Source organism: Pleurodeles waltl, chromosome 9 (assembly GCF_031143425.1).
Source record: "Pleurodeles waltl isolate 20211129_DDA chromosome 9, aPleWal1.hap1.20221129, whole genome shotgun sequence".
NCBI classification, from domain to species: domain Eukaryota; kingdom Metazoa; phylum Chordata; class Amphibia; order Caudata; family Salamandridae; genus Pleurodeles; species Pleurodeles waltl.
In genome coordinates this window covers 1,166,864,453-1,166,936,541 of record NC_090448.1, presented here as the reverse complement: position 1 = coordinate 1,166,936,541, position 72,089 = coordinate 1,166,864,453, and the positions used below count along the sequence as shown (strand labels likewise).

Genomic DNA, 72,089 nt, shown 5'->3' with positions numbered 1-72,089 from the left:
AGTTGTAGGTTATCATCCCTGTACTGGTGGGAGAATTGTGCAGGACTGCTTCTACATGCATCCTGACAATTCTGGACTCTGGGGGTGCCGCCAGAGCACTAGAAAGGATGACCAGGGTCAGGCTGTCATCCCTGACCTGGTGGAAGGGAGAGTGTTCAAAGGGTGCCAGGCCCCTAGGGCTACCGCCCCCCGACTCTCCACAGTCACGTTGGTTGGAGAGCCTTGAGAGGCCTTTGGCTTGGCTCTCATCCCTGACAGCTGTCAGTGGCCATTGTGGCTTGCTGTCCTGGTGGACAGAGTTGCCCCTGGGATGGGGGGGAGAGTCACATCCCAGGGGTTGAGTGGGCCACACCACTGTGTTGGCCCTGGTGGTACTGTCTACCCCCTGGAATACATCTGTGAGCAAAGTAAGGTTAGGTGCTGCACAGATGGTATCTGCAGATGAGGAGAAGGGTTCCCCATGGGTTAGCTTAGTGGGCTCTGAGAGTATGGACAGAGGGATCCAACTAGAGTCAGGATGGCATAGAACTGGAATATGCCCCTGCTGTTGTGGGCCTGGGTGTCAGGTATAAGAGAATGCGCGGTCTCAGCCCCACTCCATCCAGGGTTTTACCCATCACTGCACGTGTTTGCAGTGCCCTGCTTGTTCCTTCCTGTGAAAAGTCATGCTCTCCACCATTCCCGTGTGGAAGAGCTCATTTATCTGCGTGGTTTGGGCATAGGTGGTTGCGCTGCAACTATTGTTCTCATGCCTGTCTCAAAAATAGTGTTTTATAAAGGACAAGACTACAAATCCCAGCATGCCTTGGCGGTGGCCATCTTGGGGTGTGGCCGGACTATAAATGCCAGCCACACCCTGACAAAGATGCTCACGATTCTGAGGACCTGGTTTGAGAGAGAGGGAGAGCGCGAGTTTCGTGCAGCGGATTCCTTAAGGTAAAGGAAAGAAAGACTGAGTGGAAAAGAATAACGAGTAGGACGTACTTGTAATGGTGAGTCCGTTCCATCGGGGCTTCTCCACTCTGCCCGCTTTCTGGCTGCGCTGTCATTTGGGATACTTTGTTTTCATTCTCCATTCACATTGCAGAACTCGAAAAGGGTTTGGCGAATACAGTCGCTATGCTAAGAGCCTGCTGACAATAATATGTGAGTTTCTTTCATGTTTATTTCCAACGCCGCTTGTTAAGGCGATCTTTGTTGCTGTGTATATAAGCCCGAACGAATCATCAAAGTACTTTGCTGATAATGCCTCCTATAAGAGATTAGTGGTGGAAGACTTTATTTCGAGGAGACACTCTGATCCACTGTGTTTCATTTTTATTAAGAAATGTTATTCATTGTTAAGTTTGAGGACAGCAGTGGTGCATTGCAGTGAGGCGTGTATTGGCAAGATTCATCCACAGATATCTTTGTGTTGAGAAGCCTACTACATTCTGTCTAATGCTAGTTTCTAGCAAATCATAGCGGCTTCAGTTTTGATGTTTCTTGCAACTGATTGTTGGGCTGAATCTTGTCTAGACATTTCTTCCGTGCCCAGTGATTACTCCTTTCGTGACAACCCAAGATGTTACATTTTAAAGAGTGGCAATTGTAATTACAGTCTTATTGTGTTGCATTGTTTTAAATCATTTGTTTTTCAGATCTTCTTCCTTGCTGTTCCCTTCCTACTTCCCTTCCCCTCTTCGGGCACCTCCATAACTCAGCGCTACAAAGGCATTCTGAGTTGGTGTTGCCGGGAGGTGAGCCTCTTGTTCAGCAACGTGTAGACTCCAAGGAATTGGGCGTTCTGACACTGGGTCCCTGTTCTAACACCCCAATCAGGGAAGTCCATCAAGGTATTCATTGGTCCCACCTGGCTTTAGGCTGTTGGGGGGTTGTGTTGGACTTTTTTTCCTTTTGCAGGGTCATCTCCAATCTTTTTGCCTCCTGCCTCCTATTTCTTCTGACCTGTTGTGTTGGCTTTAGGACTCTGGGCACTTTACCACTGCTAACCAGTGCTAAAGTGCATATGCTCTCTGTATAAATTGTATTGGTGATTAGTTTATCCATGATTGGCATATTTGATTTACTGGTTACTGGTCCATGGTAAAGTGCACTAGAGGTGCCCAGGCCCTGTAAATCAAATGCTACTAGTTGGCCTGCAGCTCTGGTTGTACCAGCCACATTAGTAGCCCTGTAAACATGGCTCAGACCTGCCACTGTAGTGTCTGTGTGTGCAGTTTTAAACTGCCAATTCGACTTGGCAAGTGTACCCATTTCCCAGGCCTAAACCTTCCCTTTTCTTACATGTAAGACACCCCTACGGTAGGCCCTAGGTAGCCCCATGAGCAGGGTGCAGTGTATGTTAAAGGTGGGACATGTACTTATGTGTTTTACATGTCCTGACAGTGAAATCTGCCAAATTCTATGTTCACTGTTGCAAGGCCTATCTCTCTCATAGGTTAACATGGGGGCTACCTTTAAATATGATTCAAGCGTAGATTACCTTTTGGAGCAGATAAACATGTGGAGTATGGGATCTCTGAACTCACAATTTAAAAATACATCTTTTAGTAAAGTTGGTTTTGAGATTGTGTTTTTGAAAATGCCACTTTTAGAAAGTAGACATTTTCTTTCTTAAACCATTCTGTGACTCTGCCTGTTTGTGGATTCCCTGCCTGGGTTAGTTTGACAGTTGGGCTGTTTTCACCTCTCTCTAGACAGTGACACAAAGGGAGCTGGGGTGTAGTCTGCATATCCTGATGAGCCATTTTTGCCTGGAGGGAGGGTAGGAGTGGTCATTTACACCTGAAAAGGCTGTGCCTGCCCTCACATAATGCAGTCGCTGACACCCTGGTGTGCGTCTGGGGCCTAGCCTGGGCAAGGCAGGATCTCACAAGCAAGAGATACTTTTCTTTGAAGTAGGCCTACTTCAAACTCAGAAAGGGGTATAAGAAGCCCTCAAACCCCTGAAAATTAGATCACTTCTGGAATCAAGAGGAACCTCTGCCAAGGAGAAGAGCTGAAGAGCCGAGGAGAAGTGCTGCCCTGTCTGTGACTGTGCTTTGTGGAGCTATCCTGCAGTTTCTTATTCTGCCTGAGAAAGAAGACAAAGACTGGACTTTGTTGTGCATTCCTGCTTGTGAAGAATCTCCAAGGGCTTGAAATGAGCTTGCCTCCTGTTGTTGAAGTCTCATGGCCATCAAAGACTTCCCCTGCCAGCACCTGGACTCTCTGCTGAGACTCCTGCCCCGCCAAGTGGTGCCCTATCCAGTTCCTGGGCCCTTGAAAGGTGAAGCTGGCAGACGAAGACTGAAAATCCACGCACAGACCGCCGGCCGGGGAAATTTTCGACACACCTTCTGTGATGCGGCTGAGAAAACAATGCGCTGCCAGCTTCACGGCTGAGTAATCTATGCAAATGGAGGTGATCGAACCTATAGAGTCCTTCTTGTGGCTGTCTCCCATTGTAGTTGTTTGTAAAAAGAACAATGAGATGAGGATGTGCATCAACCTCAGAACCAAGGCATTTGGGTGGATGAGTATCCTCTTTGCAAAATTTAAGAGATGATGTGTACTCTGGCAGGACCCGGGCCCGTTTGCTTGAAGCTAGCTCTTTGACACAGCCAACTAGGAGGCCTAAAGAGACCACTCCCAGACGCTGACCCAGAATGCTGTCAAGAAGTAGATGTCGAGGTAGATCCAGACAGATATCTACCACATCCTCCCAGGCAGCCCAGAGGCCTCGATCTTACCATTGTCAACGTAGATTGCCTGTGTAGCCAACATCTTCAGGATCATCAAAGAGGGATTACTCTCCAACCCTTACAGACACTCCACCTTTGAAAGTATCCCTGATTGATGATCTGAACAGTTTCAATGAGGTGCTAGTCAGGGAAGCTAATAAGGTGAACATTGACATTCCAACTCCTATGACGACCTCATCAGTCATCTTTGAAACGCTGTACCATAGGTCCTCTTCTAGACCTTGTCTTTCTCTGGTTCCAGGGCTTCTCCAGCCAGCAAAGGACACTTTCCTAATAACAGCCTCCATTTGAACGGCCCAGCCAGCATCATAAAGAAATATAAGGCTCCTGAGCAAGACCCTTTATATCTACGAGCCAGTCCTCCACCAGATTCTGTAATTATTGTAGCAGCAAAGAGGGTGTATGCTATTGCCGCTTCAGAGTCAGTCCCACCAGACAAGGAAAGCAAACAAATGGATTCCTTGAACAGGAAGGCGTGTGGCTCATCAGCTTCTTACATGAAAGTCTCTAGCAAATAAACTCCCAAGGGAAGATAGGCAGGATTATGAGGAAATCCTGCCAGAGGGAGGCCTGGTCGCAAATCAAATAATTATTGTGGCGGCAGATCTTCTGACCTAGCAGCACATGGCTAGGTGCGTGGCATTTGCGCCACACATATATCATGGCTTAGATTCACAGGTTTTAAACAAGAGGTGCAACAACACATCTTGAGTCTGCCATTAACCAGGAACTCATTATTGTGATCCCACACAGATGACGAAATGTCAAAAATGAAGACGGAATAGGATACCCTTAAAGTAGTGGGATTAGAAAAGAAAAAGGAATTCTGTCTCCAGTACAGGCAGTATGACAGACATCCCTACCATTATCAGAGGGTTCAAGCCCCTCACTGGGTCCCTCGTCATCACCACCATCGATTGGCCAAGGCTCAGTACCAGGCCGCAGACCAGTGCATGGATGAGGAACCACTCAGCAGCCCCCAGGCTCCTCAAAGATACCAACTAAAGAATGAAATCTCACTTCCTCCATCACCAGTACCCACTCTGGTGGGGCTAAATAATGTCAACTATCTCGGCAAGTGGCACACCATCACCAGCCACAAATGGGCCCTAAATATTGTAAATAATGGGTACTCACTTCAATTCAAGTCCCCTCCTCTGAAAGTTCCACCTCCAAAACATTCTGGTCACCAGCTAAAGCTCCTGCAATCCAAAGTCTCCACTCTACAATGCAAGGAGGCAAAAGAGGAGGTTCCCTTCTCTCAGAGGGTAGTAGGAGTATATTCATGTTATTTCCTTGTAAAGAAAAAAGGGCCAAATGCAGACTTCAAACCCATCCTCGACTTACGTCTACTCAACAAACACATGAGGAAGGAAAATTTTAGAATGATGGCTTTCCAACAAATATACCCTCTGCTCCATCAGGTGTATTGGGTGTGTTCCTTTGACCTCAAAGATGCCGACTTCCACATTTGAATCGCAAAGAAGCATCAGAAGTTCCTAAGGTTCAAGGTGGTATCCAAACATTACCAATACAGTGTGCTTCTGTTCTTACTGAAGTCGGCACCCCAAACATTTTCAAAGTGCATGACGCTTGTAGCGGCGGCGATGAGAAAGGCATCTTTGTCTACCCGCACTTAGACGACTGGCTGGTAAAAAACTCCTCCCCAGATCTGACGAGCAAACACTATCAGATCTCCAACGTCATCCTTCAGTCATTAGATCTGCAGATCAATCTCCAAAAATTCATCTGAGTCCCAAGTCAAGGCAATGCCTTCATGACCCGCATCCAACAGCCAGGTTAGTGGCGTTCCTTCTGGGTTCCATGGAGTCTTGTATTTTCATTGTCCCCAATGACAGACTCCACGTGAGAATGTAACAGAATCTAGAGGATCAATGGTATCAATTCACAGACCACTGGAACACCAATATCACTGCGCAAGCGACAATCCCATTGTGGTCTCAACAGAAAAACCTGATGATCAGTGTCCCTTTTCACCAGGACACTCCTACCCAATCACCACAGTTGAGTCGCTTTAGGGTTGTGGTGCTCACATGTGTACCCTACAGATGCAGGGCCTGTGGTCCAAGGAGCAACAATACCACATAAACATGTTGGAGCTATGGGCAGTACATCTAGTCCTCAAGTCTTTCCACCCATTCATCCAAACCAGTGTGCTCCTCATTCAAATGAACACCACGACCACAGTGCACCATTTGAACAAACAAGAGGGCACACACTCCCACCCCCTGTGTCTGGAAGTGAAGGCCATCTAGCACTGGCTCATAGCGAGGGAACTGACCCTCTTGGCTGTTCATCTACCCGGAGTCCAGAACATGAAGGTGAACTCTCAAAGTCAAAACTTCACCAACTCTCATGACTGGATACTGCATGACGACCTCGTAAGAGATATCTTTCAGGAATGGGCCAGCCTCAAATAGACCTGTTTGTGGACGAAACAAACAAAAAATGCCCAGACTTCATATCCAGGTTTTACTGACTGGGAACAAAGGGAATGCCCTTTCGATAAGCTGGTCAGGGATGTTTCTGTACAGGTTTTCTCCCATACCAACAGTCATCAACAAACTATACAGAGGCAGGACCAGAATGATCCTGATAGCCCCAGAATGGCCCTGCCAGTGGTGGTACCTGGATCTTCTCCACCTATCGGAAAGACCACACTGGAGACTGCCATACAGACCGGATCTCCTCTCCAAGTTTGGAGGGAAAATATTCCACCCCAACCTTCCCTCACTGAGTTTGACAGCATGGCTCCTTAATTCCTGCAGTATGGACACTTATGCCATTTCCAGAAGGATAGTTTCTTGCAATATGTTCTCTTACTGGTTGGCCAACAAGCAATTTGCTGCCAGCCCCAAAGCTCAAGGAGCAAGGTGGCAACAGAAGCCTCATTATAGAATGTCCCCATCTCCGAAATCTGCAAAGCTTCTACTTGGAGATTTGTGCATACTTTCACAAGGCATTACTTTCCAGAATCAGATACTAAGACAGACACCAAAGTAGAGCAGGCCTCCTTAAGAAACCTCTTTAAATAAACATGTCAACTGCTTTTTTGCTTCATCTTGCTTCGTCCGTAGGTGTGTGGGATGTGCTTGCTACTCTATTCAATGCTTATGACTACTGGTGAGTATTCCCTGGAAGAGGGAATCCTCAAAAAAGTCATAAGCAACTCGCCCACCTCTCCAGATGAATCTTGCATAAAGCAGTTAACACGTGGCTTGGTCCTTTTCTGCATATCACTGTTAAAAATTACTGACATCACTGTCACCTAACTGTTACCGTTTGGGTATGATGGGATACAGGAGGTCTTTGAGGTCTTAACGACACGGTGCCAGTATTCTTTTGTTATACTTTAATGCAGCCTGTTGGCTAACAATGCATTTTCTTGCAGTTTTCTCCCATAAAGGCTGTTTTTGCACTCTGTGCTCTCTCTTTTCTGATTTACAGAAAAGCTTAAGTCAGGTGTGATGTTTAGTAAAGAAAAACTCAATGTAAATTAGTCATTTTTTACCTTACTTTAGGCTGCAAAGATGTATATATATATAAATATATATGTGCATATATATATATATATGTATATATATATATATATATACTAAACTTTCTAGATAAAAATGTTTGTGCTATACATATATTTGTATTATATATATTAAATGTGTGCTCCAGGCACCCTGCACTTAGGCAGGAATATTCAGTGCTTATGACTTGGATGAGGATCCCCCTGGAAGACAACTGGGATTACAGGTAAGTAACTTATCCTTCTTTTGAGTAGCTATGAAAAGGTATCAATGTTCCAAGTGTGCTCGTCGCACTGAGATTCTGGGAGGGCACGCACGCTTCCTTTATATGGATTACGGTAATATGATCAGCCACGCTCTTCCAGGTTCGTAAAGTATGGTGAGGGTAAGCACCAGATCGAGTGCAGGGACCAACCATGGCAGAATGAAAGTTGTAAAGTATGTTATCCCCGTTTCACAGTACCTTGAGCTTAGTTTTGTAACCGTTGGACGAGGTGGCCATGCTGTGGTTAGGTTCAATGGAGGTTTCAGAGCAATCCGTTGCTGACCCCACAGCAGAAGATATCCAACGCAGGAAGGTTACTGGGGACTGGGGCAAGCATACGACTTCTCCGAGAGCTCGCAGCTGCAGCGACACCACCTGTGGTGGCTGTCAGAGTCCTCGAGGGTGCCCCTTGAGTGCTCGCGGTTGTAGCAGTGCCACTTGTGGGGACCGCTGGTTTCTCCCCGAGGGCTGCAGAGTGTCAAGCTACAACACCAGCTGTTGCAGAGATAATCAAATGCACCGCAGGGGATGTTGCTGTATGAAGGGTGCGGGCAGCTTGCAAGTTGTGGGGTTCTTGTGACCGGGTGGGCAAGCCAGCTACCCTTGGAGACACTCTGGAGGTTGACTTGTGATTTCTTGAATAGGGCAAAGGTCAGCAGACAGAAGGGCAGTCCAATTAGGCAGTGCAGAAGTCCCTCTGAACAGCCAGCACCACAAGATGGTAATCCTCCAGTGCAGCAGCCTTTACTCCAGTGTTGTTTCTTCCAGGTCCAGTAGTGTACTGTCTTAGTGGGTCTAGAGGCCCAATACTTATACCAGAAAGTGCCTTTGATGTGGGGGATTGCTACAAAGAATTCTTGTGAAGTGCACAGATCCCCCTTTCAGGTCAGCCTCGGCTCCAGACGGCCAGTGGGAGGTAATCAGCCTCTTTAAGTGGGTTCTGGTCAGTACCCTTTGAGATGTAAGTGGGAGCCCTTCCCAACCTCCTCCCCAGGAAGACCCATCAGTCAGTTTCAGTTTGCCTGTACGAGTTGTTCCTAGGAATGCTATCCTCCTGTATTCCTCTGATCCCACATTGCAGACTTCATATGCATTCTTTACAGGAAGAAATAGACAAGCAGTGGATGCAAGACGAGGGATCTTTGGACGATACAATTCAAATTACCCCAATAATGGTCTCTTCCATGCAATGATGGGCTCAGAAAGAGAATATATCAAAAGGATTAACATTTCTACCACCTGTGTCAGACTTTGTCATTACGACAGACACGTCGCTTGAGGGATGGGGTGCACATCTCCAGGATCTCTCAATCAGTGGAAAATTGTCCACCTTCGAAAGGATGCAGATACATTTTCTGTAACTAATGGCCATAGCTCTTCTGGTTCCTTTTCAGAGTTGCAGGCTCATTTGTATTCATCATCATAGACAAATGATGTACTTAAACAAACAGGGGGAAAAAGATTGATAGCCCTGTCACAACAGTCACAGGCAATCTGTAAGTGAGCCTTACAGAACAAGATATCATTGAGAGCGGAGCATTTGCCAGTGGTGTCAAATGTGCTGGCAGACACATTAAGCAGTTCCACTTCAACTTGCCACGAGTGAGAACTCGACCATCAGCTCCTGCAAGACACCTTCAGTTGATGGGGCACACCATGACTTGACCTATTTGCAGCCAGGCACAACCCCAAATGCGCCAGTACTACACAAGCTGGCATCACCAGAAAAGATCATGGGGGAATGTATTTTCGAAAAGATGGTCGAAAATGTTTGCTTACACTTATCCCTGGATTCCTTTAATCCCACTGATACTAAGGAAAATGAAGAGAGAACCATGCAGGATCTTTGCTCACAGATGACCCAGACTGTTCTGGCACACAGAGCTGATCCTAATTTCAGAACAACCCCACATCTAACTCATGCCCAGTCCCACATTACTAAGAACAAGGGCAAGATACTGCACCCCAACCTGATGTCTCTACATTTATCGACCTGGCTCCTGAGTTCTATGAGTTTGAAAATCTAGACATTTCCACAAATTGTAGAGAAATCCTGTTGAAGGCAAGAACAGACTCCACCAACAAGTCATACAAGCTGAAGTGGAAAAATGTTCTGTGTTTGGTGCCACCAAAACGGTTTACATCCATTCTTGTCAACCACGGCACAGATTTTGCCGTATCTCTTACATCTAGCAAAATCTGGCCTTGCCTATTTTGTCGCTAAAAGTACATCTAGCTGCAGTAGTTCGCTTTAGAAGAACTGACAATCAGCCTCACTTTGTTCATCAAGGATCATCATAGAATTCATCAAAGGGCTTTTCAGGGTTTTCCTTCCTGTGATGCAACCTCCTTCTGCTTTGCATCTCAATATTGTGTTAAGCCAATTAATAAAAGCCCTGTTCGAACCGGTCCCCAAAGCAGACTTAAAATACCTCACTTGGAAAATGGCATTACTACTGGCACTTACATCAGTTAGAAGGGTTGGTGAGCTATAGGCATTTACCATAAAAGAGACTCTTATGCAGTTCAAGAAGGACAGGTTGTCTTGAGCACTAACCCTAAATTCATACCTAAAATACCTTAGAGTTTCATCTAAATGAGCCCATTGTTTTAAATATTTTTTTTCCAAATCCTCAAACAATAGAGGAACATTCTCTCCACACGTTGGATGTTAAAAGGTGCATTAAGTTCTATTTACACAGAACCCAATTATTTCACATATCAGACCGGTTGTGTGTAACATTTGGTAATTTAAGAAGTGGATTTCTAGCTTCCAAGTCCACTGTTGCAAGATGGATTGCAGCCGCCATCCAATTCTGCTGCATTAAAGCAGGAAAACACTTGACGTGCAGAGTCAAGGCCCATTCAACAAGAGTTGTATCTACATCCACTGTCATGTTTGCTGGTGTGTCCATTCAGCAGATCTGCAGAGCAGCAACATGGTCCAATAGACACACCTCCACCCAGCAGTGCTGTCTGGACAAGGTGGACAAATCGGATGCTGCAATGGGGCAAGCTGTTTTACGCCATTTAATCCAATAAGGTGAGCCAAATGTGAATTCCTTTTTTCCCACGAACTGCTTCCTTTTGGTACCACTGTTGTTACATATACAAACTGCTGACTATTCTGATTCAAGCATGTGAATCTATGAGCGATCCAATACTGGAGAAGAAAATAAGTTACTTACCTGTAACTGTAGTTCTCCAATATTGGTATATTTCATAGCTTCAATATGTGATCTGCCTTACTACCCATAGAGGCTACCCTTATTACTCTTTGCTTCTACCTCGCCCTGTTGCCGGAAAATCTGAGTGACTGGAATCTCTGTGGTGCGGGCTCTAAAGGGTGCTGTCGCCTGATTTGGTGGAATTCGGATCATTTTTAATGAAACCTACAAGTTGTAAAAGTGAATATCTTTAACATTAACTTCTATGGTGATTGTACTCTACCGCTTTCTAGGTTACCGTGGGACTCCCACTGTGACGACAGGGAATGATTCAAGCATGTGACCCCATCCCACTCTGTGACGAATATGGACTGCTACCTTCCCTCATTGGCTGACCATAGGCCAGCCAGTGAGGGAAGGCAGCTGTCCTCCTGGGATCTTCCCTCATTGGATCACCTTTGGTTAGCCAATGAGGGAAGACAGCAGGCCCAACCCTCCTGGGACCTCTGAGGCTTCCCTATCAGAGCTGCTAAGGGAAGTTCTTTTTTTTTATGTTTGGTGCAGGTGTGCGTGTATGAATGTATGTGTATTTGTTAGTGAGTGTTGTGAATGGATGTGTGAGTGAGTGTGAATGAATGGGTGTGAGTGAGTTGTATGTGTGCAGGTGTAACCTACCCCCTCGCCCATCCCTTTCCTCTTAAAATTAGCGGCCGCCACTTCCTACCCATTAACTTGTGCGAAGCATAAATATAGCACCACCTGGCACCAACTTCAGAACACTCTATAGACCTGAGAAGGACTGAAGGACTGCCCTGCTGTCTGTGACTTGGGAAGAGCCATGGAAACTGGACCTGCTCTCCTTCCTCTACCCAGAACAAAGAAGTAGACTCCAAGGGTCATAAGGCTGACTTCCTGTTAAAGCTACAGGGACACAAGCTACAAGAGACAGTTTCCTATCACTGCTCAGCTGACCAGTCTTGATCAGACCTGGACTAGACCCTCCTGATCACCTCTGCCATCCTGTGAGCCTCTAAGTGCCTCACTAGGGTCATAGGGGCTTTTGAAGTGTACTCCTGTAATGAATTGGGACATAAAGGACTAATGTCAGAAGGTAAAATCTTTGACGAGGTGAGTTTTTCTGACCAACGTGTCATCGTAGTCAGGATCAAATTGCATCAAGGTCTTGTTCTACTACAACCATCGAGTATTACCCCTATTTGTACTTAAATATTTAAAAATTCATAACACTGGTTTCTTTTGTTGGATTGTTTGTCATTTTGGTGTAGTTTTCTTTATTAAATTTTACTCTATTTGTCTAATTCATTTGGGGATTTTTATTGCTGTGCATTTCAACTGTATTGTTGTTTTATTAGTGCATAAATATTTAACATTGCCTCTAAGCTAAGTCTGACTGCCTTGTGCCAAGCTACCAGACGATTAAGCACAGGTCTATTTAGTGGCTTTTGTGGTTCACCCTGACATAGATTGTGATTATTAGTTGAGGTGGGCTCTCACCCCCCTCAACTAATACTCCCAATTTGTTAAGCTTTGACAGCACACCTTCCCTAACCTAACTTGATGCTTAGGTTTGATCTCAGTAGTAAGGTCAACCACAGGACCCCAGGCATGACAGGCTCTCATTGGTACAGTTGCATCCCAGTAGCCCCTGTTGTCCTGGTGCTCCTGAAAAATGAATTCTCTTGCTCTCTCTTCCTCTTTAAAATGTCTTCACAGCTCCACCCTGCTGTACAATGTTTCCCTTTTTTCCTATTGGGTATCAGTTGCACATTTTGAATAGTAAAATAAAAAAACATTTCTGACTGACAGAAGGGGGTGGAAACTCTTGGGTCTCGAGGCACAGTTTTCGGTTCTTCTATCCCATTTGTGATAAGTAATATTTTTAGTTTAAACAGCGTTGGTGTTTTGACAATTCGGTCCTTGAAAACAACAGAAAACATTTCATCTTGAAACACATAACAAGAAGGGACTTTTCAGTTTGGTTCTGTCGGACTTGGTCCAGTGTGAAGGAAGGGTGGTGACAGAAGCATGACCCTGGAGACGCGCTTGTATGACAGGAGTCTGTCTGGTCTCAGCATGAGATGGCTGCTCTGGAAGGCCTGCAATTTAGGACAAGATAGATAGATAGAGGGGTAAATAGATAGATAGATAGATAGATAGATAGATAGATAGATAGATAGATAGATAGATAGATAGATAGATAGATAGATAGATAGATAGATAGATAGATAGATATATGCTCGCCACCCACACTGTGTGCGTCGAGCTTCCCTTGTCCCTTTGAGTTCATAGCCTTTCAGGGTTCAACATAAGATACAGCATATGTACATGTAGCTGTGTGCACTTCTAAATGATAGGCAATACTAAAATCGGTAGTGGGAACAGGTTCCGGTTCTTTATAGCGCTTCGAAGCCATGCACGAGCAGTTTTGTATTATCATTACAATTTTTTAATAATCATTATTTGGTAGTTATAAAAAGAAGCATTTTTCTGTTACGCAGTAGATTTGGACGACATCTATATAGCAAAAAGTGTAACATTGAGATGTATCATGATACTGTTCCAACCCGAGTTATTTGTTAGAATACAACATAGCCTTGGGCATAGGTCGCGGGTCTTTTATTTGTAGTGCGATAAAATATTTCGTTTTAAGATTAAAAAAATTCAACAGTGATCCGTATTTGGGACCCCTGGACCCCGGTTTATGTTTTTTTTGGGTTTTTTTTACAAAGCATCTGCTCATTCTTTCATGTAGATCGTGTCCTGCACTTTGCGCTGTAATATTTGGTTGTGGAAAAGGGGGGGGGGGGGGGTTGTTTTTACTATGAAGTATGGTTTTAATAGAAAAACGTCCATTCTGTGTTGTAAATACGATGTATTTCCAATTGAAATTGATCAAAGAACACAGTGCGAATAAAACGAATTTTGCACCCAGTTCTAGTCTGCCGTGGTGGTCCATATTTTGTATGACGTCTCCTAAATTAACCGTTCACTGCCCCCTCCCTCTCAGACTACAGTTCATCCACCCATATAAACTATGGCACGACGGGGGCTGGCTGCAGTGAGCGTCTCGCCGAGCTCTATGACAATTGGGCAGTGCCTTAAGCACCGATTTGGACAATCGATATGTTTCCTAACTTTTGTTTAGCACTCAGAGATGTCATATGTGACGATAGTGAGGCAGGGCTACCCCCCCCCCGGTCGCCATAAATAAATAAGTACATGATTGGTCCAGGTGGCATGGCAGAGCGAATATTGTGTTCTGCTAGAAGATTACAAAGTCATAGCGTTTATATTTCGATTTAACAACATGTTCTCCGAGATCTTAGTTGTATCGATAACTAATCATCCAATCCATTCATCCGCAAAAAGAATGGTTTACACTCCCTTAACCAACGTTTTTACTCCCTAACCTAATCTCCAACTGATGCAAGAGGAGGTGGTGCCAGGCTTCGAATCTGTGAGCGGACCTTCAGGTGTCTAGCAAAGCTCACAGGTTTTTTTTTAATGATCAAACATTTTAACACGTTCTCTATTGTAGCGCAGATGCATATTGGCTGTATTGTGAAGTGTAGACACATTGCTTGTCGCCTTGAAGGGGTCGATCTACCTATCGAGAGAGGGGACGAGAGATTGTTTGCCAGGTGGGATAAGGGTGTTCCTTCGAATGTTCAGTTACGTTTTTTAACACAAAGCGTACTTGGCGATCGCAGCAATTGCTTCATTTTGTCAGCGTGCTTTCTGAAAACAGTTGTAACCCGGTATTTTCACGTAGAACAATTCAACCTACAAGAACAAAACCCGAGAGTTGGGGTTTCCATATAATAAGAGGGAGAGTGCAATCTGATTTTACGCGGCGTGGTCGCAGTCCTATCCCAGCCTAACTCCTCGCATATAGCTGCATTCAGTTCGTATAGTGTGTTAGTGGGTTTGTGCTATTTGTGCTAAACCGATATTAAAAGTTTTCAAAAATCATGGAGTATTTTGAAAGAGATTGTTTCTGAGGGGAAGTGGTAGGACGAGTGCCCTAGAGTAAATCCACTCACCCACAGGTACATATTACGGTTATACTACAAATACATGTTAACATATGCCGTTATTTGAGGAAATCTCATCCTGTTTCTTAAACTCCCCATGCTGTCTACTTGCTCAGCTTTTGCCTGGAAATCATGAGACACCATTAAGATTCTGTCACAAGAAGCACAATCTTCAGTGTTTTTCCGCTTTTAAAAATAAATACAGACAGGGAAGAGCTTGTTTTCTCTCTGTATATACCTGTAAAAATAATTTAAAAAACGGGTAACTGACAGCCTTATTCATAACTTAATATGAGGTAAAGTTAATACACCCACCTAGTTTATAATACGGCAGTGGGGCCGTGGTGGCAGTCTGTTAGCTGTGCAGCAGACGTGTGCTGCCTCTGGTGCACTGCACAGAAGGAACAGTAGAGCAGCATCCAAGTTAGTTGCGGTGCAGACACCGGTTATCGAGGTCTGCCCTGGCAGCAGCGGGGTGGCCCTTCGAGCACAGCCTCCATGCCTGTGCAGAGACGGACTCCGAACTCACTCCACGAGCGCACAGGCGATGCTTTTCAGAAAGGGACTTGTTTCTGCTTCTGCGTGAGCCTCTATTCTGTTTTGCTGAAAACATGGGCTGGTTGTCTAAGTACATTCGTGTTTGCATTCAAAACTGTGCGTGTGTGCAGTGATCATCGCTATTAACCCGCAGTTTTACAAAGCACTGCAAAGTTTGTCCTGCATAATAAATTCACTAAAACCCCCACATTTGGTGAAGGACGCGGCCGTACAGCCGGACCTCTGCCTGCAGGGGTCATCTTTTCGGCGGAGGGGAACTACCAAGTTCCGTCCTAAGTAAGCTCCATTTACAACAGCTGTATGCGTGAGATTTAGCTGTGTCTTCTCGATTACCAATTTACTGGGAGCTGGCATTCATTTTATGGGCAAACGTGGATACAACCTCGCGGTTCTGATTTCTCCTGATTATAAGGGAGCGAGGAGGGGCTTTTAGGGGTGAATACACTGTCCATCGCTGTAATTAGAGGTTGTTTGGTGGTATGGGGGCACATCTGGAAAGTTGGAGTGAGAAGGGAACATTCGGGGTGCTGTACCCGTCTTCTTCCAACCATGTGTTTTGTATTTCTCCAGCAGGGGCCCTCTCAATATTCATGACCATAAGAACACAGCCCAAGTTCCAGCCTCGGAATTATTCTAAACCTTGCGGAGACGCCGCGCTCGCAGGTGAGTGACTTTTCGCGAGAGGGCTGTCTCCGCTCTTATGTTTGCCCAAGACATGTAATACACGCATTTTTGGCTCAATAGTATGTAAATGCCCCTCATGAATATTCAGATTTACTTTTAGATTGCTATATGTGTATCAGCCGTATCACATATATGCTGTAAATCGTATTTATACAGTGCTTTACTATCCCTGAAGAGACGTTGAAATTCAATCGAAGAAACGAAGCAAAGGCTTTGTATTTTGTACTGGATACTAACACGATTCAATTCGCCTAAACACGCACATTCAAAGACTCGGATTTCCTTATCAGCAAAGCGTTGTATTTTTCACCGCAGTCTAACAAGAACACGCTTTCATTCGTCTGTTCAGTGTCCCATTTAAAAATTCAAAAGGAGGGTGGTCTGTGAAATCTTACGTAGTTTAATTCCGTTTTTAAAATTTATTTCGGTTTCGAAAACAAAGCTGTATTTTGAAGGCCATCCCCAGGTCAGTTCCCGGCAGTAACTCCTGTGAATGTCTTGGAACTTGTTTATTGGAGGCATTCTGTCAAGGCATACATACTTCTAAAATATTTATTTTAATCAGACTATTAAAACAAAATGCGGCCTAAGATTGGTTAAATTGAATTCATAAACCATACAACTATTACGCACTGTTACCATACAGTGGAATGCAATGTTAAGTAATGTTGAACAAATCATAAGGGATAAACACATTTATAATTGCACGCAGAACCATTGTCAAATTTGCTGGTAACAATGCGGTATGGGCCCATTTCCCCCTCGGGGTTTGTTTTCTCCACCCCCTCTTTCCTACCCCAGCCTGCTCCCTAGCACAAAAGCAATTAACAAATAACCTGTTCTAACCCGAGACATCTGCCTAATGCACCGTGGTGTGTCCCTGACACAACTCCTGGCTGAAGAGTGAGTCCGGCTCGGCCTGGTCCGCGGGCCTACGGCTTTTCTCGTGCACACAAAGGCACAAAAAGGTTTAACAAGCAGCCTTTCCTGCCGAGGAGATGAGCTGCTCTTTACACCCATCCCACTTCCTAGAGCCGCCTTCCTTTTCCTTTGTTGGCTGAAGCGAAGAGAGGGCGCTGTGCCCATCAGCAGAGCCCGCTGCTTCCGAAGCCCTGCAGGTGACAAAGAAACACAGCAGTTTAGACAGTCTCTGCACCCTGCAGAAAGCCGCACCACCCAAACTTGAGCAAACTGTAGCTTTAAGATCTTCCCCAATAGCAGTAGCGCCAGAGGTCAGCGCCCCGCTTGCAGGCGTCCTACAACCCTGTTTTAAAGAGACATTTCCCACGATCCCCTGCGCTCCACAGAATGCAATGTGTGTTCCTGTTGTGGCATACCTGTTAGAACACCATACTGCACGCGTGGTTTCATTTAATGGCAATATTTGTATTTCATGTGTACTGAGTGCATGACACGCTGTGATGTAAAAGTATTCCCATTAAGTTTGCTGCCACCTTTATTGTTCCTGGGAATCCAAAACTCCTGAATCTAAAAACATGTAAATTACTGCAGACGTCGGTTGCGTGAAATGTCTAAATCACCCCCAATACTCGCGTCACCTATTAACAGAAACAGATTAAGAACGAAAATATTTTCACAGTAGGAGGGTGAGCCACACTAAATTCTAGAAGTGAACATAACATTCAACTATCCCTGGCACCCTAGCACAGTAGTATGAGACTGAAACGAGATACTGCTGTGTTTAGCGTTCACAGTTACATTCGGGTGGGTCTGCTGGGCTCTTCTGACACACGTACCTTCGTTTCCCTGCCCTGTTGAAGACGTTTTAGTGTGAAAACCTAGAAAAGCTCAATCAAGTGTTTCGGGCGTTTTATAAATAGCCATGTGGCAAACGCGTTTATAAACTTTACCATCAATGTATGTATGCCATGAAAAATGTTTTGACATTTTCGAATATCCACAGGCTTGAACTAACCAAGCACAATTATTTCAAGTGAGTTTTAAGGTAATCGCTTTCGGAAAGTGCCCTTAAGTCCGAGGCCATTTTAACTGAAATGAACAAGCGACCTTTCAAATAAAACTGTTTCGAAAGGGTAGTCTAGGAAAGTTTAGCGCTGAGCCGCGCAAAGAACAAACGTATCCCGATTGTCACGGCAAAGATTATTTGTACATTGAGATGAAGAAAATGTCAAGTATGTGTGAAATGTTCCCATTAGGTCACAGGGATTTAAACACTGAAAGCATGATCTTCTTACTGCAATCCGATTAGCTCTCTTTTCATGGTCGTTATCTTTGGGTTGAGCTCAGATGTGTGCGGGTGAGACCCCAGGTCTAAACCATATAGGTGATTTATAGTCTGCAACAGTCATAGAGAACAGTGTGTGTTTGTGTGTGAGCACTTCCGTCGTGTGATGCTGCAGAGGTCCTCAGTGGGTACAGGGGCTCGGCTCAGGAGAAAGCTTTTTACACACGCGAAGGTCTGCGCCGCAAACTCATACGGTGAGACTCCAGCTCTAAACCATCTGTGTGATTCATCGATAGCCTATGCCAGAGGCTAAGAAGTGTGTGTCAGAGACGTTTAAGGCACTGGCAAAGTGGGCCCCGGCTCAGCCTTTTAGAGGGCTCCGTTTCAGAGCAAGCTCTGTATTGCGGAGACTTCCCTGTTGTCCTTGAAGATTCTACTAAATCCCGTTTCCCTTTAATTTATTTTCAATGTGGGCGATTTGTGAGATTTAATTACGGACTTTTTGCAGAGAAATTATGTGGTTATGTTAAATGTAACATCTATAAAAATAAGCTTCTTTTAGATCACAACAGGACCTCACATTTGAAAAATGGGAGGGTGTCAAAGATTATTTCCAGTAATAGCGAGCTGCTTCTGTCTTACAATATTGAAATCACAGTCACTAGCCTGGCATATTAGATGTTAACACGTTTAGAATATGGACGATTGTGTCTATGAACTGTCAGGGACATGGCCAAAGAGGGCATGACAGAGCTGAACCTGGATCATAAATTCAAAGCTGTTCCAACGGGGGCCCCTAAAATACGTTTGACCCAGGGCCCCCAAAATCTCTAAGATGCCCATGGCGAGTGAGTACTCCCGCCGGGTGATGCTGCAGGTAGTCAATGGTGAGTACAGGGGCTCGGCTCAGCAGAAAGCTCCATTACATAACAATGGGGTAACCCGGTAAACCCTAGGACCTGGGTACAATATATTACCAACAAAAGCGGCCCTAAATTGTCCTACCTGGACTCTGTATTATTAGCCTTGTAACCACAATCCAAAAGAAAAGGGAATAAGCAATTACATCACAGAGGGAAAAACACCCAACGTTACAACACAAAATCAAAGCAGACATCCAAGTTGAAATTATTTCAAAACTGTTTTAAAATTGAATGGATTTATCCATATTTTTATCATAAAGAAGTTGCTCAAAGAGATAACGTTGTAGTGCTCGAAAAGATGTGCTCGTGCCTAAGTGCAAAGAAATCCCCAAGCCTGGACTGACTTTATCTCCAAGTGTGTGACAATATTAACTCATGTCCTGTACATCAGGGATGGAATGTGATTTACCCTGAAAGATTGTCAGACAGGCTAAAGTATTGTAAATCTGGTCTTAAAATATTTCTCTGTTTACTCTATTCTCTTTTATTTCTTTGCACTTACGGGAGGTGGGGGGGGGGGTTAACACCCTTCCTTCGGGACTCGTACAGCTCGGGGGTCACCTCGTTCATTTCGTTGTCTTCACGTAAGCGCTCCTTGCCTTCTATCTGTTGCCATTAGTGGCCATTTATTATTTCCTTCGTTTTTATTTTCGTTTGCTCTTTCTTTGTATCTTTCTTCCCTGCATTCTTGTATGTCTTCCAACTTCCCCTTCTTATCTCCTTCCTTTTTCCTTTGTGCCCTTAGCTCATTGTTCCGTATGTGTATTTTTTTCAAGTGGGTAGATTGTTTCTTTTCTCTTTGTGTATATACTTTGTTGTGCTTCGGTACTCTTCCATCTGCTGATTTCTTATATTCTCTTATTTCTATATATTGAAAAACAGTGTTTGAGCTGTCATATTTAGATCTTACTGTGTTTCGTTTAGAACAGAAACTCGTCCTCAAAATGACGTGTCCTTTTTCCTGGGTGTGCTTTCGAAGCATGGTAGTGTATTTGGTGCACATGCATTAGTAAAGCCTGCAAGTGGTGATGTCCCTGCGGCTTGGCGTGTGTGTGTGAGAGAGCGAGAGAAGCAGGGGTGAGACCGAGAGAGCGAGGGGACAAGAGCCTGGGTACTTTCATCATGTCTGGAGACAGGAGCGATACGCGCACTGCGCCCACTCACACTACGGACAATAAATACGAACGCTGGCATTTATACTCGTTACATCGCGAGGAGGGCTCAGCGTCTAGCAAGAATAAAACGAAGTAAACAATGTATTGTATGGATACCTACAATACACTTAATACAAACCCACGCCTAGTAGAACGGGTGTCGAAATCATGTCAAAAGTAAAACTTTCTAAGCTAGGCAAAGGTGCGCTGTTTGATGCGTGCGTACTAAACGGCCTTTAAAAGTAGTTTAAAAAAAAAATATATAGTTCTGTTTTCGTCCCGGAAGAAGATCACACTCAATTCGGGAAATATTGTTATTTTTCCCTAATGGAGGAGATTGGACTCCCGCGTGTTAGATCTGTGGATTTTCCGTGCCAGCGTGGAAATTGAAATGACACCACTTTGCACTTTCACAATGGGATTTCGTCAGGGTACAAGTTGTTTGTTTAACCCGACAGCTCCGTGCACCCCGTCGCACGCTTTACACACTCATTAAAACGATTATTCACGAGCTGTCGAGCGTTTTCTTATTCATTGCTAGGAAGGGCTTACCCTCAAGTCCGCCTTACCAGCCGGGGACTGGGAAGAGGGGTCAGAGAGGGAGGAGGTGGGGGGCTTTGGAGATACCAGATCAAACTGTACCCTGCGCCACAGAGCAGGTTCCCGGCAGCAAACAGCCACACCACTAATAATAAGCACAGAGCTCTTCAAGTGCAAGGGGGTGTCGCTTCATAATTTTAAGATTCACAGGTACTCAAACATTTCAAATCCGATGATGCAAGACGTAGATGAGCAAGCTATGTTGGGAGTAAGGAAGAAAAAAAAATGGTCCGGAGTAGTGGGGGGTGGGGCGGATATTTAAATCTTCACTGCTCTTCCTGGTTCTAAGTCTGCATTTAAGTGCCAAGGTCACAACAAATAACAATCTGCCTTTTTAATTCCTACCTCCGAATCTGCAGCAGCTTTACATTACACTAACCATAACATGATTATGTTAGAATTTTATTTAGTCACTCTTCTTAATTTAGTGTGTCCTTAATGAATGATTTCGAATCGACACCTAGGCCCAGATTTATGGTGGCCTAGCGCCATTCCAACGCCACATTAGCGTCGTATTTTTTAAGCTAATGTGGTGTTAGAAGGGTAAAAACGTGCGACTTTGTAACCCCTTGCGCCACATAATGCGTCGTATTTTAAATATGGTGGCATTAGTGGGGCACTAAGAGGCCAAGAAAGTTAGTGCTGCACCAGGTGCAGCGCCCCTTTTCATAAATCTGGACCTTTGTCTTTCATAAAATGATGCACATTGTTGTGAACCCCAGTTAGAGTTAACATTTAAGATTCTATAAAACACAGGCCTTTAAACTGGGGGAAATGGCACCCCCTTGGATGACTTGATTGGATGGATCAAGAGAAGTATTTTATTATGACCCTAGGAAACAGAGACAAACATAGGCCCATATTTAAACTTTTTTAGCGCCACATTTGCGTCATTTTTTGCCGCAAAAGCGGCACAAACTTACAAAATATAATTGTATTTTGTAAGTTTGCACCGCTTTTGTGTCGAAAAATGACGGAAATGCGGCGTTAATAAAGTATAAATATGGGCCATAGTGTTTAAAAACAGTGCTGTGTTTTTAGTAGGCATGGGCAAAATTCCATTTATACCTGCATAATCGGAGTAATTTAGGTAATTCCGCGTTACTCTTTGGTGTGGAATTACTGATATTGATGCAATTATGCACGCTCACGTAATTAACAGTAATTTTGGGAATAATCATATTACAAGAGCACATTTAGCGAGTGGGTGCTCACACTGCTGTTTAAGTTCGGTTGTATTTAGGGCTATTTTTTAGAACAAAATGCATCCTCACATCCCTTTTGGAAGCAGGGGGGCCTTACGTGCTAAGAAACTAGCCATAAATTCCAGGAATAAACTGGCAGAAACACCTACCTCAAGTGCACATTTAGCGAGCATTAATGACTGCTTGTGCTGCAATTCATGTTCTGTTGCAATCTGATAGAGACTTTTAGCTGCAGATTTCTTACCTTTGAATTTTCCCCAGGCGTTAGACTGGATCCGTACATTTTTCTTGAGCACTATCCCTGCGTGCAGGCACATGGCGCCATTCGGCTCCGCATGGCATCGTCGGCATTGCCCGCACCAGAACTGACATGAATGGTGCCTATATAGGCACCACCAAAGCGCGCAGATGTCATTTCTTTTCTTTGCACCAACAAGCGCAGATCTGGAGAGAGCTACCCTGTCAGTCACTTTTTGACTGAGCTTTATTTTTAAGCATTTGTAAAAGCTTTTTTAAGAGATGTGTTTTCCATGGTGCGGCACCAATTATATCTAAAAAGGCCATCTTCAAGCCCTGCAGCACTTGTCACCGACCAATGTTGGTGATGGACCCACACCTGTTTGCCTCTGGTGCCTCAAGCGTGACCACGACATGAAGATCTGCATCGCCTGCCGTGATTTGAATCCAAAAGCCTTGAGGGATCGGTCCCTCAAGCTGGACATGCAACACTGCGATGCTCTTAGTCTTGTCAAGAGGAATGCTCCTGGATCAGTTGTGGAGCCTTTGTCGCACTGGAAGTCGTTGTGCCACTCGGGTAAGTCCTACTGCTAGAAGTAGAGTAAGAAGTGAAAGAGGTCTTTGACTTCACCCCATCTGTCATCGCCATTCGAGGTCTAGCTCTGTGGTTGAGCCAGCACCTGCTCCACACCTCTCTGAGATTCCAGGAGCCCTAGTGACCCCCACCCAACTCTGTGAATTTTATGTGGCCATGTACCTCATATTTTGGCAGCCTGTTCTCCCCGGTGCCCCTTTGGGCGCCAACAGCTCCGGCGCCTTTCGGGCCTCTTGAATGCAATGATGGATCTGGACCGGCACCGGTCTTACCCCTACCACCTTCCCTGGTGTGGTCCTGATGCCAACGTTCTGGTTGATTCTGGCTCCCCTTCCCCCAGCAGCTCCATTTTCATTCTCATCCCTGATTCTGACATGAAGCTGGTGGAGCATTGGACAACGCTGGCTCCGGCGCTGACGGGAGCCATGCTTGTCATGTCGGGACTTGAACCCTATTCCTATGGATTGGCACTTGGAGAGGAGTGGGAGGGCTTGCTGGACCATGAAGAATATCAGCCCCTAGACCTCAACATTGATTGATGTGAGGACGCCAGCAGACTTGATACTTCTCCGGATACTGGCATGGCCTCTCCTTCTACCATGGCTACGGAAGAGGGAGTCTCTTTCTCAATGGTGCTAAGAAGGGCCGCTTAGGTCTTGACCTTCCGTTGCCTTCAGTGGCAGTCAAGACTAATGTCTTGACAGAGGTGCTTCAGCCAGGATTGTCCTCTTTAGAGCGGCTTCTCCATTTCAGTGAAGGTCGCATGGACATCCTGCTAGGGTTTTGGTCCAAACCTTGCCCATGGGCTTCTGTGGACAGGATAATTGCCCACCATCACCGCCCTGCCCAAGGGGATCCTACTTTTATCAGGTAACCCAATTTTTCTCATGGTCCAAGCCTCAACCTCCCAAGTAAAAACGGTCTCATTCCCTACCACCCCACCACAAAGGGAATCCAAGAGGCTCAGTGGAGTAACAAATGCCCTCACTGTGTGAGGCGGCGGTCGTAAGCTTCAGGATGCCCCATCAGCACAATAGTCTGGCGTGAGAGCTCCTGAGTGAGTCCGGAGGGGTGGGCCCTCTATGTATTGTGCAGAGCCTCCCCTCATATTTTGTTACTCCCTGAAGAAGCTGGACACCTTGGGAAAGAAAATGCTTTGTTCCTACAGCCTGGCACTGCGGTCCATGAACACAGCATGCCATTTGGGCCGTTACTTCCACACACTGTGAGGTATGGTCGCACGGGTGCTGCCAACAGTCCGAGTGTAGGAACGGGCCATACTCTCAAACAATTTTAGATGGAAGAGATGCAGCCAAGTTCACAATCCGATGTAGACTGGACACCTCTGACTCGCTCGGGAGAGCGGTTAAATGGTCGGTGTCTTTATGGCACTACGGCTGGCTGAGGAAGGGATATCCAAGCATCGCTTATGGGCATGCCCTTTGACAGCACCCTTCTCTTCGGTGACAAGGTGGACTCAGTGCTAGAGCTCCTCAAGGATAGTAGGGCCATGCCCAGATTCTTGGGCATATCCATGGGCCCTAGTCAACCCCAGTCCATCTTTCGCTCCTTTCATGGCCACTGAAAGCTTCCAGCTGTGTCTTTACATACTGTGTCTTTACATGCCCAGCCACCATAGCTCACAAGCTTCCCAGCCTCCACAGACCCCATGGGTCGTGCAGCCAGAGGTCAGGCCAGCCCACCACCCCCTAGTAGCTTCAGCCTCCAGGACCTTTTAGTTTTCACTTGTTCAATCATGGGCACCCATGGAAGGCAGGATACTTTATCACCTGCTCCGCTGTGGGTTCATCAAATTGTCTGAAGGGGCTACTCCCTCCCCTTTGTGACCTCCCCTCTACCCATGTCACCTACTTGCGACAGACTGATGGAGGACCACCTCTCCTTTTTCCGACAGGAACTGATGGCTTTCTTTGCCAAGAGAGCCATAGAGAGGCTACAGGTGCCAGAAGTAAGCCATGGTTGTTTTTCCTGCTACTTTATGGTGCCCAAAAAGCACGGAGGCCTTCGTCCTATCCTAGAACTGGGCCCTCTCAACTTTGTCCTCAAGAAGGAGAAATTCAAAATGCTCACGTCCTTTTTGCCCTGGACCCGGGAGACTGGATGGTAGTGTTGGACTTGCAGGATGCTTACTTCCACATTCCCATCCTGCTTGCCCACAGTCATTGCCTGCAGTTCAGAGTAAGCCACGAACAGTTTCAGTTGACTGTGATTCCCTTTGGCCTTACCAGCACCCCTTGGGTGTTCACCAGGGTGATGGCGGTGGTTGCAGCTCATCAGCGGAGATCAGGGGTGCATGTTCTTCCCCTACGCTGATGACTGGGTGTTGAAGGCAGGTTTGTCCCAGGCTGTAGTCTCCCACCTCCAGACTACACCAGACTCCTCCACTCGCTGGGGTTCACTATAAATGTGCTAAAGGCACACTCAACTCCCTCTTAGATACCCCATCTTCTATTGGAGCTGTTCTGGACACAGTGCTGCTTCGGGTCTATCCTCTAGAATGGTGAGTCTTAAATATTTAGCCATGATACTGATGTTTCAGTCTCAATCCTGGATTTCAGTGAGACTGACTCTGAAGCTGTTGGGCCTCATGGCCACTTGCATCCTGCTTGTGAAACCTGCCTGCTGGCATATGTGGGATCTTCAGTGGGCCCTGAAGTTCCAGTGGGCGCAGCATCAGGGGATTCTTCCCAACATGATCCAGATCTCGGAGGGAATGCAAAAGATCTGCAGTGGTGGTTAACAAACTGCAATTGGTCAGCAGCAGACTCTACTCCCTTTCCCAACCATATCTGACAGTGATTGATCCTAGGATCAATCAATCAATAAGGGACTTGTGAAGCATGGCTTATCGCTCATGGGGTCTGAAGGCACTGTTGCGGGCATGCTGCTCACTTGAAGAGCCAGGTCTTAAGATCGTTCCTGAAATGTTTCAGTGAGGCAGCCTTTCTGAGGTTGAGTGGAAGCGTGTTCCATGTCCAGGCTGAGAGGTAAGGGAAAGATCTGCCTCCAGCTGTGCTCTTCCTGATTCTAGGGATGGCCACAAGGGCGAGTTGGGAGCATCAGAGCTGCCTGGTGGGGATGTAGATGGTCAGTCAGTGGTTGAGGTAGGCGGGTCTGATGTTGACAAGAGTTCCTGTGCCTCTGCACATGGCTGGAAATCTCGGTCATATCCCTGGTGGTTCAGAACTTGGCGGGCTCTCTGAACACCAGGTCAGACAATCTTATCCGAAGATGCCTAGTGGATAATGAATGGCATCTCTATGTGGAGGTTGCACAAGATTTCTTTCAGCAGGGATAGAGCCCTGATTAAATTTGTTTGCCACTGCCTAGAATGCACAATGTCAGCAGTTCTGTCTGCTAATGTTTCCAAGGTGGCTCTTGCTCAAATAGCTTTTTCATCTTGAGTGGAGCTCCGACCTCTTTTACACCTTTCCATCCATACCACTCTGGCTCAGAGTTTTTAAGATCAGGAACAACTGGGCCCAAATCATCCTTGTGGCTCCAGACAGGGCTCTGAGAGTTTGGTATTCTGAGCTGTTGAGCTTGACCATCAGTCCTCTGATGAGGCTGCCCCTTTGGGAGGACCTTCTGTTGCAGCAGCAGGGGAGGGTTCCCCACCCGAGCTTGTCAATTGTTAGCGCTGCGCCTTCATGTGTGGAGATTGAACAGCAACAATTGACAGCTTTCAACCTTCTGCCCGAAGTCTGCAATGTTATATTGGCTGCCAGGGGTCTCTCTAACACACTGTATATGCTTGCCATTAAAGCAAGTCTGTGGCAAGCTGTGCAGAGAAACAGATTGACCCCTCTCTGCTCCCCCTCTCATGTCCTTCTCTTTATTCTTTCTCTCGCCCAGCGGTACTCAGCACTCTTAAGGGCTACCTTTCTGCCATTTCAGCCCCTTTGCAGCTGCTTAACCAGCCATCTCTCTTTAAATCCCCTCTTGTTAACATATTCTTGAAAGGGTTACAACACGTTTCCACCTTTACCCTTCACCATGCCTCAATGGGACCTTAATCTTGTGCTCACTTTTCTCATGTGCGCTTTGTTTGAGCCTCTACATAATTGTCCCCTCAGGCTTCTTACCATCAAAACAGCCTTCCTGTTGGTGATAATATCAGCCCAGAAGGTCAGTGAGCTTCAGGCCTTGTCATCAAAGCCTCCATATCTGAGAATCTATCCAGACAAGATGGATCTCCTTGCCAGGGCCTCTTTTCTGGCAAAAGTAGTCACCACATTTCATGTAGGTCAAGTCATCACCTTGCCTACTTTTGATGCTCTGCCACATCCCTTTAAGGAAGAGGAGTGATTTCACAGTTTTCACCCAAAAAGAGCGTTGTCATTCTACCTTGACTGCAATAAAGAGTTCCAGGTGGACAACCAACTCTTCATAAGAAGTGAAGAAGGGAAAGATCATGAAGAAATTGACCATCTCTCATTAGATCGTGGTCTGAAATAAGATCTGCTATGCAGTAGCTAAAAAGCAACCCGAGGGTTTGCATGCTCACTTCACCAAAGCCAAAGCTGTGACCAATCAATCAATCAATCAATCAATGAAAGCATTTGTAAAGCTACTCACCCGTGAGGGTCTCTATGCGCTTTGGGGGTGGGTGGTGGGGGGGGGCTGCTACTGCTCGACCAGCCATGTCTTGAGGTGTCCCCTGAAGGTTAGTAGGTCCTGTGTCTGTCGCAGGTTGATAGGAAGAGTGTTCCACATCTTGGCGGCAAGGTGGGAGAACGATCTGCCATCGGCGGTCATTCTGTGGATGCATGGGATGGTTGCGAAGGCGAGGTCAGTGGAGCAAAGCTGTCGGGTCGGGGTGTAGAAGGAGAGCCGTCTGTTGAGGTTCTGGTCTGGTGTTGTGCAGTGCTTTGTGGACATGGGTGAGGAGTTTGAACGTGATTCTCTTGTTGACAGGGAGCCAGTGCAGGTCTCTCAGGTGGGCTGTGATGTGGCGGGGGATGTCCAGGACAAGGCGTGCAGAGGCGTTCTGTATGTGTTGCAGCCTTTTCTCGAGCTTGGCCGTGGTTCCTGCGTAAAGGGCGTTGCCGTAGTCCAATCTGCTGCTAATAAGGGCTTGGGTGACCATCCTTCTGGTTCCGGTGGGGATCCATTTTTAGAGCTTCTGAAGCATGCAGAGGCTGTTGAAGCAGGAGAAAGAGACAGCGTCGAATTGCTGGGTCATTGATAGTGATTAGCATGCAGAGTTTCAGTCCTAGCCATCTGTCAGGCAGAAATGTGGGCATCTCTGCACTTTTTTACCAAACACTACTGTCTGGGCAGTGAGGTCTGTAGGGATTGCATTTTGCTTGTTGGGTCCTGCAGGATGTTTTGGTCTAAAATCTGTCTCACTGACCCACCTCTAGGGAGGTATTGTGTGTGCATATATTCAAAGGTAAGGAATCTGCGGCTAGAAGTCTCTATCAGATGAACAATTTACTTTTGGTAACATCTTATCTGGTAGAGACTCTATTTAGATGCAGATTCCTTAACAACCCACCAATCTTCCTGCTTTGCAAGCAGATTCTAGGGTCAGGACTTTAGTTTTCCATATCAGTGGTCAGTGTTCTTCATGGTTCCGTGCTCCTGGCATGGAAAGTCACGAAAAGAAACTGACGTCAGCACGCTGGGATGGTACCTCTATAAGCACTGTACGCATCACTTCTGCCGCAGTCGCTGCCACCATGTGGAGTAGAAGGACACCGCCAACTGGTGCGCTGAGGTACTGCTCAAGAAAATTTTCCAGATCCAATCTGAACTCTGAGTAAAATTGAATGGTAAGGAATCTGTGGTTAGACAGAGGGGGTCATGGTCAGAAAAGGGAAACCGGCGGTTTCCCGCCGGTTTTCCCCTGGCCTGAGGAATCCTCCATGGCGGCGTGGCAGGCAGCGCCGCCATGGGGATTCCGACTCCCTTCCCGCCAGCCTGGTTCGGTAGTTTTGACTGCCAGAACCTTGCTGGCGGGAACGGGTGTCGTGGGGCCCCCTAACAGGGCCCCACAAAGATTTTCAGTGTCTGCATAGCAGACACTGAAAATCGCGACGGGTGCAACTGCACCCGTCGCACCCTTTCCACTCCGCCGGCTCCATTCGGAGCCGGCATCCTCGTGGAAGGGGGTTTCCCGCTGGGCGGGCGGCCTTCTGGCGGTCGCCTGCCGGCCCAGTGGGAAACTCAGAATTACCGCAGCGGTCTTTTGACCGCGCTGCAGTATTCTGTCGGGGGAACTTTGGCGGGCGGCCTCTGCCGCCCGCCGAAGTCAGTATGACCCCCTTAGTCTCTACCAGATAAGGCATTACCAACAAGTAAGTAACTTGTTCTTTAGCACTATTACTTACCGGAAAATGCAGCCTCTCTTCCATTTTGGATGTGTGGGGCATTTTGCACTAGTTAACTTGTGCTGCATGCAGAATTACTCCTCTTACTTAACTGTGTATAATTTTGCAGCATTTTTAGGTTATGATTACACTACATAGAATTACACAAGTTACGCCCACTCCTAGTTTTTAGTGAAAGAAAATGAAGTGGCAGGAAGTGCTCTTTAATACGCCATCAGTAATAGCTTTTTGTTACTCGTCGTCAATGGAAGTAGATGTCAAATTGGACAGAGCTGGTGGTACGGATTACTCGAAATAAACCCTTACATCCCTATCCCCAATTTCTGATAAAGAGTCAAATTGTCAAATAGTCACAACTTTTACACTTTTAGTGAGTCTAGGCTGCCATTAGCATTTTGGTAATTACGTATTTGATTATGTTTTTAAAAGAAAGGGATAAGTGAACATAACTTCAATATTTGAATTGCTAAACACGTTCAGAGCTATGCATGTTATAGAATAACTGCAAGAAAATATATTTGTTATTCTAGGGCCCCCAATTATTTTTTTATGCAAACAGGGATATGGCATAAAAAAGTTTGAGGACCACTATTATAGAAAGATATATTATTTAAATCCCTGCTTATTGCATCTATAAGGAAACATTATTTGAATTCCTGCTGATCATTTTCATTTAAGATAGCCCAGTCAGTGGCATGATTTGTGCAAGACCAACACCAGTGATCCTGTATGGTATACAGGGTGACATGCTCTGTACCTGGCCTATTGCAGTCTTGCAACATACCACATAGAGAGCCCTGATCTCTGGCTTACAGCAGTCACCCAATAGCACACACAAGGAGACATGATATGTACCACGCTTATATTGGTCATCCAATACAAGCACACAGGGCAACATGCTCTGTACCTGGCCTACAGAGGTCATCCAGTACAGCCCACAGGTCATTTTTTTCTCTGTGTGGCCTATATCGGTCATCTAATACAGCACAAAGGATGACATGATCTGGACCTAGTCTACAGCAGTTATGCATTACGGCATACAGAGTGCCATGTTCTGTACTGGACTTACAGAGGTCATCCAATACAGCACACTGGGCGACAAGATTTGTGAAAGTTTTATAGTGGTCCTGTGCTCCACTTGCCCCTGGAAACAAGCTACACCTGAACTCCAACTAGGTGGAATCCTGCCTTGGGGTGCTTGTATAAGGATTCAGAGAAGGCTTGGGGATTTGGGCTGGATTGTTCCTAGTGGAGCACTGTCAAGGCTGATTTGTATATGTTTGGGACTGATTTGAGGTGGCATTGTTGGGGACTAAAACTGTAGACTGGGATGCGCCTGAGTATTTACCAGTGGCTGAGATTAATTCAGTCATCCCACCCCTCAGGTTTTTGTTTATTTCAGTGTGATGCCCTAAATGTGATGGGTATAGCCTGAATGGGTCCCATTGTCACTTTGCCTATGGAAGCAAGCTGCACCTGACTGAAGAGCCCCACCTAGAGTAAACCCAGTCTTGGGTTGCTTGTGTTCCTGTTCAGAGAGAACCTGGCTCAGTAGCTCAGGCTGGACTGTTCTTATTAAAGTATAATAAAGGCTGGTTTGTACATGGCTGGTTCTGATCTGAGGTGGTATTGTAGACAAAAAACAGATGGACTTGGATGCGTCTAAGTAATTACCAGTGGCTAAATTTAATTCAGTTATCCCACCCATCACTTTTTTGTTTACTTCAGTGCAATGTCCTAAGTGCGACACATATGCCCAAACATAGGTCCCATTCTAACTTTGCCAGTGGAACCAAGCTGCGCGCAACTGAAGAGTGTCAACTAGGACAAAACCGGTCTTTATGTTGCTTGTGTTCCAGATCAGAGAGGGTCACACCTGCCAGCTCAGGCTGGATTGTTGCTATTGGAGCAGGGTCATGGCTGATTTGCATAAAACTGAGTCGGATTTGAGGTGGCATTGTGGGTATAAAAAAACAATAGACTGGGATTCTGCCTGAGAAAGTACCAGTAAGGGAGATTCATTCAGTTATACCACCATCACTTTATTGTTTAGTTCAGTGAGATGCCATAAGTGTAACAGGTATGCTGAGATGTGGGTCTAAAGCTCATTTTGTCTCTGAAACCAAGCTGCCTCTGACTGAAGAGTGCCAACTAGGACTAAACTCGTCTTTTTCGGCTTCTGCCTGAGTTCAAAGAGGACTTGGCTTGGCAGTTCGGGGTGGATTGTTCCTATTGGAGCTGTGACTGGGGGTGAGTGTTTGCATTGTCAGCACTCCGTCCATCATCCTTTTGTGTTGCTAATGTCACCCTAAGTGGGAAGGGTATGCCCAGACGTGGGTCCCGTGCTTCCCATGCCACTGGATTCAAGCTAGCCTGGCTGATGAGGGGTGAAACCCCGAAACCAGTCCCAGGATGCTTGTTTCCAGTCCAGGGAAGACCTGGCCTGGCAGTTCGGGCTGGACTGTTCCCATGGGGAACAGGGTCAAGACTGATTTGCATATGGCTGGGTCCAAACTGGAATGGCATGGACAGCAAAAAAACGATGGATTAAACCCAGATCTGTGACTGGGGGTGAGTGTTTGCATTGTCAGCACTCCGTCCATCATCCTTTTGTGTTGCTAATGTCACCCTAAGTGGGAAGGGTATGCCCAGACATGGGTCCCGTGCTTCCCATGCCACTGGATTCAAGCTAACCTGGCTGATGAGGAGTGAAACCCCGAAACCGGTCCCAGGATGCTTGTTTCCAGTCCAGGGAAGTCCTGGCCTGGCAGTTCGGGCTGGACTGTTCCCATGGGGAACAGGGTCAAGACTGATTTGCATAAGGCTAGGTCCAAACTGGAATGGCATGGGCAGCAAAAAAACGATGGATTAAACCCAGATCTGTGACTGGGGGTGAGTGTTTGCATTGTCAGCACTCCGTTCATCATCCTTTTGTGTTCCTGTTGGAGCAAGGCCAAGGCTGATTTGCATATAACTGGTTCCAATCCATGGTGGCATTGTGGGTAAAAAAAAATGATGACTGAGATTCAGCCTGAGTAATTACCAGTAGCTGAGATAATTCACTTTTTTATTTCATTTAGGGCTTATGGCGATCATTCAATACAGCACAGTGGGCGACATTCTCTGTATCTGGCCTACAGCATTCATTTAGTAAAGCACACAGGGAAACATGGTCTCTACCAGGCTTACAGTGGTCAACCAATACAGCACAAAGGGCAATATGATCCGGACCTGGCCTGCAGCAGTCATCCATTCGAGCACACTGGGAGACATGATCTGTACCAAACTTATAGCAGCCATCCAATACAGCCCAATGGGCGACATTATCTGTACCAGACTTACATTTGTCATCCAGGCCAGCACACTGGGCACCATGCTCTGACCTGGCCTACAGGGGTCCGGTAGTACAGCACTCAGGGAGACATGATCAGTACCTGACTTACAGCGTCATCGAATACTGGATGTAGGGTGACATGCTCTGTACCTGGCCTACAGCGGTCATCCAGTACATCATTCAGAGCAACATGATCTGTACCTGGCTTACAGACGTCCTCCAATATAGCACACAGGGCAACATGCTCTGTACTTGGTCTACAGCGATCATCCAATACAGCACAAATGGCAGCATGATCAGGACCTGGCATACCGTATTGACTCAGAAAAAGGTACAAAGTAACAGAAAAGTCTTCTGGTTCTTTACTAAACCAAGTGAAAATAGAGTCAGTGATTCAAGTTGGGCAGAAAACCGGAAGGTTTCTTCAAATGTGCAAACTGCAAAATATGCAAGTTGCCAAAAACAAAATCAGTTTTAGGAGTTTTAGTAACAACACTAAACTATGTATTGCATTAGGGAATTAATGCATTCTGATACTACACATAGGCCCTCATTCCGACCCTGGCGGTCCAAGACCGCCAGGGCCGCGGGCAACGGAAGCACCGCCAACAGGCTGGCGGTGCTTCATTGCCCATTCTGACCGCGGCGGTAAAGCCGCGGTCAGAAAAGGGGATCCGGCGGTTTCCCGCCGGATTTCCCCTGGCTGGGCTGAACCTCCATGGCGGCGCTGCAAGCAGTGCCGCCATGGGGATTCCGACCCCCTTCCCGCCAGCCTGTTTCTGGCGGTTTTTACCGCCAGGAACAGGATGGCGGGAACGGGTGTCGTGGGGCCCCTGGGGGCCCCTGCACTGCTCATGCCACTGGCATGGGCTTTGCAGGGGCCCCCTAACAGGGCCCCAGCATGATTTTCACTGTCTGCATAGCAGACAGTGAAAATCGCGACGGGTGCTACTGCACCCGTCGCACACCTGCAACACCGCCGGCTCCATTCGGAGCCGGCTTCTGTGTTGCAGGCCCTTTCCCGCTGGGCCGGCTGGCGCTCCCTTGGCGGGCGCCCGCCGGCCCACGGGAAAGTCAGAATGGCCCCCGCGGTCTTTTGACCGCGGGGCGGACATTTGGCGGTTCCCGCCAGGCGGGCGGCGACCGCCGCACGCCCGGGTCAGAATGACCCTCATAATGTTTAAGTAATAGGACATGTGCACAATAAAATGTATACTGTCAGTAGCATACAATGGATGAAAATTCAACTCCCAGAACAGGCCAGGGCTATCAAGCATGGTGACACCACATATCCACTTGCAAAACATTGTAAGGAGAGACACCTACATATTGACAATTTTTGGTTACATTCCATCGCACATATAAAAGCACATATCAGTGGGGGGGACACAGAACTGTTTCTCAGATAAGTGGAAGTGATTTGGATCATGAAGCAAACTAAGATGAGTGGAATTGGGACATACTACAGATACTTAATTGAATTTTTTTGTGAAGCTAGGCAGAAGGATACACTGGGTTATTGATTTTACACCCAAGTGAGGCTATCCTTATAGAAAAAACTAGGTTCATCTTTGATATAACAACTCTCTATTGACTCTCACACTATTTAGAGTAGTAGTATGATTGGTAATGTACCAAATTAATATGTTGTTATAACATTAAACATAGACATTTACTCTGATTGAGGAGTAGGCTTGAAATGTCACATGCAACTTTAGGGGTGTGGAATTTAATGAAATATCTACTTGTCTATGTGAAAAGTTGCTCCATAAATCTACATGTCCTGTAATCAAATCTACTTGTCCCTTTGGTGCCATATAGTGCAGCATCAAATTATGGCAGAAATCTTATTATATAAGAGCTCTGATAATAGCCTTGCTCTGGCATACCAGTGCTAATACTATAGCAGGGCTTGAATACAAGCAATTTTCTTATTCTGACACCGTTCCTCAGATTTACATACTGGAAGGTACTGGTAAGCAAAAGTTCTAATGATGGAATGCACTCCATTGAGTTTGTGCAAACCTACTAACTTGCATGTTTTAAGGGTTTTGACCAAATCTTTTCTAATCTTTTCCCATGCAAAAAAAGGTTGAAAATTTACTCCTGACAAGAGCAGAAATAAAACCTCTTCCAGGGTTGGGAAAAAAGTGGTTGGAGGGAAAGTGAACTTGTGAATGCACAGCAGATTTTCACATGAGCAAATGTACACATGTGTATTTTCTGGTCTGCTTGTGTAAATTCTTATGAATTCATGAAATACTTAAATTTGCACTAATGCAAAGACATCTAACCTGAATGCACTTTTGTGACTTTCTTTAGAAATTGAGACCCTAATTAGGTCTGGCATTAACCAAGAACTTTTGTTCTTATTAAACTTCTACCTCTCCCTCTCTGTATATCCTTGGTTGGCATGCATCAGTCTGGGTGATAGCAATTTGCTCTATAATAAGGATCATATTGGGACACAAAGTAGTTTTAGACTGATGCCAGGAACCACTGTGGCTGTGTGTGCTTTGAATGACCAAAACATATTTTAGCTTTTTACCAATGTTTGTTACAATGGGGAGGGCCTGACACCTCCCACAACAATAACATTTTACAAAAGACATGTCAAAACAAGACACACATTGACAAAACCAAAAGACTGACCAACAAATATTAACTCATCTTCAGACAATTTTCTTCCCTGCTTCATAATGTGGCAACCAAAGGGTTTGTGCTGTTCGGGGTTGGGCCTGCTTGTACCAAGGACAAAATAAACATGAAAACCTGTTGTCCTTGACCCCAACCAATATGTCCTAGCCGTAAAGCTATAGGACTGCCACACCTCTGCAACTTCCTGTTGCCGTACTAGGGCCATCATTATTGACACATTAACAAGTCTGTTTTTTGTGTGTTATCATTCCTGACATCGCATAGTACTTTTAGGTGTGTCCTTGTACTGTCTTACTCTATTCGTAATATAAGTAACATAATGCATTGGAAGATACTTCTTTTATACCACAGTCACATTCTAGTTTTGTAAGATAAAAATGTACTCTCCTCTCAAGTTCACACACTTAGATTATGGACAGCAGTGGATTTTCGCTTTTTTTGTTTTTGTGTTTGTGTAACATGATCATCAATATTGGTATAGAAACTAATTTGTCCCCTACCTGATACAATTTCCAGTGGAACTTTGAAATCCAAAATATTTCAAATGGCTGCCATTGGTTTACCCGCATGAGCTTTCTAATCTGTGTCTGTAATAGATAGAGGCTTAGGAGGCCCAAGATGAAAACCATTTATGCACACAAGTATTAGCTTGTGTAAGAACTTTTGAAATTAATTAGTTTTAATTAGTCTTTTTCTGAGTCAAATTATTTTCAGTGTCTATAGAATTTTTGTGGTCCTCACACTGTAGTTAACATAACAATGTTTGTTTACTTTGCTTCCTGGTTTTGTAACATGAGTGTCAATATTAGCAGAGACATTATTTTGTCCCCAGTAGAACTTTGTCAGGAGATTTCAATATGGCCGACATTGGTTTACTAGCTTTTTAACCTGTGATTTAGAATATATAATGGCTTAAGATGGCGCCGCCCAAGCTGAAAGCCATTTATGCACTTGGAAGGAACAATCACTCGGCCAGATCTAGTTCGGGTAATAGCCTTTGAAATGGAATAGTTTAATTACAAATGAGGCTCTACTGTTGCCTCTTTGTCACATTTAGGCCCTCATTACGAGTTTGGTGGGTGGCAGAGGCCGCCCACCAAACTCGTACCGCCACCTGCCTGCCAGGGTGGCCAGAACACCGCTGGCCCTATTACGAGTTCACCGCAGGGCCTGAACATTGATGCCGGCTCGTAATCGAGCTGGCGGCAATGTGGCAGTGTGGCGAGTGCAGCAGCACTTTCCACTACCTGTAATTCAGGCAGTGGAAAGCGCGATGTGGTTGTCCATGGGGCACCTGCACTGCCCATGTCATGGACCCCAATTCCGCAGCCAACCACCAGGAAGAGGCTGGTGGACAGAGGAGTCGTAATGTCCAGGGCAGCATTGCATGCAGTGCCACCCTGGCGGATTACAACCGCCGAACACGCCGGGCTGTCGGTAGAAGGCAACCTGGCGGTGTCGTCAGTTGGAATGGAATGTGTTTTGCCAGGATGGTGACCTCATTACAGAGCTCTTTTGATTCAAGGTCCTAGGTCCTGCCATCTCTGATGACAACTTCAATCCCAAATCAGTAATAATTTGATGCATTATTTAAACAAGCTGGATGGCACCAGATCCAGACTATTCTCACTGGGGGCCCAGACAACGTGGCAAAGGATTCTGTCCAGAAATGTCTCAATATAGGCTGTCCATCTTCCACTATTTCAGATCTGTCAAGCAGGTGTTCTCAGAAGAGAACTTGAGAAAAACTATAAATGTGTCATCAACGATTATATGAGTCTCAACATCTTTTCCTTCAAATAATACTTTTCACTGTGTCTATAAATGCAAGATGCCCAGATTTTGCCAACAGTGCATTGGAGCAGAATCTTAGGACAATTCACTTTTCTTGCTCAAGAAAATTTATTTCATCCTTTCCTCCGATGCCTCTGATTCCCATCTGTTCCTCTGAAATTTAGACACTACCGGGCCAGAAATGATTCTCAGTGCTCTCAGACAGTGGTAGTTTCCAAAGCTGCTACATATTTCAGTAAATTCACACAAAACCAAACTGCCATGCAGACTAATTATGTTGATCAGTTACATGACCAGATTTACAATCCTGACTTGACTTCAATAGGCATAGCTGTATGACTCCTGGGTTCATATAGTAAGGCCATTTAACTCTTCGCTCTTGTCTAAACAGTTTGAAACTGTCTAAAAGGCCATCTACAAGATCATCTTATACTTTGAAGTGAAAGGTTTTTACTTGTGGTGTCAAGAAAAATGTTATGATCTCTTCCCATGTAAAGAAGTATCTGATCTAAACACCTAGCCACAGATCTCTTGCTTTAGAATCTTCCCCAGGCACGGGTCTAGGGAAAATTCGAAAGTCGGGAATCTGCGGCTAGATCCTGTCTCTACCAGATAATGTGTTACCAAAGGTAAGTAACGTGCTCTTTAGTACCATATTTCCTTCACTTGGCAAAGTCAGATTTCTGTTTTCCTCTGTTAAGATACACTTGGTGGCTATCACAGCACACTGAATTATTCCATCATGATCCCTGCCATTGAAGACTTTTGCATGGTTGTAGATCACCCTCTGGTTAGAAGGCCATTCCCTTTATGGGAGATATATCTGGTCATGGTTAAATTAAGAGCTCCACCTTTCAAGCCTGTACATAGTGCTTCATTGCAGAATTTGTCATAGAAGACCACCTTGCTAGCTGCTATTAATTATGCTTACAGAGTTGTTGTGTAGCCATTTATGCTGTAATTTCTCTACACTTTATTTTAGCATACTAGACCTGTGGCTGTGCATTTTAACCTAGATATATTTTATTCAACTTCGTTTTATTATTTTAACGGTAGCCACATTTGTGATCTTGTTTTATTTTTTCTATCTAGCTATTCTTCGCGTCGGTCTGCACTGCGTTCGTTAACAAGACATTTCTTTCACTCTGTGCTTTTCTCAAAGCTGCAATAAGATAGGTTGCCGGCAACAGTGGTAAGCCTTGTCTCCAATGTTCACAGAAACATACACTCTTACGTGGAGGTCCTTTCTTGGAACATCAGATGTTTTATTATAAAAACACTACTTTGACCCATGTATGTGAGAGGGAGATTCCAGCCAGATGACCACGACTGTATGCTGATTACTGATTGCTTCACTACAGCTGCTTATGTAGACTACAGGCCTCTTGCTCAGGTATGAGGGATGATGTCTTCCCATGGGGAAGCTGAAAGGCAGAATTAGAGCTTAACATACTGTGCTGTAACAAAGCTTAGGTAGGAACTATCCCTACAAACCTTGGTGACAGTATGGTAGCATTATTCTTGTGTTTTACTCTCCTTGTCACAATTTTAATCTTATTGTAATTCATCGTCCTAGTTCTTGCAATACATGCTTTATTATCTAAGATGCAGTTACTTCAATAAAACCTTATTGAACTATACTCTGCCTCCAATTGTCCTTGCATATGTGAGACTAATGTAACTGAGAGAAACGGATGAGATCTAAGTGACCACAATTCCCCTGAGGAATCATTTATGTCATGCACCCAGTTGCCCCACTCATCCCTGCTCTTGGGTAGAGAAGAGGCACTGCTAGTTAGCCGGAACAAACCCGGATTAGGCCTACAGGTGTCACATGGTGCGGGAACAGACCCAGTCCCCCGCAGTAAAGGGGATTCTTCCGCTCAAATCCAGTAGTCTCATTAGGATAATGAGAACCTATGCGACATTGTGCCGCCAACATTTGGTCAGGCACTACTTTTCGGGTCCTCCTGAGTTTCTCTGTCTCACTACATGCAAAGACACCTCAGTACTATTTACAGAGATGTCCGCTGTATTGAGGATTTGTCCTCCTCTGCTAAGTAGAGAGGACCTAACTAACCTGCGGGTTGTTCAAGCTTGAACCCTAAAAGGATAATCCCCATTTGGTGTGCTTATCTTTGAACAAATTTTACTATTTACCATGGGGAACCCGCAAGGGTTACATTTTTTGTTGAAGCTCATGCAGCATACAGAACAGAAATTTTCTATTCTTGGGTCGCATTTCCAGCAGCCGATGGGAAAACAAATACATTTCACCACTATACATCTACAAACATACCTGCACAATATAGAGCATACTTCTATCTTATCAAGACCATAATAATTGGCTTGATGGTGCCCTACCACATACAATCCTACATGTTAGGTTAGGTCCTCTAAGTAATGATGGTTCTACCTGGCCTTTATTGGCCACATATAGACCATACCCTAATGCAGCAACCTTGACGGTAGCTGAGGTTTGCCACTTTTATACTGAGGTTACGGCAATATACAGACTATTAGTGCAGTTTGTAATGCAAACATTAAATGCAAACCCAGCATGTGCTGCCCCGGTGCAACCACATGCAGCAACGCCAGGTATTAATCCTGCGACTGTACATTCGATTATGGGTAAGGTACCCGCCAAAAGGGAAAAGATTCTATTTTGGTTAGCTCAAAAAAGAAATGCACTGGAAGCAGTATTTCCCTATACAGGACCTCAGGATAAGCATAGAATATTAACTATGTGCTTGCCATTTGGCTTGGTTCCCACATTAGAATACTTGGGGCACGGTATTTGCCAGGCTCTGTACTACCACACACAGTACACGAACACTTGCTAATCTTCCGGAAGTGTTAAAACAAATTCAAGATGAATACGGGGCTGCCCCGGCCCTAGACTTGGGGATGCAACTTATGGGCAAAGTTGCCACTGTATCTTCCGTTATACTAAGTAACCTTAAAGGGGAAGCAGTAGCACTAGCAGTGCGTATGCTGCTCCGGGATGTTCCTCCACAGAATCAAGAAAGTGAGCTGCCAGAGATTATCACGGAGACCTATTCTAGTATTGGTCAAGATCGTCTGGGGGCCAGACCCATAAAACCACAATTTCAGAGTAAATATAATAAAGATTCTACCAAGCAAGCACTTGAGGGTTCTAAAAAACTATGGGATAAAAAACAACAAACATCCAAAAAAGAAAGGGGAGAATCTCCGCATACATATATATGCAGAAATAGGGATTATATAAAAACGCCTGACAGATATCAATATACTGATACATGCCAATCTCATTCCTTTCAGGACTCACCGGAAAAACGCAGTGAGAGAGGTGGGTGGTCAGATCGAAGAACTGAGTACGTGAAACCGAGACAGGAATCACAACGCTCAACAGAAGTTTCTGTTAAAAAAGAAGAGAAACTTCCCCAACAAAAACCCAAATTTAAAAGAGAAAAGTGGCAGCTGTTACAATTCGTCATGCCACTCAGGAAGAGGGCTCTATTGAAGAACAAGACGTGGGCACTAGCTCTGCTAGACAGCGCACCAGAGGTCACAATAGTTCGCCGGAATATTAAAGAGCATCTGGAGGTGAAAGCAACTGATGATTTCTTACGAGTTGAAACTGCGGACATGCGTGTCGCCACACCTGACAGGGTGTATAAAGTAACCATACAGTCAGAAGGAGAAGTTAAATGCACAGTAGACGCAATCTTATGGGACCGCGTCGTTAACATTTATGATATTTTACAGGCCGAAAAGGATTGGCCACCTGAATTTGTCCATATTTGCCCACATGGGGAAGAGGTTATCAAACCTTCTTTCACGCCCCTTGTTCCCAATGAGCTCGCAGAATCCTACACCATTGATTGGGCATTGGCGCAGGCACCGGCGTTATATCACAACCATGTATGGTGGGACAAAGATTCCCCTATCATGTAAATCCAATTAAAAATCAACCCCAACCTCAACCCCAATACCCAATAAAACATGATGCTAAAGCACCTGTGAGGGAAATCCTCACACAACTAGAGTACCAGGGCGTAATCAAACCCTGTGTCTCACCAATGAATAATCCTTTATTCCCTGTAGCTAAACCGGACCATTCATACAGAATAGTCTTAGACTACAGACACTTAGTCATACAGGCACATATGCTTTACAAAACTCTTATAGCACAGCACTTATGAACAACATAGTGCGCAAAAAATACAAAACTACATTGGATATTTCCAGTGGCTTTTTCTGCCAAAATATAGCGCCTGAGAGTAGAGACCTAACAAGTTTCAGTGCACTAGGCTCCCAGCAAAAAATTCTGTTGTTTACCACAGGGATACAAGAACAGTCCAAGACTGTTCGTGGCTTATGTAACTTCAATATTGCACGACATTGACCCTGAAGCTTTGTCCTATGTAGATGATATCTATCTTATGGGTGATGAATTACTGCAACATCTAAGATGGGTAGACTGCATTGTTGTAGGATTTGCCGAGTTCTGCTATAAATTAAATTACAAAAAAAACTAAAATAGCCTTCCTTAGTGTCCTGTTTCTGGGATGCGATTTACCAAGTGAAGGAACAGCCTAGCTCCACAATCCTTAGAAAAATGCACACAGTTACAACCTCCAAATACCATTAAAAAACTCCAATTACTATTGGGTTTTCTAATTTTGGCAAACATACATTCCCGATTATGCATCACGCATCAAACCCTTATACGACTTGATACGTCCTGACTTTTCCAGTAAATTCTAGACAGTCTAACACACATGCATCCTCAGAGCATTTCAAAAAGACATGTTTGCAGCAGAACACCTACACACAAGGGACAATAAAAAACATGTGGTCATCAGAGTAATTGCTGATGCCATTGATTTCACCTATGTAACATTCAGTGAGGGTGAGACAGTCCCGATTGCATACAAATCACAATTGTATTCAACAGCAGAACAATGTTTTGCTCCCACTGAGAAAATTCTCACTGCTGTTCAGATGTCTGTCATTAAAGAAAGACCAATAGCCCAGGGGAAATGCATAATTGTCGTATCTCCAATCCCAGCCCTTGAGGCTGTTACCAAAGCCAGCGTTCCAAACGCTAAAGCATTACATCCATGTTGGATCCAATGGGCAACGTCTTTGACAGCCACTGATGTTGACTATATTTTTGACCCAAAGTTACAAACTCAAGAAATTTTGCAAAATGAAATTTTGCAATAAAATTTTAGAATACCCAGTTCTGGCAAATACATTGCGTACTGATCAATTTCAAAGAGTCATGTACACCGATGGCTCAGCATAACCTGCTATAGGCACTAAGCATCAATACTCCACTGCTTGCGCAGTCGTAAGCTGCAATATGGAGGGTAGTAAATTCTATCCACAACATACCTTTTACGCAAACCCTAGGGGATTGCACTGCACAACTAGCAGAGCTAAAGTCTCTGGTGTTGGCACTGGAACATACGGATCCTGACCAGCTATCGCTGATTGTCTGTGATTCGTACTATTGTGTCCAGTCCTTCAATGAATATCTGCATTACTGGCGCCAGAATGGGTTTAGAGATTCCAAAGGTAGCACCATCAAACACAGACTACTGTGGGGGAAGTAGTGGAGCTGAAGGAAACGCTACCTAATGTCGATGTGGTACATACACTTGGACACCAGCGTGTTGGGATACACGTTGCTGGAAATACACTGGCTGATGAAGCAGCCAAATCAGCAGTAGCTACCGCTTCTGTTGCTGGAGTAACTCATTCTAGGACAAAACGGACGATAAAATACTGGCTGCCGTGAAAGCCTCGGCTGATGGCACACCTTTACCTAAAGGATATCCCACTAAATATTCCTATCGGATGGGAGGCATGCTTGACGCAGAAGTAAAAATACCAGGCGTGGGAGTTTGAGTAATTCCAGATAAAGACCTAAGACCAGAGTTGATCAAAGCAGCACATGCCCATGCAGGTGTGGCGGCTACAATATCATTGTTGCAGGCTAGTTATTGGTGGCCAGGTCTATACAAATAGACCAAGCAGTATGTCCTTTGTTGTGATATCTGCCAACAAATTAATGGGCCCACCGTTAAACGCCCACCGCAGACACCCCTCTTAATTTCTAACAAACCATTACAATGTGTGTACCTGGACCATTGCGGTCCTTTGACTACTGACAGTGCATACAAATACATCCTAATCGCTGTTGACTCTTGCTCTAGATTCCTATGGGTGTGGCCACAACGCTCAGCTGACGCTCAGACTGTTATGAAAGATTTGCATGTCTTTATCAGCACATATGCAGTTGCGGCTTTCCACTCGGACCAGAGCCCTGCTTTCGCCTCCAGGGCATTTAGGGACGCCATGGCTTCGTTAGGGGTCCAACTCATTACTCCTCTCCATTTCATCCCGAGGGAAACAGGGCTGTGGAGCGATGAAACTGAGATTTAAAGCAATCCTTAACAGCCAGAGTACTAGGTACGGGTCAAAGTTGGCTTAACCACTTGAATGGAGTCCAAGAGAGCACTTAATAATCTGCCTAGAAGGTCCCTGGGTGGTCGTACTTCATACAAGTGCCTGTTTGGAACACAAATGTATGTTACACATCTTGATGTCCCTGGTGTAGATGCGGCAGAGACACCCTTTGACATAAATGAACGTGTCACTGTCTTGCAGGAATTACAAAAGTTTCATGATGACAATGCTTCTGCCAGCGCTGCCTCCATAGGAATTAAGGATTTACCAATAACATCTACCGGCTGGATTCCAAAGGTTGGGGATCTAGTACGTGAAAATGTTGTTGTGAAAAAGGAGTTTGGTCCTTCCTAGCGTGCGTCCAGACCTGAGAATACATGGTACCAGAACTGTTATACTACCATCGCTGCCTGGTTCTAAAGAAAAATGCTTTTTCTCCATCGACAATGTCAAGTTACACCATGTGGCCGATCTTGCACAGCAGACCAAGAGGAACAACCAGTAGTACCCAAATCCCTCTCACTACTGGCCAAGATGTCCCTCTACAAGTTTTGAGTAGCAACACTGACACCTCTCCAAGCTTGGGGAGGGTGGAAAATGATCTTTCATTAGTTCCACTAGTATCTTTTACAACAAGCAACACAGAAAATGTTGACCAGTCATTCTCAAATTCTACACAAACGGATGGCATTGTTTATTACGAACCACCACGGGAGATCACTGTTAGTTCTCCTCTTCAAAATACAGCTCCAGTTTTTGCATGAACTGCTTCTGGATACTTTGCCACCATCAATGACACCTTTTCGGACTCATCTGCCTCTTCGGCATCTGAATTGTCAACAACACGTAAGCTGATAATTTGGCTCAAAACAAACAATTTTATTCTCCCATGGAACTATCTGTGGCTTTCCTTGACTATAATAGCTTTCCTCTTATGGATTGGCTTTGTTATTACTTTCTTTCTACTGATACATGGTCATTACCTTCCTGAAAGACCAACAGTTGAACTGGTGGATAAGGTCCTGAAACACCATTTCTCTTCCTACAAAGTTCGCAGATACTTGTCTTTTGTGAACATTTCCGCTATACCAATTCCTGATGGGATTGCTTGGGATAAAGTCACATTTGATATATATATGGCCCAACTCAGGTCATTTAAATACCATATGTGTTTAAACTTTCTATGAATGATGTAATAATACCTGGAGTTGTTTCTGATGACTGGGATGTGAAAACAGTTGATTCTCTGATGACTGAGTTGCAGTATTTTACTGTATTTGAAAGTGAGGATGTTTCTCAATCAAAGGAAAATTATGGAGGCATGTTCTGTTATAATTATTATGGACACCATTTCATTCATAGAGCAAGTATCCCAAAGACTATTTTTAATTACACACAATGGGAGCATTGCAGTGACTCCACCACAAGGTAGTTCTAAAACATATTCTGAAATATTTGCATATTTTTCCAGGCACATTGTTAAAAATGCTGAGTCATATTATTTCAAATTGCCGTTGATGGAAAATGTACATATATTATTGACAGATACAAAATTCATTTATTCAGTTTCTTTTGTTTCCCGGTTGGCTATAGAAGGCTATGACGGTTGGTCGAAGTCGATTGACTTAAAAAGTGTGTGGGGAACAAAACATTGGCAAATAAGAGGAAAGAAATCTTTATTTATATCATGCCTGATACCTGTTCAAATTATATTTTGAATGAAACTGTACAACAGAGAAGTTGTTTAGGCTTGGCAAAAATTAAGGATTTGAATACGCCCAGTATTCCTGCCCCTGCAAAATGTTACAAATAGCAAAAGTATATGTGAATGCAACTGAAGATCAGCTCGATGAATGGGTCTAAAATGGCATGTTTAATGCTTCACTTTCACGTCCTGGTGGGTGGTTATTGTGGTCAACATATACCAATGGGTGTCATAAACGTTTTGTAAACTCTACTTGGGTTTTAGAACAAGTAGGCTTGACACACACTATGTGTCATCTGAACACGCAGGTATGGTGACAACATATAGTGTAGGGAAACTATGCCAGCAATGGTTGAAAAGTTCCTCACTACATGCTGTTAAAGAACACCTCATTCTCCTGTCTAATAATACTGACATACAGGATTTCCTGTTAGGCCCCAGAAAACAGCTCATAAAAATCTTCTTATATGCAGTCTATAATGAAACTTGGAAGGTTTCTCAACAAGATTGCTGCCCGGTTAAGGCAACTAGATCAGGAAATTTTACAGAAGGCGTTAGCTGTTGTAGATAATGGGATTAACACCCTGTCCGTCTAGATATGCACCTTAAACAACATTGTTTCCTCTGCAATAGACATAGTACAGAGAGACATGTCCTCTTTACACCATGGCCAGAATCAACTAAGATCCATTATGCAGTTACGTTGGACATTATATACACTGAAAGCAGGTCTTGTTCCCTGGCAACATATCATCGCGAGGGGCATATTTTCTACATTTAATTTAACACGACAACAACAACTAATGGCTAAGAAAGAAGCGTCTTTGTCATGTTAAATATTGAGAAATTAGAAAAGTTGCCTTTAACTGTGGCTGAAATATCATCTCTTGAGTGGTTAATACATGGGGTCCTCAATCTGCCTATTTCAACACTTCAATTCACATCCTGCTTAAAACACATTCCAGTGGGGAGATATGAAAGGCTACTCTGCTTCTGATTGTCCTTGCATATGTGAGACTAATGTAACTGAGAGAAGCGGATGAGATCTGAGTGACCACGATTCCCCTGAGGAGTCATGTATGTCATGCGCCTGGTTGCTCCAATCATCCCTGCTCTTGGGTGGAGAAGAGGCACTGCTAATTAGCCGGAACAAACCCGGATTGGGCCGACAGATGTCACATGGTGCGGGATCAGACCCAGTCCCCAGCAGTAAAGGTGAGTCCGTGGCCCGAATCCAGTAGTCTCATTGGGAAAATGAGAACCTATGCAACAGAGTGAAGCCTCAAGCACTCCTAAGGTGAACACCTATAAGGTCTTTCACTCTAACAGAGTAGTCATGAGAATTCATCTTCTTTTCTACCTAAATTAGTATCGGGATTTCACATTAATTAGCAGGTTTATTTGCTTGTGTTTTTAGTGACCCTTCTACAAATCTAAAAAAGAGACCTTTGCATTCACTAGAAATAAAACTATTAAGGTCCTATTTGAAAAAATAACAACAATGGAATCAAGGAAATCTGTTTGTCAGTAATGGCCCTTTCAGCGTGGATAGTGTCATACCAATAAGGGGGTAAAATTTAAAGAAGCCTAACCTCATGGCAAGATAGATCTTAGGGGTGACAGTTACAGGACACCCCTGACTTTAAATATTACCTGGAATTTACAAAGAAGCCTCAGCAAATCCCTACTCAATTGGAATTAATACCCTGCAGAAGCAACATATCACTATGCTGTTAAAGAATAAAACAGAATAATTAAACATCTTACAAAGATAGCAAGACTTCTATTTTAGATTTGTCCCTCATACAGAAGAAAATGGGCAGAGATATCTGATTTTTACTATACGAAGATTTGATGAAGTTTCTATTTCAATCGATTCCGCAATATGGTTCCTGGAAAACTGCATTTCTCCTTGTTGTAATACCTACTACTGAGTAAAGGGAAGATCCCAGATTGCAAGATTTAGTCATTATTCCTCATGTAATTGAAAGACAAAGGTATTTTGAAAACAAACTCATGTTTTATTTCTGTAATATTTAGTTCATTCCATCTCAACCAACATGTTGTGCCACTTTCTTTACTCAGCTCACCATTTTCGCAGATAGACTGCTGTATACCTTTGTCTTTAAAAGTTATCTAAAATCATTTTTTAGATAAGACGAAAGACTGCACAACATAAGAACAGTTATTTCTGTGTTTAGAAACTGAACTTAGAACCAGGTGGTATTGAAACACAGGATTTTTTAAAAGTCTGTGTTTGAACTAATATTGTGTATTCTGTTTGATTAACCCATATAAACATTTGTACAGAAATATATTTAGCCATCTACATTTGTTTGCTAATTTTTCTTGATATTGACCTAAGGTCACTTAAGTTACAGGGCCTCAAAACTTGCCTGCAGAAAAAAACTACTGCCCAACGTATTTGTTTGGTGAAAATGTGTACATTACATTTTGAAGTATAACAGGTTATTTATGTTACGGAGCTCAAGTAGTTAGAACCTAATTGCTGTGTAATACAACAATCTGGATATTTGGGTGCAAAGCAGTTTGTGGTGATTAACAAAGAACAACAAGCATTTGCTTACGAATGCCGTGGCACAGTCAATACATTATGGCTTTTTGTTAGTGAGGTGTTGAGGAATAGTTTCACAATTGCATGGTGTGTTGCTCTCAGCAGTCTGAGAAAGAAAATACGTAAAAATTATTGGCCATAATAATATGGAAGCTGGGAGTAGGGCCCCTTTACCGAACAGAATGGATTAGCTGCGTTAAACTGTATCCCCTAAAAAGATTGTTATAAACAGGAGCCAGAAGATGAAAGTTGCATTAGAAGTGGTGAACTTAAAAGGCATAAACAGCAGCAAAATTTTGCATAGTAAATACGTTTGACTTGACAACAGGCTGACTTTTTTTGGTGCAGCTCTAAGAAATGTTATCTGCCCACAAATTTGCACTTTAAGAACAAAACAGTCTGAAAATCCAACAACATTTTATCATGACAGCAAATTAAAAAAAATTAACTTGCAAGGGCATTTAGCAAATACCGTAATAGCCTTTGCCTTCCATAAATACAAAATGGACATATTTCTTAAAGAAAAAAGCCATAAACCTGCAATTCAAATGTCATAATGTTAGTATATTAAATACATCAAACAACCCACAGTGTTTCTAAGTTACAAGCTATGCAGTAAATCGAAAGGAATACTTGAGCCCATCACCAAATCCGAATTTGGGCAATGTAACAGTCCACGAAATCCAATCAAAGCAATGGCAAACAATGAACAAAAACACAACAGAAGTCAGTGGTTGATGCTGTCGGACCGAAAAACCACTGTCTCTGGTCTACTTGTTCTGTCTTTTTAAAGTATTGTAAAATGAGATCTCCTAGACAGCTAAAACTGCCTGTTGCGTGACAGCATGGGATTAAACTTTGAGCTTTGGATGTCATTGTAAAAGTGGAATTACAGACGAAGATAAACACGTTTTTTACATATTTATACTTGATTTTACGTAGTTTGAGCTTGAGCATATAGGGTGGCACTCCGGATGTTTACATTGTGTTAGGGGTATTCTTGGATCCTAAGATGTTCTTAAGGCACTTTTAAGGTTGAGAGTAGGAATAGTCTTGAGCTCCACAGCGAGGTTGTTCTATTGATCAATTAGGTAGGTTGAGCTAACACGAGGCTGGGCACAGGGCGGCCTGGAAACTTCCGTGAGGATTATTAGCTGGTGCTCTACTTAATATATATACTTGTAAACAAGTGTAGCCGCTGAATGTTCCCAGAAGATGAGATATTGTGAGTGTGTTTGTGTGTTTTCTACTAAATAGGTTATAATCGAGGGAACAGTATATTACATAAGTGAAAATAACTTTTTTTTTAAAGGCCTTCTGTAAAAAGTGTTTTATTTGTCGCAACTAAACTTTACGTCTCCATTGTTTTCTCTAATGAGACATGCCTCACCAATGTATTCTTCCAGGTTTGTGGTCTAGGAGTATGGTAATGTGCAGCAAGTAATATGCTCTTTGTTATTATTGTTGATGAGAGAAGGGGCTTCTCGGCCACCTCAGAGGCTTTGTTTCTTTTCCGTCACATCCCCTCTACTTCCGCAGCATAATACACTGCACAACTACATGAATGGTTTATGAAACACTGCTTTTTATACAAAGAAGTAAAAAGCAAAGGTATTTAACAAGAACTAGAGCACAAACTGCAATCAGATAGGAATTATGTAAATGGGCCATGTAAATATGGGAGCATTATTTGCCTTTGTATAGTAACTTCGTGGCATGACATGTCTTACTTGAATAATAAGGAGTTTTAGCCTAGCATTGTAGGTCAGGTCAGGTCACAAGTTTATAAAGACAAATTTGTTCATGGAAAGATAACATATAAATTAAAATATACATTTAAATATTGTAAATTTAATTCATATACGTTGAAAAACACCTGAAACGTTTAAGACCTAGTGTTTCATCTAAAACATCCAAATCTAATAGTAATATTTAAAGTTGAGTTTTGTGAAAAAATGTATAAGAACAAGGGTTTTAAAAATATCTTATGGAAAATTGGACAATCCATTAAGAAGAAAAAAGATGTACATTTAGCATTCAATAAACAGATGCCAACCATCAAGAGTTTCACCCTCAAACTTAATTCTGTTTTTGTAAGCAATGGATTGCAACCTGTTCTTCATTTTACTTGACTTATAGTTGAGCATCACTTAATTTATCTATTTATGGAATATATGGTGACTAACAAGGGAACATGTGATCGCTTACAAGATAAATATTCAGTATCAATTTTAATTGCAAGGCTTATAGATAAACGATTCAGAATTGGGTTTGATGGAAAGGGGTTCCAAGAACCTATTATTCCCCACATTTCATGTTGTCCTTTAATACTCATTAAGGAAGCAAGTAAATATTTCGGCCAAAACTCTGTCACTTGTAGATGCCTCCTTCCTTAAAAATCGAGAGAGTTTGTTGGGATACTGGTTTTTGCACACCATATTAAGGAATCTAAACAAACATTTGCCTCTATTTGCCAGAATGGCAGGTTTAATTCACAGTGGGTTACCTGAATTATACATCCTAGTGGCATGTTAAATAGTATCTTTAAGCAAATTGCTGACTTTTAATTTCTAAGTCATTTTGGAATTAGCATTGAGTAATTCTGACACACATAGTCATATATAGGAAATGTTGCCCTTATACACCGTAGTAAATGGAGACTGTGAGTAGCCACCATAGACTTTATTACATTTCATGAATCCATCCACTGTGAGGGCGCACCTGGTTGTTAATGAACCTAAGTGTACAGCCTATTTTAAATTTCTCGAGGATTGAAGTCCTAAATACTAATACGCATTTCCTCTTTTACCTTTTCATTTCCTAAGCCCCTGGAATAATTCTGTTCTTTTCCACAAAAATCCTAATTTTTGATTTCTCAACATTAATTGTTAGATGATTTAGGTTACAATAGGAAGAGTGTATCTTGGTTTTCCTTTGTAGTCTTGTTGCATTCTAGTTCAAAATCACAGAGTTGCCTGCATATAATAGACAGGGTATTTGAGTTTCCCCCATTCTTGTGGGAAATTAATTGGTATTCCTTAGCCCAGTGGTAAGGTCTCGTACATAGAGGCTAAAAAGTGATAGAGCCAGTGTGTAGCCTTGTCTAAGGTCATTATTGTTAGAGTCTGTATTCCATTATCCATTCTTCCAGGTGGCTTAATAGGACTTTTGCAAATACTTTGGAAATAGTGTCAATTAAACTGGTAAGTATGTAGTAGGAAAGCATACTACTGTCGCCCTTCTTATATACGGATTTCAGAACTGCATCCCTTCACGAATTAGGGTTGTCATCTGTTTCAACTGCCCATTGAAAGAAGAGCAATAGCATATTTGCCCACTGCTGAGTATTTAACTTAACTGTAATTGCTGGAAAATGATCAAGTCCGGCTGCTCTGTTTAGCTTCAGTGTCTGAATTATTTCCTTCACTGATCAGGAAAATAATCGGACTAAAAAGAAAACTTTCACATGAGTTACTGGTTTAGCCTTCATTTTTGGGTTTACTTAAGTGTTTTATCCATTTTTCCTCTGGAATGTACAAGGAATATAAGTGGGATTTTTTGGAGCGATATCTTCCACTAACTTCCAGATTTTCTTTAGATCGTGTTGCTCGGTAGCATGGTTGATTGCCTCCCAATTTCTGTTATAGCAATGCATCTTTTTTCCTCCAATTATTTTCAATGTTATTTCTTATAATCAAATATTTTAGGATCACCCATTGAGCAAGGTAAAGACCCTGGTAGCTTTTGTAGTTTACATATTATGACTGACAGAACGAGTACAATATTCATGAAGTGCAAATGGTTATCCAAAAGAAGGGGTCCAGACACTCACATACACTATACGGAGAAAAAGTAAAAAGGAAATAACAGTGAAAATTGTAGTTTTCCAGACGTTTGCTAAAAAGTGAATGAGAGGTGGAGGCTCTGGGTTTAGCAGGTAATGAGCTCCAAGTCTTAGCTCCTAACTAGCTGAAAGAGCAGACATCGACCGTTAGAGAAGTGGGGAGAACATGTCTGAATTTGGTGTGTATAATGATTCTGAGTATAGCTGGGTGTAAAGTTGTTCATGGCCTGCTTACAGTAACAACGTGCTTTGAATGTAGATCTTTCCTCGATGTTATGCCAGTGCAAATTTCATAGATGCTGCAAAACATGACTAAATTGTCTTAGCCTAAGGGAAGGCATGCAGCATCATTTTTTATAACTTGGAAGTGTAACGTGCTTTTCAGAGACCTAGAAGCATTGCCCTAATGTAGTGAGATAATCGTAGCTTGGATAACAGTTTTTCTCTGATCATAATAGGTGTATGACAAAACATTTAGTAGGGGTTACAGAAGTAAAAAAAATAAGAGGACTTTATTCTAGAAAAGATAACACAGTGTCCAGAATAACTCCTAAATTCCTGGAAGATCATACCAGGAGGGGACAAGAGGCATGCTCATCTGGCCACCATGCCAGGCTCCAGGTCTGAGGGTCACTAAATCCCAGGATTGCAGTTTTAGATGCATTTAGCCTCAGAATTTGGAATTCATCCATTGGGCATAAGTTGTACAGTTTTTAAAGTTGCGTTTGAGAATAGTCACCTCTCTGTCTAGTCTTAGAATGGTTTGAGTGTCATCTGCATAGGAAATATAGGTGAAGTCAAAAGATTGAATAATTTTTGCGAGGGTTGTGACATATACATATAAAAGTGTCAGGCTGAGGGCAGAATCCTGAGGCATACTGCTGGAATTACTGCAAAGTGTAGATTTGAAAGGAGGCCTCAATACTGCTTTAGAACCATGAGCAATAAAAGATGCAAACCATTTCAGGGCCGTCTCCCACACCTGCACACTGCAGGCAGGAAAAAATAATACCACGGGAGTCTGTGTAGAAGGACACTGATAGGTCTAACAATACTACCATAGTGGTTTTATCAAAACTTAGACAGGAGTGCAGCTTGTCAGTGGTTCCAATATAGGCTGATTCAGTACTAAAACTCTGTCTAAAACTAGATTGACGAGCATAAAGAAGGTGATTATTTTGCAGATATGAGAGTATAGTATTCACATACTCTTCTGTAATTTTGGCAGGTTTAGGGAGAAGAGAAATCGGCTTGTAATTAGACAGGATAAGAGGGTCAGCGTTTTTTTTTCAGGGGCAGAACCACAGCCTGTTTCCATAGCTTGATAACAGAGCTAGTTTCAAGGGATATGCTAATACTCACACAAGAGTTGGGTCAAACGTAGACACCCAAATTAAAACATATTTTGCAGGGCATGGGTGTAAGGGACACCCTGGTCTTAACAGTGTTAAATGTGGTACAGGCATACCTCCTCTTCGATTGTGGAGGGGTGAAGGATGGAGCTAGCCTCAGCCACTGAGATGTTGATTCAACTAAAGAGGCATGTTGGGACGTATTAGTGTCCATGGACTGAAGAATGTTAGTGACCTAATACTGAAGGCAAATAGATAGCTCTTCACAGAAAGTCTTCGAAGAATTTGCGACAGGTAAGAAACCAGCTGAGAAGAGGAGGTGTTTTATTACATTGAAAACTTCTTTAGGTTTATTCTGTGCTGGGACAGTCTGAGCACAATGAAATGTAATTCTGGCCCTGTCAATAGTATGTTTATATTCAGGATGAATGCTGTTTGCATTGTTTATTGAGATTCGAAGTGGCAAATGTTTTCTAGATCCAAGTTTTAAAAGCGGTGCTGTTTACTGCCATGTTCTTCGTCAGGGACAGCACAGCGCCTTTTAGGTGTGAATTTACTTTGTCCAATGACAACTGAACCCAAGGACGTTTCTTACAAGTTGTAGTTGGATGTTTAGAGAGAGGAGGTATGCTCTTCTGAAAGAGAGAGAAAACGACTTCTGAATTATCAGACCAAACAAAGGGCTTGCAACCAGACCAAAGGTTTAGTTCAGCAGGAGTGAACAGTTGATCTAGTGTATAGCGTTTGTTATGAGTTGGTCCCTTGACTTATTGCACCAGGATAAGGAGAGTGCAAAACTCAAAGACTAGCATCCTAACCATAGGATGAGTCAGCATGAAGATTCAAATCACCTAATGTAATGATCACGTTTGACGTTCAGTTCTAACCACTTGTTAGAAGTTTGCTAAAAGAAGGAAGGAACTTGTGATCGGGTCCCAGGGGACTATATATTATCAGAAATTATATAGTGCATAAAGCAGAGACTGCAAACGATAGCAGTAAAACTTCAGATTCAGAAAAGCTTTTAAGATGGCAAGTCTGGTCAGACCCTTTAGTAACATTCTTTTACAGATCTATACCGCTGTGAAAGTTTTGATTCTGATGTATTCTTTGCAATCGATCTACACCATTGTTTACTGTTTTTCATATCACCTAAGTTTATCATCATATGTTAAAAATGAAATCACACTCTTGTATGGATTCCAGGTAAATAAATAGCTGAAGTTGCTGTACTAAATCTGTTCTTACTGTCATTCTGCAAGGGTAGTCTGCTTGTATTGGGTGAGATTTGTTAGCAGGTTTGTATGTCTCTGTGAGTACGGTAAGGTGAAGTGGCAAGTGGTCACTGCTTTCCTGTCTTAATGAAGTGAAGTTGGAAAATAAAGAGAAGCTCAATGCTGTTACAATTGTATATTCAATACCCCAAATTTTGATTCCAGTATGGAAGGTTTGATGTGCTGAAGAGTCCATCATACTGCAACCGTTGAGACAAGCCAACCTATTTTGTTCCAGACAGTTTTTACACATTGGGTTAGCTTCAGAAGTAATATTACAAGAAGGAAAGACAGCAGCTACAGTCACATATAATTGAAATAAGTCACTTATTTTCCCATCAGTTTTAAAGGGGGCCAGCCTCATGATGGATTATCTAGATAAAAGTGCAGGCATAATCTAGCATGAATTTGTTTAAATCTTCCTTGATTTCTGAGACGAAAAATGTCAATAAACGGCATTTTACTTTTATCAACATAAACCCCTATTAGAACTAAATTACTGATATCTGAATTGTTATAGTGCAGATCAATGATATTAGTCAACAGGCGTAGGTAGACCTGTGGCTTCGACTTGTGTGACATTTTTTAATTTTTTGATGCTAATAACATTAAATGACCACCGGAAATTCAGCCGTTTTGGTCTGGTGCCCGTGTCTACTAAGTGTCCTAAAGCTCGTATTTTAGTTAGCTCTCACAATCGAGTTTCCTACAATAAGATACGTTTGTTGTGATTTAAAATTGAATCAAGAGAAACTGTCTTTTTCGTTTGTTTGAAGCCATGAACATTTCAACTTTCAAGTTTTGTGTTGCATGAGTTTCCTTATATTATGATATGCCGTTTACTATACCTAGGTTTTTCATCTTTTATATTTTTTCTAAAGAGCCCCATTCCTTGTGCCAGCATACCATAATGCAGGACTGTGGTATCCTCTAAGATTATCTTGATGGGTCCACATATTTACCCGATGTCAAAGAGTATGAGGTGTGTTTTGGACAGAAGAGAGGCTGGAATTATCAATTAAATTGGTGCAGGATATGGTATTTGTGGAGGGGGTAGTGGGTCAGGGTGGTATGGGCTGATATTGTCACAAGACCAACTTCATTTTATACATCTGCCTTTAAGACTGTATTTTTCTTATAAATTAGGAAAGAAAGGTTAGTTTTGTTTATTCTCTTCCATGCTTAAATGTTTCACAGTCTATTGTTTTTTTTTCTTCACTGGAGGGCTTGTATAAGAAGATGCAGAATTTTAGGCCGATTCAAAAGGCAATATTTTTTACCTTTGTCTTTTTTGCAAATATAAAAATGTTGAACTTCATCCTCTTTTGTATTTTGTCTAGGATCACCTAATGGAGGGATACATTTTGTTCCATCTGTCTTATTTTGCTTTTAATAGGTCCATCTAGGGGGAATTTCACAGACATTTTTCTTTCATTAGAGGAGGGGATTGCGATCTCTTCTTTAAAAAAATGTCTTTCAGAGAGGGGCCTTGTTGTGGAAGTGATTTGATAGATCTAAGAGAATTAGGCAGCTTCTGAGAATTAGTTATTATATTGAAATGGTCAGTATTTTTGGAGGGGCTGCTTGTTTTAATTTATTACTGTAAGTTTTTTTTCTTTTTAAAGGGCTGGTGATTTTGTTTTTTGTAAATATTCTAAAAAGATGAGCAATGGCACATGTATCTGAGTTTCTAAACTAAGAACCATACAAGGTGAGGTGGGACACGTTTTCTTACTAAGACTGGCCAACATGAGACATAAACTGAGCAGGCTGAAGATGACAGCTGCTCTTAACAGACCCTTGTATTAGTCTGGATTTTCTGGGAAGACTCACTCCCTTTCATATTGCCATCCAAGGACAAATTTACAGGTTCAGGAGAGAAGGCATTTAGATAGTTGGTTTGTGCAACTTGATTTGAACTAACTGCTAGTAGGGCTTCTAAGTTTACTTTATATCTTCATCAATAATAAAATAAATAATTGATAACGTGTCATGCATTGAAGATGATGAAGAGGGTCCTGGATTCATATTTGTTTCCTCATTTCTATGTATAAACAGGTCGTTCTGTAAGGATGGCATACCATACTGAGTCAAAAAGATTTCTTGTTCCTCTCATACTAAGGGTCTTCTGAGAGCAAGTCGGCCAAGCGAATGGAGAGAAAGCGTATTGCTAACTAAGGAGAATGAAAGGAAGAATTTAACTTACTTATCCTCTAACTACCAATGTCATTCCCAATGCTTAGATGCAGGAACAATTGTGCATTTGACCTAGTTACGTGTCTGGATTTGGGTCCTAAGTAACAGCATGCTCGTTTAGTAATTAATTTCTTGGTATTTTCTAAAACAAATGCCTCTGATTGAAATTAATAGTGGAGAATCTGCACCCATAAGGGATTGTTTTTTTTCACGATATGTAGAGCTCATTATTTATGTCAGGCAATTTTTTAATCAGTGTTCACATATTCAGGTGTGTGTGTGTGTGTGTGTTTAAATGATGTATATATCCGTGTAAATTGATGTGACTAATCACATTCTTGCAGAGTAGTTGTGATGGCACAAAAAACCTGCAACGTAAAAAATTATGCGAGACCTGAAATGCAACAACTAACGTACTAAGTATGGAAGATTACCACTGTTATTCTTAATTACTTTAATCGCAGATTAGGAGGTCTGAAATTTAAGATTGGGAAATATGACAATAAAATTCATTTAGAGATACTAAATAGGCCTCACAGTGTATCGTTATAATGTACTGCAATAAATTCTACCCCTACTTTTCTTTACCATATAGTTCAATACGGGACTGAGAAGTCAGATAACTGTAGCATTATATAGTACACGGATGCACATGTTTATGAATGTTATGAATTACGGGTATATACGTGATGGCTATATCCATAGGTAGGTAAGACATGTTTTGACATTTTAGAAAAGGATATAATTAATTGTATGTGCGCATATATATATGGACGGGAGTCATTCTTCCAAATAAATCTTTATTTATTGCCCGCAATTTGGAGGTGTCCCGGCTTTTCCTTCAATTCAGAGGAAAATTAATTGCATATTGGGAGTTCCGGAGCCTGCGTGGGACCGCTGCGCTATAGCTTCGGTATTCCGGTTTTCGTTTGCTGCTTATATATATATATATATATATACACATTCACGTAGTTTAGCAAAACATATCAACTACAAAATGAGAGGAAGCCATACAGCAATACTTAATCCTTTATTTTGATAACAATAAACAAATGTGGAATGAACTGCAGCTCTTGTCTTCAACGTGTTTCATGCCACAAGAGTTAGTCTTGAGTGTGTGTGTGTGTGTGTGTGTATATAAAATAATAAGTTCTGAGACATGAAGTACGTTGAAGACAGTCACTGCTGTTTATTCCACATGCTTTAATTATTTTTAAATATATATGTGTTCTGTGGGTTTTGATTGTGGCACAAACGTGTAAAACCACTGAAATTTGCCAGTTTTGGTTATGATTTCACACAACACACGTCATAATATGCGCCGCCTAAAGTGCTCAAAATGCGAATTTGTCAGTGATACAAAAACAAAGAAATGCTATCGAGACAACAACATGGCAGGCGGTGCAAGTTATGGCATGGGTGATGTGTGTCCATAACAATAACTGGTGAATTTCAGTGGGTTTATTCATTGGAGCAAGAACCATATGTCAGTTTTAAACTATTTTTTTTTAGTGAATGTGTGTGTGTGTGTGTATGTGTGTACGCGCCCGCGTGTGTGTGTGTGGTGGACATGGTGTAACATGCTAATTATTACCAGTGTGGAGTGTGGGGAGGGGCCATGATTCATGAAAAGTGAATCCTCGAGTGATTTCTATAGCCCCTTTCTCAACAGTGGGAATAGATGGTATATTACACTTGTAGATCTACATGTATGATTTATGCATCAGCGTTATTCTTTTGCATCGACGAACGGAGGTATTTTGGACTTTGTTGCCTTATAGTATTTATTTATAAAGTATTTAACTATAACCAGCGTACACTGGGTTAAATCTATGCACTAAAGTTAGCATCTCAATAACAAAACCGCGTGAATATGATCCCATCGTTGTCCCTAGTCATTCCCGCTAAACTAGGGTATTAAGAAGACATTTCCAGTTTGCACTGAAGTAATAAATTGGTAAAAGTGCTTTTATTATATCTAGATGTAAAGAGAGAGAGAGCCATAGGGAGAAAGCGAGAGAATGAAGTACATACATACACAAACATATATATTTGTCCGTGTATGTGTGCAAATATGTGTGGCCCCGTAAAATGTTACTTAGAGAAATTTGCGAACAAACGCACATTTGCACATGTATTACTAAAGCACAAAGGCTAGAATCAAACGTATTGCCACGGTAGAGCGAAATTGACATTATAAAAGAATTACAGTCTCGCAGATTGTATGTAAAAAATAATCTACCCAGTGAACCATCTATTCTAGTAGTCGGGCCTCTCCAGTATGATTTAACCTTGCTGCACAAATTGTAGCTCTTGAATCCTGGTTTTGGTTTAATACCTTAGTGTGGAGGAGGGGCCATGTCTTGATCTTGAATCACGGCCCCTCCCCACACACAACAACGGAAATGTGCAGATAGATAGATGCTCGATTACAAAATCACAGTTACACTACAGTTACATTTAACGAACGAAATGTGCATGTTACGATCAGCTCTGCAATTCATAATTTACACCACAGACATGCAAACGTAGTTCGCACCCCAATCGGAATGACCTCATATTTGATGAGACAGATGCAATTACAAATGTAGTAAATGCTCGCACAGCTGGGGTTACATATAGAACTATAGATAGGTAATAGTGAATAACGGGGATGTTTTCCACCAGGGGTTCTGGGTGACATTCAGTAGACAGTGAGAGCGAATTCTGATGAGTTTTCTAAGATGTCTCTCAAAACCCGGAGTTGAAAAACAGCTGTTACATGCACATTTTGCTCATCTAAGATGTATGGTTATCTGTGAGCCCAAAACCTTCTGCTTCTGCCTTCAACTGCTACCCGGGGGCAGAGAGGTAAACCATACATAACGTGTCACCTCCTCCTGTTCCCAAATGAAGAAATAAAATAACTGGCCTCTAGACATACGACCCACCACCCTGTCTGCCTACCATGTATGAGATGACAATATCGGACCATACTGCGCGGACGCATTATATATGTTTAAATCACATGTTTAGGGCCAGCTGCATTCATTGAGATATATCAATAAGCAGACATTTAAATGAACGTACAATCTAAAGTGTGTATCACTAACACGCATATACAATAAGTTCACAGTTTCAACACAAGCCTTTGGATTGCAGAGAGTAATTGCAGCGAATTATTATACATTTTCCCTATCATTGTTCAGTGTTTTTATCATTCCTCTTAGTTTTAGAATATTGTGTGAGGCATGTTTGTTATTCTGAGAATGCCTTTCATTAGGAAACCCAAGAGACAGTTCTATTGCTGTGGTATTAACAGCAGAAATGTAGGCATGACAGAAGAGGACGAAAGAAATACTCCATTAGCCGAAATATCATATTGTAACTATCTCCAGTTACACAAAGCCATTTATTTTCATGAAATATTTAGATTTTATTAATGAAAGCTATATGTGCAGGGGGAGGTTTAAATATGAAACGCCGTCTTTATTGCTGGTATGAAAGGCAGGTATGAGTAATTTGTTAAACGTATTGGATTGTAATGTGCTCTCGGGTTTATAAAACGGATCTCTCCGGATAAATTATTTCAATCCAGGCTTCTGCGGTAACTGGGGGACAAAATAACAGAGATGTAAGAAAATACCTAAAGCCCTGCATAAATAAACACACAAATCAATAAGAAACTAGACAACACTTGTCGAATGGATGAAGAAGTAATCGATAACTTTGTTCCGAAATGTAATCAGAACAATCCATACTGAATTATTGTTTATAATTTTATAATTTTGCTACTGTATTTAAGTTGTCAGATATATGTTCAAGTTGACATTTACCCTTTTTAACACAAAATAACCAAATGTTATGTTAATTAATATATATATATATATATATATATATATATATATATATATATATATATATGTGTGTGTGTGTGTGTGTGTATATATATATGTATATATATATATACATACATACACACACACATATATATGTATATATATATATATATATATATATATTTTTTTTTTTCCTCTTGGCGTCCTCTAGTCATAATTTAGAACCCCACGCAACTATGGCTTTGAACTTCTGTTGTGGAATGAAGACATTCCTTCTCTGCTCTGCTGTTGTCTTTCTTAAAGAGAACCACTTGGGTATGGTCGGTGCGTGGTTTTTAGGGCGCGTGAGAAAGAGTCAGAGTACAGCGGCAAAAGCGCGTCTCCGTGTGCTAGGTGAAGACACCGGGCTGGGAAACATAAAGCTAGCCTGTGTTTTGCGTACGATTTATTGTAACGTAAATACTTGCACAAAACCTTTTTTTCACACCTTAAGAATGTCAACGAAAACCAGTGAGGTTGAAAGATATGATTCTGTGACAGGGGCTAATCTTTTCGGGTTATGTGGATGTACCATAAGTAAATATATGGCTTTGAAGAGATTACTTCTCAGGTCCTTGTCAGTAAGGCCTGGTGGACAGATGAGCTCTGCACAAAGTAACCTCACTTTATCCATCCTTGAACCTCAGAGGTGGTCAATGTGTCCGAATCTAGAAGCAGATTATTTGTGTGTGTGCGTGTGAACCTATTCGGACCAATTTATGGTCTCGTCCTCCTTGGGACTCCGCGATTCAAGATTTTAGTGTGCCATGACATTCAGTTGCAAATGTATCAGCTTTCCTTATGTACACTAGCCATCCGCTTGCGCCGTTGGCCATGAACTACTGGGTAAGCACAGTTTTAGTGGTGCTTCAAAAATATTATTTTTCTAAATTAGCCTTAATTTTACGATCTATTGCAAATGCCTTTTTCAGCTAAGATGCCGAGAGACAAGTTCACTTGAGAGCAGGCAGCCGCCGAAGAAATTATGATAGGTTAATCTTTTTGTGGAATACATTATTCCATACATTGAATATCCCATTGCACAAGAAAACCTAGTGAATTTTAGAATTCATTTTAATTGAACTGCACGGTTGTCACGGGCCTCGGAATACGAGTCAAGGACCATTGCTGGGAAAACACATTTAGCAAGTAATTGTGAGAAGGGTCTTTGATGAATCTAACCGGCATCTTTCGCCTTCTGAACTCATGAGTCACTCCCATAATGCACTCTCGACCATTTCCACTTGGTCCTGAATGGCCGCCGTGCGCGGATCTCTGTGGCACGTATGATTATTAACCTGCTGGGGGCTGAGGATTACAGCGGAACTTTACCCAGGCGTGCCCCATTCGTTGATGTACCTGTGCCCTCGTCTATAAGGCCCGCTGTACCCTCCGCACTGCGGCCTGTGATGTGGTCTCCATTCTTCAGTCTCCACCGCGTCTTCCCGCCCCTCCCCGACGGAGCACTGAAATCACTTCAGGAATCAGTACCACCAGGGCCTTTGTCCTTTGTTCTCCAGCCTGCCAAGCAGAGGAAAGACCCACTTCATTTTATCGCCATACCGTAGCCAGAAGATTTGTGCCGGTTTTAGGCTGTCTGCAAGGAGAGGGGCCTGAGGGGTCCCATGTGAACGAATATGCGAGCGCGCGTGCGTTGTAAATATCTTATATTTACTCAGTGGATACGGAGGGAGATATAAACCAGCATATTGAGGGGTCATCACGTGTTCTTACCTGCACATAACATCTAATGCAGGACTCGGCTGAACAGCGAGACGCAAACTTTAGTGTCAGCTCAGCTTACTATTATAAAAAGACTTACTTTACTCTCGATTTTACCTCCTCTATTTAGAACAACTAAGCTCTTTTTAAATAATCGAGTATTCACCCAAATAAAGTATTTAACAGTAGTCTCGTTTAAAACACTATTGCGTATGCGCATTTTAGGCTCAGGTTACACGCCCTTCATTGTAGCAGCCCTGGCCTAAACAACTCAGAGTTACCTTTCCCTCCATGTACACGGTGGACGCCTTTATTCTGTCGAAATAACGCTTATGTTGTTCGTAGTACTGGCAACCGAAGTTCAATGACAGAGCACGACAGCTATTTATATATATATTTATATATATATATATATCTATGAACCGAAGTTCAGTGACAGATCCGCTACAGCTTCGCTTTCGCTGGATATATATATATATATATATATAGAGAGAGAGAGAGAGAGAGAGAGAGAGAGAGAGAGAGATTGATTGTATGTGTGTGAAATGAGTCGCATGAGAAGGAATAGTGTTGTATTTTGAAAGAACATTAAAAAATAACAGCTTTCTTCAAGGAAGAGATTGTTGGTCCTCGCTTCTCAGATATATAACTTTCACATCTATTTTCTCTTGGAAGGTAAATTTTTTGCAGTCTTTTTGTGAAAGGCTTAATTTATTCCTCAGGCCCGGTATTAACTGATGCGAAATTTACAATGCGAATATATTTTAAAACATTGAGAGAAATAGAAGTGCTGCGTTTTTGCTATATAATGAGTCCTGACATATTTCTGTACGAGATTCTATCAAGGAGGTGCGGGGAAGTTGTTTTAAATTAAGTGGCCGCACTTTATCTGCATAGATAGATAGATAGATAGATAGATAGATAGATAGATAGATAGATAGATAGATAGATAGATAGATAGATTGATTGATAGATAACCAAACAGGTGCGCATCTGTGTGAACGGACGACAGCTTGTTTCTGTTCCTATGTAATTGTCTAAAACAACGACAGATGGACCGGACAATATGTATGCGGGTGTAGATAGAGAGTTACACGGTGGAAACGTAAAACGCTTTAATCGCAAATAAATATTCTTTATGTGTCTTGAAAAGTGTGTTTCATTTCCTATAGACATTATGAGCCTTGTTGCACTTGCAAGACTGCATTCTGAAACAAATACTGTAGTTCTGAAACGAGAAGGTGGAATATTTTATAGGTGTCAGCTAGGCTAGATAGACGCCCGGGGTTTGAAATATCTGATTTGGAAAGAGGAGTTGTGCTTAAGTGCCGGTTTGTGGATATCAACACCGCACGTCTCTGCCACATTACTACACCCATTTCTGCCGGTGCGCGGCAGTATAGGCGAACACGAGGCACTACAGCGGAGCTACCTCCGATTGGTATGACTCTCCTCTCTGTGTATTTGGCGCATCCACAGTTCCTTCCCTCGAGCCCCTCGGTCGTCTTGTTTCGGCCTTCTGTACTACCCTCACCCCACCTCTGTCTCCGTCTTCACTCCCTCGATCCTTCGGGGGTGCCGGAGGGAAAGACGAAGGGAAACTGGTGGCGATCTCATCGGAAACTGCTTTATCAGCTGTCACCTAAGCACGGGGATCTACCACGGTGTGTAAACACAAAGGATCGACTTCAAAATCGCTTCACAATATGGAGTCAATTTTCTTGCCACCTGAAAATCGATGATGTATTACGAACGAGCATTGCTGATTCTACTGCTTGACAAGAGCGCCCTCGTGTTGTAGCTTTTAGATCAGGTTTCAGTAAAACCCGAATTAAATGTTTTAGAATAAACCGCATAAAAACCGTAGATTTGCCAGTGAACCTAGGAAGAGAACACTTATCTTAATTTACACTGCATTAATCACTCCCTGATAACATTTAAGAAATAATATATTTTCTTAGAAAGACACTCCAGTAAACAAAGAGAGTCTTACATAAATTATAGATGACACTAGATGCGCACATTGTCGATAAACAACCTTCCTGTTCACAATCGCAATCTAAAAGTATATATGTATACAATTGTCACTACTAACACATTTAGATATATAAAAAAGAACGCTGTTTATTGTTCATATAAATACGACAGAAGACCAGTACATAGCTTACAGGCAGAATTTGCTGCACGAAATCTCGTTAAACAGTTTGAAAAATCCGCCAACGCACATAGTGGATATCGACCCAGTCCCTCACATTGTACATCACTAATTAAAACTGTCTTGCATCAAGTTATTTTGACAACTGTTATGTTCACCAAGGTTTGCAGTTCTAACATGCATTAGTTTTCCAACATATTTTGTCAGAGAACCGTACTGTTTTTTTTTGTATTCTGCACATTCTCACTACTCCTATTCTCATATCTTTTATTTTTCGCGAACTTTTTTAGTTGAAATAATGGTTTGTGTTGAATGATATTAAGGGAAGTGGTCACACTGTGTGATCCAATTGTATTTACTAACGCCAAAAGGCCACACAAATATATGTGCCCTCGTGTATGCGTGTGTGTGTTGTATTTTCGATCTGGATGTGCATGCATACTTTAGAAAGGCCAACCTGCAGGCCCGAGTTTGGTGCGTGTCAGTACACCGTGGCTGCTGGGTCAATCCACGAGCCTGCGCACACACACAAGCACAGACACACACACCTTGCAAATGGTTACGACCATCTCTACCGCGTGTCTCATTGTATTTATGCACTATTAGTGCTAAGAGTGTTGGATAAGGGTCGTTATTACAAACGCCAAACACTGCAGATGTTGTATTGTTATGAATTAAATGAATCTCTAGTTAGGCGATGTTTGCCACCAGAGTTCAGATTTACGTTCGTGACCCTTACTATGGTATAGCCAGTTACAAGAAAACCAAAGAACTCTGTCTAATTCTGGGGAATGACAGAGTCCTCGTCTGCCTAGTCTACCTTCTGGGGAATATGTAGCCGTGATGATAGTGCGCTTTACTGATATAGATGACAGAACATTTGATTTCACATTGAAAATGTTTAACGAGTGCACATCTTTTCCCACTTTTAATATAAATTAATAATTCACACTTACCACCACTTTCAAGGACGGTCACTCATGTTCTCCCTCTTCAGGGCCTGTGGAAAGTTCCCTCTTTGAAAGCTTATACGGGGGAAATAAAAATACCCGTTTTAAATGTGAACCGTGGCTGGTAATCTTTACAGTACTAACAGCAACACCACAAATCACAAAACATCGAACGTGCTTTAGGTTGATAGAAATACTCCCAAAACAAAAGAGACATTCTTAAAATATGCTAAATCGAGCAGCCCATGAAACTAGAGCTAATGTTAATAATGTCTAGGACAATGAATACCCGGACTAAAAATGAAAAATGTTGTACCTTTCCGGCGGTACGGTGGTCTCGAGCTAATGGAATCAAGAACAATTCAAAGACACTGTTAATAGTTGTGCATTTCCATCATAGTCCCGTGTTAACGAGGGTTAGTGCGTCGCGTCTGGACGTTACCTGCCCTGGCAGCACCTAGAGGCTTGGGTCGGGTTTCGGACCAGGTTTGCAGGGTGGGCTCCCGTTTGTCTGAAGGATGCTGAGGAGATGGGGGAGGAAGACACAAAAACTGCGCCCTCTGGGCCAAACCTATCGACACACGCACTGCCAGCCCCAGACATCTCCCTAACCCTACATGCACGTATTCTGCTGTCAAACAAATAGCCACATTTTGTAACAACATGTGGTCCCGTTTTCACACATCATAGGTTTATGCATTAAAAAACAACAGCAAACATTGAACGTTAAACCTGGACATGCTTTGCACCTTTTACGCAATCTAAATGCACGTGTTTTACCGAATACTATATATACATATATGTCTATCTATAAATATATATATATATATATATATAGATAGATAGATAGATAGATAGATAGATAGATAGATAGATAGATAGATAGATAGATAGATATTACTCTGTGCTAGACTTTTCGCCACTCAAGAACTGTTAGAAACAATGCAAATTAGAGGAGGCTTGATCTATACACAGCATGGAATAATGTCGATGTACAGTATTGGACGACCGCGCGTCAGTACTAGGAGTGTGCAGCGACGACTGAACCAGTAGTATCAGCTATGCCAGTTAGCGTGGAGAACACACATTCCCGTGATTGCATTTTCCATTCTGTGGAACCATATGTGCAGCAGCAACTCTCAGTCTGAACAGAGCCTTCCGTGCTATAAATAGTTTCACTTTCAGTTCTTGCTTCTTGGAGATAGGCGCTAAAGGTGTGTATGTGGACACACTCGGTAAGATGTTCGTATACCAATGGAAGATCTATTTAGGTAGACCTAGTATACAAGCACCGAGGGAGGAGGCCTTGATTCATGGGCCATGAAGACAAAAGCTACTGAGAAGTCCGGCCTTTCATTCAGCAGCCAAATGCACGTCTTCGTGATCTCTCTTCAGCGCTGCTTAAGCTGCAATCTTTCTGATGCAAAAATATATTACTCAAATGTAACACATTCACCTAAGTGCCGTTGCTATTTAATGAGAAGTGTGCGCGCGCGTACACACTCTTGCACAAGCACACACTTACTATGGACCTTGTCCGTGTCCTAATGGGAGATTGAATCAGGTTTGTGAGGCAAAGAATGAAGGTGAAGCCCATATGTCAGAGTGTTGTCCATCCTACAGAGCATCGTGGTATGTGTGGGTAGAGGGAATGGATTTTTGTCCCATATAAGCACAGGTCACGCGAGCTCCGGGTGCCGCAGTGCGTGACCCACGGGTCCGGGGTGAGAACGCCGCGGCTGGTTCCAGTCATCCCTCGCAGCCGCTCTGTCCGCCGACAGGTACACGGCTGGAATAAACCTGTGCCACCTCCAGACACGGGACACTGAGAACCCGGCTCTGGTTTGTGAATCTTTTCTGTTACAGCCGTCTTCAGTGGCAGCGGGTGCCATACCCGTACCCTGACTTCTGCCATCTGTGAAAGTGAACTCCAGCAACCGGGGTGCGAGCGGCCCTGAACCCTGTTACTGGGAACCCTTCGTACTGCAAGCTTGAAATAACAGATGGGGCCTCTCAGCGGCAGCGGAGTCCCTCCAACGGGCCTGTCTCACCCGAGACGGCACCTACTTACGGAAACTCAAACTACACTAAATGCTAATCTATCTTTCGTTATATTCCTGCCAAATCGACACATTGGAAATTAATTCAGGCAGGCTTGCCTAGCATCTGCCCATTTTATGCATCCAAAAATTACTGTAACGTAGTATAATATTGGAGCATTTCAGATAGTTTATGCAGCGAAATCACTAGAGTGATCTTTTGTCACGGGGAGGGGCGCTTCTGCAGGTTTAATGTAGGTCTCCCTCTATTTTCGTCTCCAGCGTGTGACCTGCAGGTTTATTAGCTACAGTGGAATTAAATAAGGTCCTTGTCACTGCCTTTACTTTTCAGAGGCCCGTGGGTCGGCTGAATTACATTCACAAAGGCCGATATCGCGGCCAGGGGCTTCCGCGGGTCCGTGGGCCGTGTCTCGGGAGACGGACTGGACCACAAGGAGGAGCGAGAACCCTCTGATGCTTCACGGGCAACGCCGGGCGCAGGACGCACGTCAAAGTGGAGGAGGCTGGGCGCTTTGTGGTCCTCTTTTCAGCATTTTTAGTATTATCTGCTTAAGAGGTGTGCTCATTTGTCTGTGTCAGTCTGTTTATGGAGTCTTGTGATTAAGCGCTGAACGTGCTTTTTATAGAAAAAAATGGTGCCATATAAATGGAACTCTGCTTCGTAACCACTCAACTGCAGTCGAACAAGATAAAACTCTCCACTGATAATTAAAGACATTGGCGGCTGAGACTGCATCCATTCCTGTGATTTTCAGGCAAAATATGGGTTCAGAGCTAGAAGTCTGTCCGTCTAAACCACCTACTTCGGAACGGGCTTTAAAAAGCTGGTAGTGGAGCACCTGGGCTTCCTACGCCTTTCTGGCACTTCAACACAGCGCTTACGGCACTGTTGGACATTTTGTAGAAGTGGCTTCACTGCCAATATTATTAATTTACACGCACATATTTTTGTGGTAACGCACTGATTACCGTTGTCATGTACAGTATAAATATACACTCACAAAGTACAGGTACATTTACTGAAAACTTAGCGTGTGCTGTTCTATTGCCTAGCCACTAAACATATTTGGATGACAATGTAACCTACTGAAGATATGACCATCCACGAGCGAAGGAAAGGAAAGGCCTCGCCCAGACTCAGTGTCAACCAGCAGAAATTAAAAAGTGCGTGCGTGCTTGTATGCATGTGTGCGTGTGTCTAGGCGCCCTGTTTGTTAAAAAAGACAATAAACTATCAGGTGTATATGAATTTAGCCTATTCTTTTATTTCTGTGTGTTCATAGTAAACATTTTTGTAAGTGACAAACACGGGCATATGACCACAGTATCACAATCAATAAATTTTAAGACGACATGACAATCACTCGAATTTTTGCGGCATTTGCCAACACGTTACATATTTTTGCAAGGTTCAGCCTAGAAGCACAATAGGCATTAACATTTTACTACATTAAAAAAGTGACCTGTTAGTGAGCACGTACATCAAAATATACACAACACAAAACTGAAGGCAATCATTGATTTTGTCCCCTTCTGGTTCACTTGACCGAACAGTGCCGCAAACCACACAATACGTTTTCAGTTGTTGAATTTAATGACTGTGTGTTGAATTCATTTTCATAAAACCCAATCTTTGGTCTGAAGGTAAACAACAACAACATAAAAAACGGTTCCTTCCGAGAAAAGGACAAAATAACAAGTGGCCAGAAATTATGTCTTGGGCATGTTTTATTATTAAGTCTGCTTAAATACAAATTAACATTTTAAACTTTGTATTAAAAACGTCTTTTTTAAATGAATTTACTATTGTTTTTTTCCCAAAGGACAAGCATCGGCCAGCACAGCCGTGATAACTTATAATACTGCAGAGATGGAGCCGTGAGGCTGTTAGTGGTAACTTAGGTCTGTGGGGCCGGGCTGCAGTCAGTCGCTACTTGTCCACATCTAGCATCGCCGGGAGCGGTCCTACAAGGTGTGCGCCCGGGGCGGGAGAGGAGAGGACGGGGCAGGGCAGGGCAGGGGAAAGGGAGTAAAAAATACCTGGCTGGTCCGTGTCCGGCCGCGGTCAGTGGATGAGCGGGTTGGAGGAGGAGCCCTGCGGCTGGTGCGTGAAGTAGTCCGACAGGCCCCCGGAGAGCCCCGAGCTGAAGCTGGGCAGCGACGGCCGCAGCGCCTCGCAGGCCAGCGAGGAGGGCGCCTGCGGGGAGCTGGAGGCCGAGGAGGCGGCCCGGGCCTGCATGGCCGCGCCGCCCTGCGCAGTCATGGAGGGGTGCGGCACGTGCGGGAAGAAGTAGCTGGTCTGGCCGGCCGTCAGCAGGTTGACGGAGCAGGGGTTGAGGGAGTAGGTGCCCGAGCAGGGCACGGAGAGGCCGCAGGGCACGGAGGCGGCCAGCGCGGCGGCCGTCAGGTGGTGCGCGGCGTAGGGCAGCTCGCCGTTCACCAGCCGGTCCACGCTCAGCCCGTTGGCCGCCGCCGAGAAGGAGTGGCCGCCGCCCAGGGAGTTCTGCGCCAGCACCGAGCTGTAGGGCACCGGGTGCCCGGGGTAGGCGGAGGCGCCGCCGCCGTAGCCCAGGCCGCCCGAGGCCCGCGGGTGGTGCAGCGACAGGAAGGGCGACATGGGCCAGTAGAGGGACCCGGCGCGGTCCATGAAGGTCAGGCCGCCCGAGGCCAGCCGCGCCCCCCGCTTGAAGGCCAGCTTGGCGCGGGAGGTGGTGGAGCGCCGGCGCAGCTTGCCCGTCGTGCCCCCGATGAAGACGTCGTCGCTGGACGGGTCCAGCATCCAGTAGTTGCCCTTGCCCGGGTCGTCGTAGTGGCGCGGCACCTTGACGAAGCACTTGTTGAGGCTGAGGTTGTGGCGGATGGAGTTCTGCCAGCCCTGCTTGTTCTCCCGGTAGTAGGGGAAGTTCTTCATGATGAACTCGTAGATGCCGTTCAGCGTCAGCCGCTTCTCGGCGCTTTGCCGGATGGCCATCATGATCAGCGCGTTGTAGCTGAAGGGCGGCTTCTCGTACTTGCCGTTCTTCTTGTCGCCCTCCTTGGGGCCCTCGCCCTCCTTGCCGCCCCCGGCGTCCCCCTTCTTCTCCTCCGCCGCCGCCTTGTCCTCCGGCTCCACCGGGGGCAGCTCGGGGGCGGCCGGCTCGGGCAGGCTCTTGTCAGCCGGCTCGTCCTCGGGCCGGTGGTGCGGGCCGGGGGGCGGCGGGTGCTGGTGGTGCTGGCTGTGGTGCTGGTGCGGGTGGTGGTGATGGTGGTGCGGGTGGTGATGGTGCGGGGCAGGGGGGTGGTTGTCGTTCTGCACCGCCTCGGGCACCAGGCTGTTGATGCTGAAGGAGGACTTGGGGATCATTTTGACTTCTTTCCTCTCTCCCATGTCCAACATAGCCGAGGGGAGGCGGTGGGGGCGGAGGGGCACTTCAGGGAAACTTGCCCCGGGAGCGGGCAGTAGCCGGAGCGGGGCTCAGCTGGGCGCCTGCTTCTGCACACCGCCCAGGCATGGAGCTCAGGGCAGGGCACCACAACAAGTACAACAAGGCGCAGGGATGGCCAGGGAGGAGGCAACTACTTCATGTCCCTGGGCAGACCCCCTGAAAACAGTCACAACAAGCGCCCCGTCCACGGCCAGCCAGCGCTCCCAATTAATTCCAGAGCCTGCCACTCGCGCGGCTGTAAAGAGGAGACAAGAGCCACCGCTCACCTCTGGGGCCCGCCAGCCAATCACGGGCCACGCCGAGCCGCCGCCGCCAGCCTCCTGCCGGCCAATCCGCGAGCAGCCTCGCCCTGCGTCTCCTTCTCTCCTCCCACCTCCCTGGCGGAGGGATCCATGCTTCCGGGAGTCTTTGCGCACGGCGGAGGGATCCTTCTGGGCTCCCTGCCCTGCTGCCCTCCCGTTCCCCTTTCAGCCCCAAGTCCCCTCTGTAACGAAAGTTCTCACCCTGGTCCCAGAGGGCGTGGGATCACTTTACTGTTAGCCGTCAATATTTCCATCCGTGGATGAAAGTTTGGTTGGGCAACTTGTATGTAGGGGAGGGACTGAGAAATAATAATCCGAGAGGAGGAAAAGATGATGCTCGTCTTCTAGAGGTACTATTTCGTCGAGTTCTATTTACCCTGCGCCCTTGTAATTCTTGTTTTTAAATACTATCTTTTGTTGCACACGTATTTGGGTCTAAAGCGTGCATGCTTTGTTTATGCTGTTTTCTTTTTCGTTGGGTCATATGATTCATATGTGGCTCTCTTCGAAAGGTTTGATGTATTTAATTGTCTCCTACGAGATTCAGGAAAGGAGTCAGCCCAGGGTCGCTGCGAATCCGGGGTCTGACCGGCACAGATGCCTGCGCAGAACTGGATTTTCTAGCGTTTCGAAAAGAAAGAACCTGGAGGGGGCCTCGGGAGGTGAAACGATGCTCGAATGTTGACTAACTGCTGCCCTCTGCACACAGATGTCCTTTTCTTAGAGGTGGACGAGGTGTGCATGCATGGCTGCCCTCTAGCCCGGGGCTGCATTTAATGCCGTAAATCTATTGTTTCCGTGTACATTGTTGGGAGGCCGCGAACTGCACCTTGGCCCACACTGCACTGCATGTCTTTTAATTCTTTGACCCGGAAGGCCTGCGCTGGGTGAGTGCCCTCAGCCGGGAGACCCTGCGGAGAGCCCGGCCAGCAGAGCCCGCAGGCGCCCACCCGGCTTCCTGCAGCACGGCCCTCCCATTGTTTGGGGATCTCTGGCCGCTCGGGGCAGGAGTTTTTCCTCCATGCTGTTATTGAGGTCCTTGTGTCAGAGCCGGTGCCTTCAGGGATGCTGTGCCTTCCTGCCCTGAGCGCCAGCAGCAGCATTTAAATAAATGAGTAAGCACGCAGGAATGCT

The 72,089-nt window shown here is 43.9% G+C and overlaps 1 protein-coding gene across 2 annotated transcripts; it reads right to left on the bottom strand.

Moving 5' to 3' along the window:
• Positions 1 to 16,394: 16,394 nt before the first annotated feature.
• On the bottom strand, positions 16,395 to 70,919 carry FOXG1 (forkhead box G1). 2 transcript variants are annotated; one of them, XM_069209050.1, is made up of 3 exons: positions 65,485 to 70,919; positions 65,175 to 65,243; positions 16,395 to 17,126 (listed from the first exon to the last, which is right to left on the bottom strand). In XM_069209050.1, exon 1 carries the CDS (start codon positions 70,602 to 70,604, stop codon positions 69,294 to 69,296), a length of 1,311 nt encoding a protein of 436 aa, XP_069065151.1. In that variant the 5' UTR covers positions 70,605 to 70,919; the 3' UTR covers positions 16,395 to 17,126; positions 65,175 to 65,243; positions 65,485 to 69,293. The 2 variants fall into 2 exon arrangements, with proteins under 2 accessions (XP_069065151.1, XP_069065152.1); XM_069209051.1 differs by having other exon boundaries at positions 69,269 to 70,919.
• Between the last annotated feature and the right edge of the window lie 1,170 nt (positions 70,920 to 72,089).

Coding starts and splice junctions, on each gene's coding strand:
- FOXG1 (XM_069209050.1), bottom strand. CDS start 70,604: ATGTTGGACATGGGAGAGAGGAAAGAAGTCAAAATGATCCCCAAGTCC.